A 69,473-nucleotide genomic window follows, 5' to 3' on the forward strand; every position below is an offset into this window, starting at 1 on the left:
GAAATTACACTAAACGAAACAAGCCAGTTGAAAGAAAGACAAATACTAGAGATTCCATTTCTGGAATCTGTGCAAACTCAGACACAGAAAGTAGAAAGAGAGGTGCCCCGGGCTGGGGGAGGAATGAATGGGGTACTAGGGTTATCGGTACGTATTTTCAATTTTGCAAGATTAAAGAGTTCTGGAGAAGGATGGCGTGCGACACTGGGAATGTACTTACTACCGGCTCTATGCTTAAAATGGTTGAGGTGGTGCTTTTCAGGTTATATGTATTTTGCCAAAATTAAAAATTAAAAAATCGGGCGCCTGGGTGGCTCAGTTGGTTAAGCAACTGCCTTCGGCTCAGGTCATGATCCCGGAGTCCCGGAATCGAGTCCCACATCGGGCTCCCTGCTCAGCAGGGAGGCTGCTTCTCCCTCTGCCTCTCTTATGTTCTCTCTCTCTTATTCTCTCTCTCTCTCTCAAATAAAAAAAAATTTTAAATTAAAAGATGTTTATGTACTGAGTGACATACAATGATACATCTTATATATGATGTATTTATGCAGACAAACTCTCGTTTCCTGAAGGAATTAGGATTGCAGAATGGGGGGGGCACCATCTCTTCACCGCCCTCAATATTGTTGGAAGGATTAAGTTGTTTACGTAACTTTTGCAATATGGGAAATTGTCAGAGTTTTAAAGGGACGCAGCAGGTTGACATGAATCCTACGTGAAGCCTTCTGTGCATGACCAGAGCAGACAAATCTCCAGGGAAATCTGGACAGGGCTCACGTGCAGAGCGGGGCTTCTCTTCCTGGCAGCTTTATAGATCAGACAGGTGGGGTTCTCGAAAAGTCTTTAATGAAGCTGCAGATCCCATGGGAATGTGAGAAAGCCAGAGAGGGTGTAGAAATATCAGTTTCCAATATGCTCCTTTCACCCCTAACTAACAGAACTCCTCAAAACCAACCTTCCATAACGGGAGCATCTCACAAATCTGACGGCTTCCTTAGCCCCAAAGTGCCTATGGGGCCACACCTTTCTTGCGACCCTCTAGTATAGACACAAAGAACCTGCCACCTCTTTGGGAAGAAGCCCTGCACAAGAGCCATTGGGCGTCAGTCCCCATTCTGAGGAATAACCCTGAGCAGGAATTTCGACTGCAGGCCATTCCTGACTCATCTCTTGGTTAGAATCCAATGCCTTGTCCCTTGCATGGACACTTCCTATGTCCCTCGAGTGAGAGAATGACTCTCATTCCTTCATAGGAACATTACCCCAAATGCAGCAACCCTAGAACAGGTGGGCAGTGGGCATGAGAAGGCATTCAGAGCAGTGTGGAAGCTTCTAGAACAAGCAGGCAGTAGACATGAGAAGCCACCCAGAATAGCATGGAAGCTTCTTTCTTTGCTCAGCAGTTAGGAAAATGCATCTTCCACATTATCGTTTCAAAGGTAGTTTCAGATGGGAGGAGACTGTGCTGTTAAAATGGGGGGGGGGGCTCCGTGGGTTAAAGCCTCTGCCTTCAGCTCAGGTCATGATCCCGGGGTCCTGGGATCGAGCCCAAGTCGGGCTCTCTGCTCCACGGAGAGCCTGCATTCCGCTCTCTCTCTGCCTGCCTCTCTGCCTCCTTGTGATCTCTGTCTGTCCAACAAATAAATAAATAAAATCTAAAAAAAATAGTATTAAAAAAAAAAAGATTACAGTGTATGATATCTATAACACATAAAGTTGTGTTAATCGACTGTTTCTGTTACAGTAAGTCTTCCAGCAAACAGTAGGCTGTGAGGAGTTCAGTGTTTGGGGAGGCAGAAGTTATATGGGGATTCGTGACTGTGGGGGGCTGGCCCACAGCCCCACAGTGCTCAAGAGTCAACTGTATTTTGAAATGATCACTGCAATGAGTTTAAGGACTAACATCCAACATTCATGTCGTTCCGTTTTTTTCCCTTCTGATGAGAACATTTAGAATCTACTCTCTCAGCCGCGTTCACGTACACAATACAATGTTAACAACAGTCGCTGGGCTGCACGTTCCATTCCCAGAACTTATTTATTTATAACTACAAGTTTGTACCTTTTGACCACCTTCACCCATTTCTGCCACCCCCACCCCTGTCTCTGGCAACCACCAATCTATTCTCTGTCTCGATGAGTTTTATTTTTTTAGGTTCTGTATATAAGTAGCATCATACAGTATTTGTCTCTCTTTGTCTGACTTAGCTTCGTGCCCTTGGGATCCATCTACATTGTTGCAAGTGATGAGCTTTTCTTCCTTCTTACGGTTGGATAATATTCTGTTGCGTACCTGCACATTGTTTTCATCCAGCCATCCATCCATCCATCGGTGGACATGTTCACTGGTTTCATGTCTCGGTTACTGTAAATAATACTGCAAGAAACATGGAGGTGTTGATGTATCTTCAAGATAGTGATTTTGTCTCCTTCAGATACGTGTCCAGAAATAAAATGGCGGGATCATGCGGTATTTCTATTTTTAACTTTTTTTTTTAATTTTTTATTTTTTATAAACATATATTTTTATCCCCAGGGGTACAGGTCTGTGAATCGCCAGGTTTACACACTTCACAGCACTCACCAAAGCACATACCCTCCCCAATGTCCATATCCCCACCCCCTTCTCCCAACCCCCCTCCCCACAGCAACCCTCAGTTTGTTTTGTGAGATTAAGAGTCACTTATGGTTTGTCTCCCTCCCAATCCCATCTTGTTTCATTGATTCTTCTCCTACCCACTTAACCCCCCATGTTGCATCTCCACTCCTTCATATCAGGGAGATCATATGATAGTTGTCTTTCTCCGATTGACTTATTTCACTAAGCATGATACGCTCTAGTTCCATCCACGTTGTCGCAAATGGCAAGATTTCATTTCTTTTGATGGCTGCGTAGTATTCCATTGTGTATATATACCACCTCTTCTTGATCCATTCATCTGTGGACGGACATCTAGGTTCTTTCCAGAGTTTGGCTATTGTGGACGTTGCTGCTATAAGCATTCGGGTACATGTACCCTTTTGGATCACGAAGTTTGTATCTTTAGGATAAATACCCAGTAGTGCAATTGCTGGGTCATAGGGCAGTTCTATTTTCAACATTTTGAGGAACCTCCATGCTGTTTTCCAGAGTGGCTGCACCAGCTTGCATTCCCACCAACAGTGTAGGAGGGTTCCCCTTTCTCCGCATCCTCGCCAGCATCTGTGTTCCCACCAACAGGGCACAAGGCTAATTTCTCACATCCTCACCAACACTGGTCATCTTCAATCTTCTTAAATTTATTGAGACGTGTTTGTTTGCCTAAATGTGGTCTCCCCTGGAGAATGTCATCGTGCACTTGAGAAGAAAGCATGTTCTGCTGCTGTCGGGTGGGACATTCTGTATGGCCCTATTAAGTCCATCTGGTCTACTGGATAACTTCAGTCCACTGTTCCTTGCTGATTTTCTGTCCAGACAATTTATCTGGTCACGAACATGAATACTGAAGCCCCCTAGTGTCATCATATGTCTATTTCTCTCTTTAGGTCTGTTAATATTTGCTTTAAATATTTAGATGCTTCTATGTTGGCTACATTGATATCTATTGGTATTATACCCTCATTAGTTGAAAGTCTATTTTGTTTGATAAGTACAGCTATCCATGCTTCTTTTGGTTTCCAGACACATGGACTATCTTTTCCCACACCTTCCCTTTCAGTCTGCTTGTGTCCTTAAAACTGAAGTGAGTCTCTTCTTGTGGAGTCTTGTGTTTTTACCCTTTCGGCCACTTTAGGTGTTTTGATGATAAACTTCAGCTCTTTACGTTTAAAGGAGTTCTAAGTAGGGAATTGCTATTACCAACATGCTGATTGTTTTCTGACTACTTGGTAATTGCCTATTCCTTTCTTCTTTTTGTCTCCTCCTTTGTGATTTGATGATTTTCTGCAGCAAAGGCGTAGACTCCTCCTCTCTATCTTTCGTGCATCTATTAAAGGGTTTTGTGTTGTGGTTACCACGAATCATCTATAAAACATCTTATAACATTTATTTTAAACTGACGACAACTTACGTTGAGAGTTACTAAAGCTCTATATTTTGACTCTTCCCTCCCATGTTTTATGTTCTTGAAGTTGCAATTTAAATCTTTTTACCTTGTGTAGCCATTAACTAATTTTTTTGCAGATACAGATATAGATGGTTTCCACTCCCGTCTAATAACCGTCACACTACAAGTGACTGACCCACCGTCAAAACAACATTGAAGTATTGTGATTGTATATAATTACCTTTGCCAACACTGTCCTGTTTCATGTACTGGTTAGCATCCTTTCATTGGAGCTTGAAGAAGTCCCTTCAACATTTCTTGTAAGGCTGGTCTAGAGGGCAGGTCAAGTCCTCCATCTTTTGCTAACCTGGGAAACGCTTTCTCTCCCCTTCAATTCTGAAGGGTAACTTTGCCAGGTAGAGTATTCTCAGTTGGCAGGGTTTTTTTTTTCTTTCAGCGTTTTGAATATATCACACCGCTCCCCTTTTTTGCAAAAAAAAAATCTGCCGTAAATCTTATGGGGTTCTTGTACATACCAGGTTGTTTTCTCATGCTGCTTTTAAAACTCTATCCTTGTCTGTAACTTTCAATAATTTAATTGCATGTCTCAGTCTAGGTCTCTTTGGAATCTTGTTTGGAACTCCCCGGGCTTCCTGGATCTGCATATCTGGTGTTTCATCCAGGTCTGGGCAGTTTTCCGCCATCATTTCTTTGAATAAGCTTTGTGACTTTCGCTCACTCCCCTCCTTTTGGGACCCCTAGAATGTATAAATTGGCGTGCTTTGTTGCTGTCTTACAACTCCCTTAAGTAACCATCACTCTTTTTCTTTTTTCTCTTGGCTCCTCTGATCGGATAAATCCTGTTGCCCTCTGCTTTAGATTTTTTTTTTTTTCTGTTTATATATCGTATCCTTCAGCTCTGTGATTTGTCTGGTTCTTTCCTACATGTTTTATCTTCCCTGAAATTCTCACTCTGTTCATGCATTTTGTCACTTATCTTTGTTTCATGAAGGTCTGTCTCTGAAGCTTTATCTTGTTCTGTTATTCAAAATGCACTGTCCCGTTTCTTCACTGCCTGTGTCTGTCTGTGCTGATTTCTGGGCATGAGCTTACAAGAGCCACCTCTCACGGTCTTGACAGAGGGCCCTTGTGTAGAAGATCAAGCGTATCATTTGGCCTGACCTTGCTCTGTGTTGTCTCTCAAGCCTTTGTGATTTTTCAAGCCGCTTCTTTTCTCACAGTAGTTTCTAATTGTTGAGTGGGCCAAAATCTGTTCCAGCTGTTAGGGTTTTTTTTTTTTTTTCTCTTTCACCGAATATGTAGGAGTTGCTCAATACGTTTCTGGGTTTCTTTTAGAGTGAATTATTCCATGTGTGGCTGTAGATTTTGAGTGTCTGTGGGAGGAGGTGAGGTTCAGAGTGTCCTACATCATCATCTTGGATCAGAAACCTTGGCATATTTTATAGACCTCCATCTGCAGTTGTCTTTGTGTTTTGTTTCTGCTATCATTTATTCGTGGCTCTCCCCTTTTCAGACTTCAGCTTGCAAGGGTTTGGTCCACTGACACTTTCAGCTAAAATCCTCAATATTTTCTTGCTTCTACACATCCTAGGTTTGCTCCGTTGTTTATTTTCTGACTTTCTGAGTTGAATCTGTGCCTGTTAATTTTCCACCTTCTTTTTTTTTTTTTTTTCCTTCCTCTACATTTCCTGCAAATACAACTTTACCTGCGCTCTGTATGCTCTGATATGGTAGTGTTTTCAGTGTCCTTCAGTTTTACATACACTGCTCCCTTCAGCTATTCCATTTTTAGTTTTATCACAATATGATACATATTGGAGAGTGTGGACTGTATGATGTCACATCGTGATATCTGTGGGGACTTTCACATGTGTGCCTCTTCCCTGTGTGCGTAAAGGAAAACATATTCTCTGAGAGTTCAGACTGTCAGGCTCACCCACCCCCAGCCCTCTCCTTGGGCATCACAATGTTCAGATAGACCCAAGTCTTGTGGTGGTATCCCTGTCCCAGTGGGTTTTCAGTTCCATCTCTGAGATGACCACCATCCACAGCCCCCTGTTTGGGGATGCTTCTCCCCTTCCTGGACAAGGTGACCCTGCCTGGACCTGTGCCCAGCTCTGGGCCCCGGACTTCATGGCACCAGTTGCAGATTTCTCTGTGGCACTCAGTTCCCTCTGTACTCTTGGCACAAGAATCTCAAACGCATGTTCTAGTGCATTGCATCTCGTCCATATCTTGATGAGTTTATAATGGGAGGAAGGAGTCCCATGTAATCTCCGCATGCCCTATAGTCCTGCAAACCAAAGCCAGAAGAGTCCACTGCCTTTCTCTGTCCACTTGGGATTTCAGCAAGACCGCACTGTGTCCCCGCCCTGAGGGCAGGACTTTCAGCTGACACATAATCTTGAAAGATGGAGAGAAAAGAAAAGATCATAATGGGTGTGAGAGAGAGAGATAAACACATGGACAGGCAGACAGATTAAACCCCAATATGTATCTACGGATAAGATCAAGGCTGGGAACGCAGAGTAATGAGGCTTAATTCAGTCTCTGTCTCTCTCTGTCTCTCTCTGTTTCTAGAATGATTTTATTGATGTAGAATTGACATGTCATAAAGGCCACCCATTTAAAGTATGCAGTTCAATGGGTTTTTAGTATATTTACAAATCTGTACAAAACCATCACCACAATCTAATTTTAGAACATTTTCAGTATTCCAAAAAGAAACTTTGCACCCATTACAACCCCTCCCTCAAATGTCCCACCTGCACCCCATTCCGGCCCTGGCAACCACCGATCTGCTTTGTGTCTCTGTGTGTGCGCCCGTTCTGGGTATTCATGTAAATGGAATCATACACTACGTGGCCTTGGGGACTGGCTTTTTCACTTAAGAGAAATTGAAGTCTATGCCCACACAAAGTCTGCGAATAAACACAAAAACTGGGGTATGGATATTAATAAAAGCATTATAATACACATAATAACGTTTTTATTAATACTATAATTGGTAGTAAATAATAATAAAATTAATAATATAATAGATTATAATTAATAATATCATATATAATGCTTTTATCAAACACTTGTACACAAATGTTCCTCATAACAACCCATAAGCAGAAACAACTCCGCAGCTGGTTAAGGGATAAATACGGTGTCATACATGCACACCATCACTTAGCAGAAAGGCAATGTGGCACTGAGACCACAGAGATGACCTTGGAGACAGTCTGCTGTGTAGAAGTCAGATGACAGAGGACCACATGCCGTGCGATTGTCCTCATATGAAGTCTAGAGACAGAAGGCAGATCGGTGATTGCCCAGGATGCGGGGGGCTGTCACTGACGGACGAGGGCAAAGGCGCACAGAGCCCCCTGTTGAGGTCACACAAATGTCCTACAGCTAATTGCAGTGATGGACATGCAGCTCCAAATATGCCAGAAACCACTGAATTCCACACTGTAAGTGGATGGATTGTACTATACATGAATAATAGCTCATAAAAGGAATTAAAAGGTCACTGGTCACCCTCGGCTCTGAGCGCTGTTACCCCGGTGCGGGCACATGGGCCTGAGGGACAACCTTCTTTCTGCAAACAGGATTGCTTCCTCTGTCCCTGGATTTTTGCCAGCATTTGCTTGCCTTGTCGGCCAACCCTAAGATAAATCCAATTTCTCCTGCGTGTAACAAAATTGATTCCAGCCAAGGCCAAGGAGAGAAAACAAAACTATTTGTGAGCAAACCGCCCTCAGCAGCCTGACCATCTCACTCCGTCGGGAGGCCTGCCTTCGGTGCCCTGCACACATGGCCTCTGCGGGTGCCTGCGGATCCTCGCAGCCCCTGAGGGAGCTGGTGTGAAAGGGGTGCTCTGCAAGGGCCCAGTGCCTGTTGGAGGAGCCTCTCGCTACAGGGTCCCAAGGGCCACTCACTGTAGAACTCGCTGAAATCCGGGCTGGGAGTCGCACAGGGAGGAGCCGATGGCTGAGGTCTCCCCGGGTCCACTCATTCCTGCAGCACAGATCATGGGACCACAGACACCCTCACCCCCGCCACTCACTTTGCTGGTGAAGCCCCCGGGCCCAGAGACTTGACCCCATGCCCTGGACACAGTCCCCTCTTAACTCTGTATCCCAAACAACTGGCAGCAGAGGCCGGCTCTGAAACGCCAACGCGGTCTCCAGGCCTCCCTTCCAGATGCCAAGCCCAGCTATGATGCGATGCCGTTTGCTGGGCATTGCCATGGGATGATGGTGTGTGCTGCATGTCTCTGCAAGACCCTGCCACACTGTGTTCCACGCAAGACTCGTGCACAGATGTTTGTAGCCATGGCCGGCAATGCACGTACAGTCCGTCCGCTGTGGAACACAGTGCGGTGGGGTCTTGGGAAGAACGCGATGCAGCCATTCCGCTCCTCGACATTTACCCGACAGGACCGAGAGCTCGCAGCCACGCAAAGATTTGTGCACAAATGTTTACAGCAGTTTTGTTGGAAATAGCTAAAAGCCGGAAGCAACCCAGAAGCCCGGCCGCATGGGCACGGATAAGTGGAGACGGAATGCCGCTCAGCAGGCAGGAAAGGCCTGAGAAGGAATAAGCCACTGACACAAAGAATAGAAGGGGACAGTCCTCACCCTTGGGCTCAGCACGGGAAGCCAGATGAGGGATGTGTACTGTGATCTCATGTACGCAGGAGTCTAGAACAGGTCGCCCGTCTACGACGACTGGAAGTAGACCAGCGACCGCCGGGGGTGGGGGGCAGCAGGATAAGGGAGCCCAGGAAAGCCCTGGGGTGATGGCTGTGTCCATTATCTTGAGCGTGGTAACGGTGTTGCAGACGCGTACACATATCTGTACGCTTTAAACGTGTGTGATTATTTGTCGGTCCGTTGTATGTCTGTAAAGCTGTAAAAACCAAAGGCCAGGAGGAGAAACGTGTGGGTGTCTGGAGGCAGGGGGAAGGGCCGTGCTGGTTCCACACAGCCCTGGTCCTTCATTCCAGCTGATGGCAGCCGTGTAAGCGGGCACGGCATTGCTCAAGCGTCCTAGTTTTGAAGAAAACCGGAAATAATATATATAATATATTAATATTATTCATTATTATCGTTAATTTTTAATATAGTATACATTATGTAATTGTATATCAAACTATACATTAACATTATTGATTGTTATTAATATATCAATTTATATGTAATACATGCATTAATATGAGATCATATAATACATTGTGTGTTGGAGCGCCTGGGTGGCTCAGTGGGTTAAGCCTCTGCCTTCAGTTCGGGTCATGATCTCAGGGTCCTGGGATCGAGTCCCGCATCAGGCTCTCTGCTCGGCGGGGAGCCTGCTTCCCTCCCTCTCTCTGCCTGCCTCTATGCCTACTTGTAATCTCTCTCTCTCTGTGTCAAATAAATTTAAAAAAAACTACATTGTGTGTTAATATTAACCACTCTAAGTTGTATGAATATATCAATTAATATATATTAAAACCTAATATATAAACATAAATATATAAATATATATGAAATATATCAGCATCTATCCATATTTTTTCCTCAAGGCACTTTACACCAAAAAAAAAAAAAAAAAAAAAAAGAGAAAGCAAAGAAAAAGCAAGACAAGGCAGCAGGGCCCCTGCCTGTGACTTCTGCTAGAAGCAGGCAAACATGTGACACGCCGACATCTGGCCACAGCTTGACCGGCCAGAGAGGGACAGATATGCACCCGCGAACCTTGCAGAGACGTGACTGTGGATGGGGAGCCGGAGTGGCGGACGCGCATGCCCGCCCGGGAGTCCGCAAACGCCTGGCTCCACACCCCGTTGTGCCTCTGCTCGGTTGCGTGTGACCTCGAGCAGGTGGCCTGCCCTGCCTGTGTCCGTGTCCTCATCTGCAAGATGGCGTCCCTCCTCCATGGGGTCACCGTCGGCTCCAAATGCATCGATCCACATCTGGTATCTGGAAATGTGCTTCGCGGCGGCTGCTGCGTCCCGGCGGTCGCTGTCGGGGTCACGTCCTTCCTGCCGCCCAGCTCCTCCGCGTCTCTCGGGACTCGGGCGTGCTCCGAGGAGCACGTGGGGACCGCGCCTGCCGAAATCCGCTGACACGTAGGTAAAGGTGCCCTCCCTGCCGTCAGATGTCTGTCTCCGGCTTATCTGAGTTTGAGGACCCCCCAACCTGTGACATGTGATATGTGACAAGCCGTGATGTGATAGAGACGGCTGTGCGCACCGCTCTCCACCACGGCGCCTGAGGGTCCCGGCAACGCTCCCACCTGACTCGGGTCGGCAGCAGCGCCGGCTCGTCCGTCTGCGTCCGGCTGGCTTAGGGCACTCCCGCGGGGCTCTGTGTGGCTGGGAATGTTTGCACCGGTGACACCAGAGGCGTGGCCACTGGCTATACGGGACTGTTGAGCCTGGAGAAGGTGACCGTTCACTTCAGAGACTTTAAATGTCAATGACAGTCGCTGCATGTGGTCAGGACGGCCGTGCCGGCCGAGCAGGTGCGGGTGCTCAGGGGTCTGTGGCTCAGACAGCAGGAGTGTCAGGGCCTGTGGCTCGGGTCCTCCCAGGCAGGCTTGCCCGGTAAGGGACAGCGGCCGACGGCAGGCAGTTTGCGTGACTCACTGAGTCCTCCCAACGACACTCTGCGTGATACTCCACACTGTGTCGTTGAGCAATCGAGACCCCCCCCAGCATCACGCGGCTCATCATCGTGGACCGGGGACTCCCGTCCAGCCAGACCAGCGCCCACACTGGGACCCCCGCTCACCACCGCTCGTTGGGAGCGAAGCCAGCGGCCTCATGTCCCCTTTCCCCGCCTTCTGCCCCGTCCACAAAGCCGCCGCTTGCCATGGGATGGCTTCCCAGGCTTATCTGGGCATCATCTGGACGCTTCTTCTGACCGCCACGTTGTCCCCTTGGAAACCATGGCTTCCGCCCAGGGATTCCCAACAGAACTTTTGGAGGACAGGCATTTGGCCCCCAACTTGGCCTCATGGGGGGTCCAAGGCCCTCAGAGAGAAACAAGGGGAGGCTCTGGTGGCCAGAAGTGTCTGGAAGCATCTTTTCTTCTATTGTTGAGGAAAACAGGAGGGGAGGCCTGCCTGGGCTGTGGGCCCAACCCAGAGGACTTCATGAGAGAACAGATGCCCGATCTGGGACTTCCCAATCAGCCGTCTTTGGCTTGGCACCTGTCCCCTACACCGGGGGCCCGAGGCTGTGCCCCCCCCCCCAGCAGATGGAGCCGACTCAGGCCGGCAGGGACCGCGGTCTGTGACACAGCGTGTGGCTGCGGCCCCGCTCCCAAGGGCGAGGGTGAGCAGCTGCGGGTCTAGAGCAGGGCCGACCGTCGGCTGGGGACTCTGCTGGGGACAGATCCTGCCCAGGAGAGAGGATCTGAGGAGGCTTTGCTTCCCCACCTATTTAGGGACACGTCTGAGCAGCGGGTTCTGGGTTGGGGAGACCAGGCCGGTGCGGCCGAAGCAGCTTCCTCTTACCAGTGTCTGCGCGCACCTCTCTTCTCAGGACATAGCTGTGCAGTGCGACCCCCATGCTTCCCTGGGGGTCCCAGATGATGACGACGGAGCTCAGGACAGTGGTTTGCCCCACCTCCCTGCCTCCCAGACCTGGCCCAAAATCTCCAGGTGGTTCCTCTGCATGTGTCACTTCCAGGTCCAAAAGCAAGAGCAAGGCTGAGTCACACGTGGTAGGAGCCTGGGCCCTGGATGACCACATGGAGCGGAGGAGCCGTCCGATCCACACAGTGCTGGGCCGTGAGTGACCAGTATTGTGCTGGGCTGTCGTGGGGGACAGGTGGGGGAGGTGGTCTGTCCCTGCAGCCAACCAGCCCGCTTAGGACAGCCATCAGGGATACACATCATCCGCGGCAGACCCATGGCCCACGCACACACCCACGTGGGCCGTTTCACTTCTCTGTCTCTCTTCTTTTTAGGATTTTTTTAATTTTTTTTTTATTATTTGAGAGAGAGCACGCATGAGCAGGGGAGGGAGAGAGAGAGAGAAGCAGACTCTCCGCCAAGCAGGGAGTCTGATCCGGGACTGGATCCCAGGCCCCTGGGATCATGACCTGAGCCGAAGACAGATGCTGAACCCACTGAACCACCCAGGCGCCCCACAATTTCACTTTCTTTAAAAGCAATCTTCATTTACACACGACCTTAGCAGTGACCAGAATGTTAAGAAAAATTAAGCCTCTTTGCTTTGAATGACAAGAAGGCTCATTTGGATCCCAAGGAGAAGGACAGGTGTGTGCTCCCCACTTAGCATCTGGCCAAAGACCAAAGCCATTTCTGCTGTGTGGTTTGGGACAAACAGTAGGGAAAGACGCCAGGCAGATGGCTCTGGGTGGCCTTCCCTCCACCAGATGTCACAGCTGGGAACAGCAGAGGAAGGACGCTTCTGCCTCGCAAACACAGGCAGGCTTCCCGGGGCCGGGGCAGGTCTGGGGTCAGGCAGGCCTCCCAGGAGGTCAGGGCTGGCCCGGGGTATAAAGCGGGAAACCTTGCACGTGTAGCCGCAGGAAAACAGCACTTGGGCTCCGAGAGACTGATTTCCTGCAAATGCCTGGCTTCCCGGAGCCTCATGGAACTAACATGCTGGGGGTTTGGTGGGGCAGCCATGGACCAACCTTGGGAAGTTCTATCTACATTTCCAGAGGTGTGAGGGAGGAATGACCCGGGTCAGGTCTTACAAAATGAGCTGATTGACCTTTGTTGGTGGGACTGGACTGGTTTTCTCCACTGGAGGAATTTCTGAAACTGGACTCTGTTTGCTTTTTATTTTAACAAAGGGTAGCTGAGCTGCCCGCCCTTCACACCCCTGCCTGTCCACACAGCCCACCCCAAAGCCCCACCCCCAGCTCCTGCCGGGGAAGCGCTCAGAACTGCACTTTTGGGGCGCCTGGGTGGCTCAGTGGGTTAAGCCTCTGCCTTCGGCTCAGATCTTGATCTCAGGGTCCTGGGATCGAGTCCCGCATCGGGCTCTCTGCTCAGCAGGGAGCCTGCTTCCTTCTCTCTGCCTGCCTCTCTGCCTACTTGTGATCTTTGTCTGTCAAATAAATAAATAAAATCTTAAAAAAAAAAAAAAGGGAACTGCACTGGTGCTGCTCTTTCCAAGAGCATCTTTCTGACAAGCTTGATCTTGCCTCAGTTTACCTTTTTATGTAGCCGTCACAAGTGGGATCTGGAGGAGACGGCCCCCGGAGGACGACGACCCCGGACTTGAGCAGGGCGCCCCTACTCAGCTTCTTGTGCACGTCGACCTTGGACTGGGTGACACTCCTTGGGGATTCTGAGGTCCCTCCCTTTGGCGGATCTCTCTGACTCTATTTGGGATTTGTCTAAAGACTCCATCCTCTCTGACTCATTTGTGTGCAGAACGTTGGCATCGTTCCTTTGGGATTCTTGAGAGCAAAAACAAACAAGCAAGTACAAATAATGTCAGCGGCGGTCACCACCCCGTCGGGGAGGGGTCAGGGCCTGGAGCAAGACTCCCACGGGAGGTGAACGAGCCAGGCACAGGCCTGACGGACATCCGCCCCTGGTACTGCAAGAGAGTTTCCACGTGGCGAGGGACCCCTGGTCACAGGCGGGCCAGCTGAGGCAGAGGCCGTCCACCAGGACCGGAGCATTATCCCCTGAAAGACACACTTAAGCAAAACACAGCTCCCACCCCGAAGGCACACCCTCTGAGCTGGCTTTCACCATTTCCCTTTCTTTTGCTCTTGGGAGACTTCTGAGATGTGGGACCCCCTCCCCTTAACACCTTACAGGAGGCCCCCTCCAAAACCTCCGGTCGGGTCCATGTTCGGAAGTGACAGTGTGTCCTCGTGTACGTGTTCGACGACGCGGACTCGCTTACTACGGTGCCGGAGAACCGCGTGGGCCGTTGTGCGAGCCCAGGCTCTGACCGGGCCTGCTTCCCCTCCGGACGGGACTGGCCACAGAACCAAACCATCCGGATGCGAGCGCTGTGTCGACAGGCGCCGTCCAGATGCACCCGGCTTCCGCAGCGTCCTTCACAAAATGCTCCGAGTTAACCGCAGCAAGCGGACAGCCGGAGGGAGACAAAGCACTGAGGGTCCGCCTTGTCCGTCGCCTCTAGCCACGGCGCGCCGCCTCCTTGATGCCCACCTTTGCCCTTGGATGCCCCGCCCCTTTACCTGAGCTCTCCTTCTTCTCTGGTGCTGAACCCGAGTGAAACATCCCCTTCTAAAAATCGGGACTCCTGAGGACGCTGGTCAACCGTGAAGGACTCGTGGACCAACGTTGGACGTGGAGCTGCCGTAGAAGGTCTCCTCAAGGTAAGGGCGGGTCCTCAGAGATTTGCCGAAGAATTCGGTATTCTAATTCAGGCTTACCGACCTGGCTTCTCTGACCGCTGTCAGTCCACATGCTTGCTGGGGGTCAAGCCTGGCCTGGAGGGAAGCCCCGAAGCATCTTCAGAATTCAACGAAAGTCAACAGCGGGGTTTCTCACAGGACGAGGCTTGTGCCGCGCGCAAGGAAAAGGCTGCCCGCTGCCGCCCTGAGGACTTTTCCTACACCAGTGGACTGGAACGAAATTCCTGTTTACCCCAGATGCCTGCCAAGCACGTTTGTGAACACTACGGAGGACAGCAAATGGTTTGTAAAGAAAATTCTGGACTCCTTGTAGATGCTGACCCCGCCTGGGTGACCTTTAACTCAATGTTTGTAAACAGTTGAAACAGATCTCTGCCTTTGTGAGCCCAGAAAACCTGCAGAGATGGGAAACCAGTTTCGCCCAACCTTCTCCTTCTAGTTTAGCGGTTAGCGGCACCTGCCAGACGATTCTGAAAGAAAAACCCCCGAAATCTTTCATCTCCAGCTCCAGCCGACGGGGTCTCCCTTCTGGACTCGGTCATTGTTGCAAAAAGCCTGGCCAGTGGAAGAGGGGCTGTGACAGATTAGAAAGGTCTAGATGATGACAGCTTTCCAAGGACCAAGGGTCCGGCGGCCCCCGCAGCAGGGCTCCCAGGAAACACAGAGCCCAATCCCTGTTCCACCATTTAAGAGTCTGGGGGAGCTGCTGTCCAGATCGGGGACGGATGCCGTTTGACCCTCACAGGTGCACAGGTGGGGAACGTGCTGTGAGAGCCTAAGAAAGTGCCCCTGGGGAGAGGCGCTGGGAGCCCACCGGTCGGGGACACTGTTATTTGTAGGACTGGGAAATCATCGTAGCGGGTTAGATATGATCTCATGGAGACGAAAAATCTGAACTGATTGAGAAAGTAAGAGGAGCCAGAACCGGGACGCACACGGAGCAACCCTGCCCTCGTCGGAGAGAAGGAAAGGCAGGCGCCCCAGGAACGGAGAAAGAGGTGTGTGGGGGAGAATCAGCCCTGGGGATGGCTGGGAGGGGAAGATGGGGAGAGAGAAGCTCACCCTCCCCGGCGGCGAGCACAGGGCAGCTGAGGACGGAGAAGGGACCGGGGGGAAGAAAGGTACAAGGTAATCCAGTCCAGTCCAGGCTCACGGTCCCGGTCAGATAACCACAAGGCAGGGCTGAAATAGGTGCTCCCCCGGCCCGCACCCCCTTGGCATGCCCAGCCTCTGCCGCCCCCCCGCCCCCGTGCCCCCCGCCCAGGGTGGGACCGACACTGATGTGTGTCCGCAGAGCTCTCCGCGGGACGCGCTGGGGTCCTCACCCACCTTCCAGGTCCGCTGCCTCCCTTTCCTCACCGATGACGTGGGAAGTTCCACGATCGGGGGCAAGGAGCGTGTGGCCCTCAGACAGGGGTAGCACAGCACCGCCGCCTCGGCTTCACCCGGTGCTACCGTTATCAGAACGTATGTACGCGTGGCCAGCAGGTGCACAAGAAAGTGCTCAAGGGTGGAAATGGTTTGCACGGTGCGTGAAACTCTGTCTTTCAAGGCGTTATTCCAGAGTCCTTGTAGGAAAAAGACACTCACTGTCAGTGGGTGATTTCACAAAACCCCTAAACACGGTTCTGGAGTCAGTGCCTTTGGGGGTTTGGGCGGGTTTTTGTGTGTTTGTGTGTGTGCGTCTGTGACTGTAATACAGTTCTGTGATTTTCAGGATTCATTATTATATTCTGTATTTCTTGGCAGACCCACTTTTGACTTGCTTCGAGAGCGTTTCTGGTTGCTGGCTGCTCGAACGTCCTCGTCAGACGATTCCAGCGCCGCGTCATCCTGGTGCGGGGCCGCCGGCTGTCGCTTCTCATACAGGTTGTGGCGCCCCTTGTTCTGGGGGCGATGAGTGATTTTCCACTGTATCCCGGACACTGGGGATCTTAAGAGACGCTGCATCTTCTCTAGTCTTCTCCCTTTAGAAGGCAGACCCTGTAGGAGGACGGTGCTCGTGGCAGCCCCTTGACCTCCGAGCACACCGCTGTGGAAGGATTTGGTTCCCTCCCTTCCCCGCTGACACCCTTCCTGGGAAAGCAGGGAGTAAATCGGGTGCACGGGAGGGAACAAGATGCCGCCCAGACCCACCTCCCCCCCGCTGGTCCTGGCTTATCCGGGTGGGCAAAGTGGGTCACCCCTGCTGGGAGACCCCCTGCTTTGGAAGTCAGCCTGTGAGCTACACCAGTAAAGGGGGTGATCGTATCTAATCCCCAGTTCTGTTATGAGGACCCCGTGGGCTAGGTGTGGTCCACGGACACCGGGAGCTTGTGGAGATGCAGGCCTTCAGGCCGGGCCCCAGACCTGCACTTCGACAGGATATGCAGAGGTTTCCGGTGCGTATCCTGTTAGAACGCCCTGATCCGGACGACCGACAAGCACAGGCAGCGACGTAGGTTACGCACTCACGCTTGCTGCTCCTCTTCTGCCGACGGCCCGGACCGGGAGGCGTCTGCGTTCGGCTGGCCCGCGCAGTGCAGGGGGCAGGCTGGCGCCTGCCGCAGACGCGGTCACAGTACTGCAAAGGCCAGTGGGCCTCTGCCCCTCGCACGTTATTCCAAACGACGACAGCTTTATTCACTGTGAAATTCCGGCAACAACTTCCCTTTGAGAACGAATTTCTAATTTTCTCTCACATCCAAGAACGAATGGAAAAGTCCTTGCACAAAGTGGGTCAGAGAGTGAGCATCAGACCCTGGCACACGGAGGAGCAGAGGCACCGCCACGAGGTGCCCCGCAGCGGCCGGAGACGCACCGCGAGCTCGGAGCCCCGCCTGCCCCACCCGGACCGCGCCGTCATCCTCGGAGTCAAGGACTCGGTCAGGCACCGTCCTTCCCGTCTGTGACACGAAGAAATCTGCTTCGCATTAAACTCATTCTGCAAAGTGTTTTGAATTATCTTTAAAAACAGCCTTGTGACGCGTGCGGAGATCTCAGCGGCTCTGCCCTCGTGTATCCAGTGCCCGTCTGCCCTCCGGCCTGCGGACGCGACGCAGGTCTGGGGACAGGATGGGGGCGCAGGCCGGGGAGCTCACGCTCGGTTTCCCTGCGGAGCCGGGATCTTCCCCTGCTCTCGACTGTCCGGATGTTTGAAGCGGTGTCAGACACAATTCAGAGTTCAGGGAGCAGGAGAGAGAAGCCGTGCCTTGGTCTCCGAGCGGCGGAGCTTTTGAACCCGGCAGCGGGTCTGTTCTCACCCCTCGGGGACCCCCGCCCTGGGCCGCGGCAGGGGAGGGTCTGGAAAGAAACCCGGGACAGCAGAGCCCACGAGGAAGGTCAGGCCGCGTCTCAGCCAGGTTGCGGTGAGCGGGGCGTGGGTCCAGCCTTCGCCTGGAAGGAACGGGGAAGCCGCTCTGGGGAGCGACAGGAGGCCAGATGCCGTGGGCCCTGTCCAGTCCGTGTCGCCGGCAGCCCCCGCCCTGCCCATCCGCAGCCTCTGCGAGCTCTGGAAGGAGCGTCCCGGAGGCCTCCCCGAGCACGCCCTCGCCAGGCTCGTGGACGCTCTTGAACGCGTCCAGGCAAGGCTTGTCCTGTTCTCCGCCTACCAAACCCTCACCGTCACACGCAGCCGCGGAGAATAATATCCTGTCGCCCCGTCCTTGGCGGCCTCTCCCCCGAGACCGCCCTCCGTGCAGTCCACGTCCCGCGGACCAGCAGGTGCAGAGCGCGGTTTCCCTCGGCCTCAGTTTGTCTCACAGGGAACGGGGACAGGTTTGCTCTCGGGCACGTGGCCTGGCACCTGTGCTGCCGACCTGCTGGCTCTCTCTTGGGACACAAAGCGTCTGCTCGGCGTCTTGGGCTCAGCTCTCCACGTGGGCAGCGTCACGCACGGCTCGGCGTGCCCCCTAGGGCCGAGGGGCCTTTTCAGAACCAGTAGAAATAGGCGCCGAGACTAGGGTGGCGTGTCCAAGCGGAGACATGGGACAAGGGTGGGAAACTCCTCACGGAGGCAGCGGGGCCCTTTCTGTTCAGAAGAGGAAGCAGGAAACCGGCTCACAGCGGGCTGGATCTGGCTTCCCGCGACCCCGCCTCTGTGCCAGCGAAGGTTTTCCACTAAGCGCCAGGGAAGGCACGTGCGGCGTGACCCCCAGGGACCCCTCTAGATGAAGGCCTACTGTGCGCAGCGCATGGCGATGGCTGCCCCTCACATCACTCTGTTCCCACGGGACTGTCACCGGACAGGTCCCGCCAGCGGCCAGCAAAGGAGGGGGCGGCGGGAGCCGGCCGCAGGCAGCGGAGCGAGGCGGGGCTGGGGGCAGGGCCTCCGCTGAGGCTGTCCAGCCCAGCATTGGGTACCGACTCTCTCGTCTCTGCCGCCGGTCCGTCCAGCGAGCCCCCTCCGCTGCGCACCGCGAGTGCCTCTGCCTGCCCGCTCTGGGATGGAAGCCGCAGAGCTCGGAGGTGGCAGAGGGGCTTCGGTGGAGGGCGTGGGCTTCTCTCCAGGAGACAGGAGAACCGACCAAATCCTGGCCGCTCCTGACCAGGGTCTGGAAAGCAGGGGCTCACGCCCTCCGTGGGCTCTGACTTGCTGGGTGATCTCACCCGCGTTTCACGTCATTACTGAACGGACATGGTTCCTCAGGAAGGAAGGACTGAAATCAGAGGGAGAATCGTTTTGTTCAATATTGCTTTTGCAACATTTCTCTCTTTTGTTAGAAGAAAAGGTATTCCAAATAAAATACGTGCCGGACGCCACCGGGTGGCCCAGTCGGTGAAGCGTCTGCCTTTGGCTCGGGTCATGGTCTCAGGGTCCGGGGATCGAGCCCCCATCAGGCTCCCTGCTCCGCGGAGAGTCTGCTTCCCCCTCTGCCCCTCACCCCTGCTTGTGCGCTCTCTCTCTCTAGCTCTCTCTTAAATAAATAAACAAAATCGTAGAACAATATGTAGTTTTTTTCTTAAAAAAAAAAAAAAAAAAAGAATATCAATTGGTGTGAGAAGCCAAATATTAAATACAGGTTAGGAGTTAAAAATCACACTTTCAAAAACCCTTTACTAAGCCTGCAAATGTCCCATTCCCAAAGGGTCACAGGGAACACTCTGGAATCTTCTGTTCCTCCAAGTGGAAGCGGCGGGTCCAGAAGACACGGGGCGACCCGCCGCCCAGTGGGTGTGACGGGGTGACTGACGGCGGGGGTGGCTCGTGTGCGGCCCCGAGAGACCCCGCGAGGACGCCCGTCGGTGTCAGGCCCATATCCCCAGTGCACAGGGAAGGAAGGGAGCCCAAGTGCCTGGTCTCCACCAGCAAGGAGCCCAGTCTCGGGCACCAGACAAAGGAAACTGAGTCACCTCGGACAGTGAGGGAGGGGGGGAGAAGCCCTGACCTCACGGCCTCCCCTGCGAACTGGTTGAGAAGGAAAGACAGATTTTGCTTCTTGGGAAGAAATGGCAGCCGCCGTGCTGGGCAGACTCTCTGCCCGCGACGGGGAGGCTGGGAGGGAGCGGTGTGCGGGCGTGACTGCAGGAAGAGAAGTTACCCAGACGGGGGGACCCTTCATTCTCCCGCTTACACACCCCGTATCCGTGGGCCGCCAACCATGCGACAGGCCCCGAGGCCACCCTACAGATCAAAACCCGCCGGGTTCTGCACTCCCAGAGCTTAGGGTCCAACAAGGAAAACATCAAGTCAAGTCATTTATGCAAACAAATATCAAGTTACCAAAAGGACGGGGCCGGGAGCAGGAGGAAGTTTCTTCCCTAACAGCCTGCGGTGGGGACAGCACAGGGGGACGCCGGGTGGGGTGGGGGACGCATACCAGCGGGCCCTCCTGCCGCCCACACAGCTCCCGCCAAGTTGCAGGCCGGGGCAGGCCGGGCGGTCGGGGCAGATCTGGGGACCGTGTGTGTGGCGCAGGGGGCCTGACCCAGCTGGTGGGGGTGAAGCATGGGCCCCCCGACGACTTCAGCCAGAGGCCAAGTCATCCAGGGAGAGAGCCCGCTGGCTGGAGGAAGGGCGTCAGCCCTGCTGGGGACTGAGAGGGGACGCAGGGCCTCAGGGACTAGGACAGAAGGTCCCCCTCGGGGCAGGGAGAGAAGCTGCGATCAGGGGCACATTTTGCAAAGACCACAAGACCACAAGAGTCTTCCAGAGTCCAGACTGCGAGGGTCCGTAGGAGCGTGCCATTCTCAGACTCAGATGCGTTTCTGGAAGACGCTGTCTCGCTGGTCCCCCCGGCCTCCGGTTGCTGCTCCTGACCTGTCCCCGGGGCCCCTACGTGCACTAGTGTCCCCCGCAGTCGCACCAGGGGCTCCTCCCGGAAGATCCGTCCCGTTCGCTCCGGTGCTTGGGAACGTCTGCTGCGTCTACCTTGTCCTGATCTGCGGGACGTCCGGCAAAATCCTTGCGCTGCCCAGCCCGGTGGCCGCCGGCCGCCCCCAGCCAGGCGCACCCTCGTCCTCTTCCGCCCCTTCCGCGCCCGCGGGCGGCCCAGCGACTCCGCTCTGTCCTGGGCCCCGTGTGCTCTGCAGCTCCCGCCCCGCCCCCGCCCCCCGCCGCCCGCTCCTCCGGGGGTCCGGGCCCCGCGGCCGGCCACTGCTGTCCTTCCCGCCAAGGAGCACGACGTTTCCCCCTCAGCCAGGCGCATCCTGCCTCGCGCTATCTCGGACCTCGCAGCCAGCCGCGTCCCTATCTGCTTCCTGCCCTCGCCGGAGCCAAACACCTTTCCTGAGTCTTCCTTATTGTGAAGCGTCTTTCTTCTGACCCCTGGGGTTGGCTAGAAGGCGGACGCGCAGACGGCCGGTGGCGATAGCCGTGTCTGGAACGTCTCTGGTTCCTTTCTCCGGGGAGCTCCCCGCATGCCACGTGAGTGAGCTCACCCGGCCCCGCGGTGCTGCACAACAGGGAAGTGACAAGTGTTTATAGGAGGGCACCGGCCTTCGTCATCTCGGCACCATTACAGGGTGACTCACAGGACTTAAATAGAAGCTGCTGGGGTTGCAACTTACTTCTGTTTCCACTGAGTTGATTGGCAAGGGGTTAATTGCTTTTTTTTCCCACCAACGAATGGATGTTTACACCACCCAGATAAGCACGTTCCCAAGTCCCCGGTGGCTCACCCACGGGCCCCAGGGTAAAAGCAGCATTCTTTTCTCTGGTATAATAGGTCCCCATGCGGCTTCCCCTTCATCCTTGACCGACCACCTGACGAGGCCCTCACCCTTGCCTTGGACTCTGACGTCCTGCCAAGGGCATGTGGCCATGCCAGTGACCGGGGAGCTCAGTGCCAAGGGCGGCCTTTCCCTGCAGACGCTTTCTCCTTTACTCCCGAGATCTTGGCATGTGATTTCCAGAAAGCCATGGCTCCTTCCACCCATGGTTTTGGCCCTTAAGCGGAGAACGTGCTCTTTCCCCTGCACCTCGGCTCGAGTCGCGCTCAGCTACAGCTCTGGAACAAAGTACCCAGGCTCGGTTGCAGAAAGCTACCCTTTGATTTTGCTCATGACTGAGGAGTCCGAGATTTGGGCAGAGAGATCTTCTGACGGGGTCCGAGTCGGATGTGGACCTGGCCGCCCCGACGGCCCACCCACACGCCGGCAGGAGACACCGCCTGTCAGCTCGGTGGATGTGTGTGCTCACAACCTCTCTGGCCTGGTGGCCTGGGGGTGACCGGACTCCCCCGCAGAGGCCAGCTTCCTGCCAATCCAGGGTCCTGATGCACCAGGCACAGCCCGGCCAGCCTCACGGGCGAGTCACACAGCCTCACTTGCACACATCCACGCGGTCACAAGGGAGCCGTGAGCAGCCCGGGGTCCTGGGTGGGGACACGCTCTACGTCTGGACGGGCATATGTCAAGTTCACCTCTCACGAAAAAGGACACTGGGACATGGGCTCGGGCTGCAGCCTTCTTGGGAAAACACGACTTTCCAGTGGTGTGCACGTGTGCTTGGGGATTCTGCGTAGACGGGGTTGAGTGACCCTAAGTGAGGACGTTAGGTCTCTACCTCGGCACTGTGGGATGATGACTTAGAACTGTGCTTACAACCGTCCTGGAAGGCTCTAGAACCCAGAGGCCCAGGGTACCGATCGAGGGCCCCATTGGAGACCCAGCGGCCAGAGTCTCTGAGAACCGCATGGAGTGCGTCTGTCTTGAACGCCCCTCACCCCAGGGTCATTCTAACGAGCCCCACAGCACAGTCAGACAAAACTCTCCAGAAAAGGTCGTATTACTCACCTTTTGTCACGGAAAACATTTCTTCAGGATGTGCAGACTCAGCCCGACCGTTTGCTACCTGTGAACATCTGTGGGTCAGGAGTCTGGGTGCGGCTCGGCAGGGCGTCTCCAAGTCTGGGACGCTCACGGGCTGCGGTCAAGCCGTCAGCCAAGGACGCTCGCCCCCAGCCCTGCCGTGTAGAGGGCAGCTCCCGAGGTCACTCACACGCTGCTGGCAGGTCCAGGATCCTCGGGCCACAGACACGGGGCACGTGCTCCAGCCACGGGGTGCTCCATGGGGCCACACACGACATGGCCATTCGCTTCTGCGTGGCAACTAAGTGTGAGGGTCAGAGAGGGCACAGCGGAGGCCACGGTCTGTCTGTAACCTATGGGAAGGGACATCCGTCTCGTTGGCCGCCGGCCGTAGCCGTGTGTTAGAGACGAGCCTCAGTTCCCGTCCACACACAGGGGAGGGACCGTCAGGGGCCTGAGCGCCAGGAGCAGAGGGGTCCCAGGGCATCCTGGGGGCTGCCCATGCAGGGACCGGGTGCAGACCATGGAGCTGTCACCAAGGGCGCCTAGAGGGTGACTGGGGGCAGAGCCCACCACAAACCAGTTCCAACCATGGAGGGCGGCAGGTTCCGAATGCGAGGACGGTCCCGGGCCCTGCCGCATTCTGGCACATCCCCAAAGCCGCGACGGGCAGGGATGTCTTGACATCTCTGTCCCAGGCACGGGCCCCTTTGCCCTCCAGCCTCCGCCCTTTGAGTTCAGACAGAACAGCGGAGGGGGGACAGGACAGTGACCTCCCGGACCTTCCTTAACTCGGCAGCCCTCGGCCGGGCCGACGAGCATCAGGAGCAGAGCAGGTCTCTCCCCTCCGTCTGGAGCGCCGGCCCCGGGGGTGGCCGTGAGGGAAATGACACTCGACCTGCCAGGACCCCGGGGCCCGAGGCCCCCCTCGGAACCTCAGCTGCTCCAGAGACGAGGAAAAGTGAGGCCCGGGAGCCGGCCGTGCCGGACGACGTCAGGGCAGCGCAGCTCGCACGCCTCCCTGGTCGTCGTGACTTTGAGGCCCAGCGAGGTGACGGGCGGAGGCGCCAGGTTCTGGTAAAGCATGGCTCAAACCACGGCCGTGTGGAAACTCCGCTCCCCGGGGCTCCCGCAGAGCTGGGTCCTCCCGGTGCGGTCGTCAGATCTCGGGCCAGCAGGTCCGGCCTCCGGGGCTCCGGCCCAGTCCCTGCCCCGTCCTCCGGGCCGCACCCTGGTCCAGCAGCGGGCACGCCGCTCCTCCCGGCTCTGCGCCGGGGCTCTGACCCGCTCCTTGTTTCCCAGGGCAGAGTGCGCACGAGCCCTCAGGCAGCCCCTCGAGGGCCGGCCCTGACGAGGTGAAGCCCAGCCGAGGGGCGGCCGCTCCCGGCTCCAGCGTCCCCGAACGGCTTCACAAAGGACAGGAGGGATGCGGCGGCCACGAGAGTGTCGACTTCAAGAGTTGTTCCCGCAGATCATAATGGGTCGTTTGCGGGGGAACAGGCTTGGGAATCGGGTCACTGTCTGGCCACGCTCCCTCGTGGACGCACGGTTCCCTCGAGCCTGACAGGTCTCCTGCCCTCTGTGGCTCTTCGTCTCCCGCTCGGGGGGGCCGCCGCGGGTCGGAGCACACAGCCCCCCGCCCGGTGGGGTCCCGTACGGCCCGCACGTGTGTCAGTGCGGGATGGGGAAGGCGAAACACCACCTCCGAACCAGATTCCAGCCTGTGCGGCCAGCACCGACAGGGTGAAGGCTGCACTGTGTAGTGGGGTCCGCCCACGGGGGTCCAGTGTGGCAATGGCGGCCAAGAGGGCAGTGGGGCCCAGGCGGGGCTGTGGGCCTGGCTGTGCCGGGTAGAGAGCAGCTCCAGGAAATGCAGGGGGGTGAGGTCCGAGTTCAGGTCCGTGGGACCTAGACCTGACTAAGGATGACTTGGTGACACGGCCTTGAATCCAGGATTTGGAAGGTGACTCCTCCTGGAAATGTGCCTCGGCGGCCAGCTTGGGGTCAGCGTGACTCTCCCTCATGCCCTGCCTCCCCTTTACTTCCTTCAAATGCTGCCCATTTCTTGCATGTTCAGGGTATTAGGGCTCCCCTCAAAGTGGACAGTCACTATAGCGAAAGACCCAAATGTGTCTGAGTTTAGAGTGAAAACAGCCCAGAGCCGGGGCATGGGGGGTGATAAGGTTCGGCCACAAATGCAGAGCAAGCAGGAGACGAGCCCTCCTGGAGGGTGGGGGGCTGCAGTGGGCACGCCACCCAGGGCTTCTCCTCCGACCCGACGCTGTTCCTGGAAACGGATAGCATTCTCCCGAATTTCTCAGGGTTCCCACCCATCCGTCTCCCTGGGATGAAACATTCTGCCTCTGTGTGTGCAAGGTGGAGCTCTGAGATTAGAAGCACCATCAGAAGCATGGCCACCCTGGCGTGTGTGGGAGCAGGTCCCCGCCCACGGGAGGAGCCCGCCTGGGGCCAGTCGGGCAAGAGGGCAAGAATGTGACATTCAGGACAGGCTTTACAGGGAAAGGACCCGTCACTTCTCCCTCGAATGACACCCCTTTTAGAAACGGTTCTCCGTGCTCGGACACCCATCGGCCATCAGGAAATGAGCTTCGATCTCAGAAAAAAGATTCTATGAATACCAAAGTGTTTTTATTACGGTGGGGGCACATCGCCTCTCAGACAGCTCGTGCCCGAGCGCTTGTCAACAACGCACGACGTGAGTGAGACAGAAACAGTTTGTCCCAGCATGTGGGGGAGGTCAGCTCAGTCCACTCACCTGTTCTGAGGACATTTTGGTCAGAGAGCAAAGCCCTGCCGCTTCCCTAGACATGTGCCATGGCCTGAAACCAAGAATGTTGTAGCTCAGCAAAGTACGGAGGCAAAAAATGCCTTGGCTTGGGCCCAAGCCCCTTCCAGATGCGCCTGTCCCGATCTCTGGAAAATGACCCCCAGTCCCAGATGCTTCCCCCTCGTGAACTTTCTGCCCTCTGTTTCCCTACTGTGCTGTTCCCTGAGGACCACCTCCCCTAGCCCACCTCCAGCAGCGGCTGTGAATGTCTCCCTCCTGCCCCTACCTTAGCCCGAGGGGCTGGCATTCTTCCGGCGGGCGCTGTGCTGCTGGGCACACAGAACCCGTCTTCGGCCCCTGGGCAAGCCTGGGATTCGCACCCCCCCCCGCACCCCGCCCACTAAGGCCAGGCTCACAGCACATGTGGACTCTGAAATGCACCTGCTGGTGGGGCCAGTCCGTGTGAGGCCTCACGACTTCACCTACAGTGCAGGTATAAATGCCCAAAACTTGAGAGTGTGGGTTCATGAATTTTGACGGCTGTATGCACCCGAGGAAGCAGCACCGGGCTCAAGCGGCGGACCGCTGCCCTTCCCCCAGAGAGCTCCCTTACTCCTTCCTGGTCCACCTTCTCCCCCCCTTCCACTGGTGGCCATGATTCTGAGCCCTCTAGACATTGCTGAGTTTGCTGGGGGCGGGGGTCGTTTTGAGAGAGAGAGAGGTGGGCTGGGGGAGGGACAGAGGGAGAGGGAGAAAGAATCCTAAGCAGGCTCCACACTCGGCGTGGAGCTCAATGCCGGGCTTGATCTCATGGGCCTGAGATCACAAACCAAAACCAAGAGTCAGATGCTTAATGTACTGAGCCACCCAGGTGCCCGGTTTGCTGGTTCTTAACCCGCACATGCTGGAACGGTCCCACAGTGTGCACGTTTTTATGTTTGGACTCTTCTCGTAACGTCTGCTTCTGAGGAGCACCTGGGGGGCTCCGTGGGGGAAGTGTCTGCCTTCGGCTCGGGTCATGATCCCCGGGTCCTGGGATGGAGCCCCATGTTGGGCTCCCTGCTCTGCGGGGACCTGCTTCTCCCTCGGCCCCTCCTGCGCCCTGCTCGTGCCTTCCCTCTCTCTCTCTCTCTCTCTCTCTCTCTATCAAATAAATAAATCTGCCTCTGAGATTCACAGTGCAGCTCTTGTGGGTTTTCAGTTGTTTTTTTTCTTCTCCCTTTTCTGTTGAGGTCCAGTCAGTGCACTGGCTTATCCATTTTCCTGTTGACGGAGACATGAGCTGTTTTGAGTTTTCAGGAACGGTGAATACAGCTTCTGTGCATGTTGGTTTACAAGTTGTGGAAATACACCTTCTTTTCTCATCAATATGCACCTGGGAGTCAATTGTCTAATTTTCTTGGAAATTGCCAAAGAGCGTTCTAGAGTGAACCTCGTATTTCCACTGTTGTAGAATGGAGGGTCCAGTTCTTTGAGATCCCCCCAGGTTCTTGGGAAGGCTTTCCCACTTCATCCATACTGATGAGCGTGCTGTGGTGGCTGCAGCGTGTTCCTGTGCCTTTCCTTGGTGTAGAGTGACATTGAGCACCTGTCCATGTATTTATTATTCATTTGGGTATCTTCAAACACCCAAACTGAGTTTCAGTCTCTTCCATTTTAAAATTGGATTGTTGTCTTTCAATCATTGAAAAGTTGAAGTTCCTGGTCTGTCCTGGCTGTGATCCTTTGTCGCATGGCCGTACGATCAAGATGTTCTTTGGGGCTGTTGATCACCAGTCCATGTTGATATCAACCTAGTTTGTTGTTGGTTCTCGGCAGCTGTCTTCATTTCCTGGCTGCACAAACAAAGCAGGTCAATATTTGGGTTCATCCAGGATTGAGGTGACCTGCGTCTCAGGTTTGATCAAGAGCAGGTCAAGGGAGCTCAGGGCATTAGCAAATGTGTCACTAAAAAGAAGACCCATGGACTCTAACCTGGATACAGAGGGAAGTGAAAACAGAGCTGGGGAAGGGTGATTATCAGTCCAAGATGGCCCCAGTGGGAAGAGTGGCACAGGCCAAGACATTAGGTTTGTTTCAGGACTTCCAAAGACAACCAGCTGCCCAGCGTTCATAAACACCCTTCATAGGCAACAGTGCCACAAACACAGGCAGAAAGGAGTTCTCAGGGTGACTGCAGGGGCAGGAAGTCGGTATCAAACCAGCTGTCATGGACCAATCACTCTGCCCTGAGCAGGAAGTAGGGCATGACCCTTGAAAGGCGTTAGGGCAGAGAAGGGAGATCAGACAGGCACTTCCACAGCCGTGTGTGTGTGTGTGTGTGTGTGTGACCAACCATAGCTGTCTGACCCCATCCCTCTCCTGCGGTGTCTCATTCTCTTTGTTCCGGGAACCAGGACTCAAAACCAGAGGTGGCATCCCCCAGACGCATGCTCCCACAAACTCTTTTCTCCCCAAGAATGACATAAAACCACACATTATCTGGACAGATGAATTAATATCATCAGGAGTCGACTGAATGTTGCAAATCCATGACAGAATTCAGAGACGGCGTGTCTCAGAAGGAGCACTTCGGTGGTCAGAGACACGCACCAAGGAACCCAGGGAAAGCTGAGCCGGGATGTGGATACTAAGACAGCTCTCCTGCCCTCACCATCTCTGAGTGGGTTGACCCCTGTTCACATCTGAGACCTGGATGTGAACCAGGTCTGTGAGACCAATCACTTTTGTCAACAACAATCTTAGAGACTTTGCTGGTGATCAAAGTTCGCCTATTGACCTCGCCAGTGTAACGAATTACCCTAACTGTAAGGCTGGAGTGCACAGGGACCCTTGATCTTTTTCCCCAGACCATCTCCCCTAGCTAGCATGGACCCCAGCCCTGCCCCAGCCTTGCAGACACACATTCTGCGGCTGTCCCTGGCTGGCTGGGACCCTCGCCCATGAGTGAGTAAGGTTGGCAAACATCTCCACGGGGCAGGACCTGGCACTGAGGGCCACTTTCTTTCTTGGTAGAATTTGCATCTGGAGGACATTTTTCAGAATCTTTAAGTCCTGCTCTGGTGACCCCAGAAGCACCTACACAGCCCAGACACTCTCCAGTGGAGGTCACCCAAGAAAGAAGAGCACCTGCCACCAAGGGGTGGCCCAACTAGATCATCAGGAATACAGGCTCCATGACACAGGGATCAAGGGCAAGTGGTTGGAGGCTCTAATTCAGACTTGGCCCCTGTCCGTGGTGCAAATTGGAACCTCTCATGAATGACACCCCCATCTGCGATGGTAGGAGGACACAGAAGACCACATGCCTGTGAAGGAAGGTGGGTACAGCCCCAGCCCTCTTCACTGAGCTCCACGATGCTGCACTGCTCCAAGCCCAGCTTGATCAAGCTCAAGTCTGGCTCCCACACGCCCTTTGCCTAGATGGCTTGGGGATTGAGCTGGCCAGCAGCGGACCCTGTCCTGAGTCTGGGGAGCTGGAGGCAGCATGTGTCGCCTAAGGACAGGTGCAGAGGGACTTTGCCTTCTTTTGTTGTTGAAGCCCAACAGTCATGGGCTTCTACAGTCCAACCATAGTGGCTGCACAGAGAAAGCCATAGCCTCCTGATGGCCCACCCTGCTCGAACATGTGCCCACCGTTCCTGTAAGCTCCGTCATAGCCACATAGGAAGTGTAGGAGAGGTCCTACTGGTGATCTCTTGACTCTCCATTTCCACGATCTTCCCCATGTGAGCTCCAGGCCCATGAGCACCCTTCTTGCATGGCTCCTTCTTCCTTACTGTGATTTCCAAGTCTATGAGCACCCTTTTATGTATGATACGCATGGGGCTTGGCTTTTTAGATAAGACCTTATTGCTGCAAATTCTCACCTGTCATTGGAAGGAGCAACATGGACACTTGGGATCACTTGGATTATCTGGAAGCCGCCCTCCATGGTGGACATACTCCACATTCTCCAGGCTCCCTCTTCTATTGTCTCCCAAAACAAGCTTTCCAAAACCCAGGCTCTCTGCACTGTTGCCCCCCTGACCTCTGGCTCCTCTCGATCTGATACTGGTGTGACTGGTGCTCCCATATCACCAGGCCTTTGCTCAAACACAGCTGACTAGACTTGGCCCAGTGTTGCCTTTGCCTCGCCCACGCCAAAGGTCCTGGGAGTGAGCATGGACCAGAGCTACCCGCAGCCCGGTCCCCTGGAGGAGCTCTGGGGCTGTGTGTCTGGAGCCCTGCCCACGCGTTCTGCCAGCGCTGGCCCCGGACATGCCGCCCCTGGGCACCTTGCCTCACATGCTGGAGCCGCCAGCCTCCTTAGTCTTCTTTCAGAGGTGTTTTGCTACATTAATACTTCGACACGGGCTTGGGTTTTAAAAAAAGTGTTGAGTGTTCCCATGGCCTGGGGTTTTACTTCATTTGATATGACGTGGCCTTTACACAAGAGCCTAAATGTCACTTCATTTAATGTCATTCTAAGGTCTTGCCACTTCCTCTGTCTCCCTGTCCCACGCTCTGGTACCCAGGTAAGAACAGTGGGTCCCTATTCATCATGTCTCAGAGCAAGGAGAAGTGGCCAAGGTCCAGAGCTCCCAAACCCCGAAGGAACCAGAACACAGAAATCTCATGAAATGCACTCGTGGCTGGTAGAAGGCGAGTCCAGATCCCTGGTCAGCCCCCGCCGGCTCAGCCACAGCCCTGCCTGCGCCCGGCCTAGCCCCCGTCCTGGTCCTGCCTCTGTAGTCTAGACCCGCCAGTCACTCAGCACCGGCATTCACGCTCCATTTGCTCTTTTGTCCCCCAGTGACTCCTCTGTGACCCACTGGTCACCCTACTTCCCACGGCAGGCTTGGGAGGGGGCAGTTGGTGAGCTGTGGTTCTGCTCTCAGACCCGCATGGTGTCTCCTCCGTGGGGAGAAGAGTCAGAGGATGTTCTGACTGAGGACACCGGGAGAGCATGCGAAGAGAGCCATCCCACACGTCAGGGCAGGGTGTCGGCCAGCAGATGGGCAGGGGAGGGGAGGGCAGGGGAGAGGGGACATGACGCTCTCAACAGGCACCGAAAAGGGTGTGAAGACAGCCCACAACGCACGCCTCTCCTGGGCGGGGAGAGGCGGCGTCCTCCGAACAACAGAGGACTGATGCTTCCTTCCCACCCCTGACAGGGCTTCCAGAGCCTTCCCCGCCCCCACGGAGAGCAGCGTACCTAGGCTCACCTCAAGTATGAGCAGCGCCCCAGGTGTTGGCCCTTTAAGCATCCAGTCACAGAAGCATTTCCCAGAGAGGGTGACTGTGGTGTGGCCCCAAGGACAAGAAAGGCTTCCTCCAGCTCCAACAGCATAAATGAAAGCCCCATTTGACTGGCTCTTTAGTAAAACGTCAACACAGAATCCTGCTGGCAAAGCTTGCACGTCGTTTAGGCCTCTGGGGGCTGCGTGTACACATTCTTCTACTGGCCCTTCTGCTCTGGAATTGTTTCTATTTTTAGGGGAGTGCGTCCACACAGTGAAATCAGAGAGTTCCAAGTAGCTTATATTTAAAAAGCCCTGGGCTCCATGCCCAAACCTTCCCTTCTTCTTAGAGGAACATATTTTCAATCTCCGTCAAGATCTTGGGCTTGACATTTATTTCAGTTTAATAAATGTTTAATCCTGCTATTTCTTGATTAATCAAGACAGTAGAGTCTCCTGAGTGCCTTTCTGCTGGAGACGGAGAGAGGTCAGTTCTCTTCCACACTCCGCTCACCGCCTCCCCGCCCAGCGGGCCGGAGCGGACACTGTCCCCCGGGGCAGGTGCTGTTCTCCACTGCCTGGCCGTCAGCCTCCCTCCCCAAACAGCCTTCATGGGGTTCCCGGAAGTTATTTTGCCTCGTGTTTTTACTTGCTCAGAGTTCCATGGACCTCTTAGTAGCATTTCCAGAAGTTTCAACGCATCTGGTGAAAACCTCAGAATTTCTCTAAGCCTTGAAAAAGCTTCTTCCTTTCTCTTCCCCTCCTGTGTTGGGCCCCTTTTTCCAGATTTCCATCTTACCTAGCTTTCCTCCTTGTTTTAGGGAAGCGCCTTATCCGGTGGTTGCAGAGAAAGAGTTCGGGGGAGACAGAGAAATCGATGATCAGTAACAGACGGGTAGAGAGAGGGGGATGGGTAGACGGGTAGGGGGATGGACTGATGGCTGGACGGACAGACGGATGATGGGTAGATACGTACATAGATGATAGATTAATAGATACGGGTAGATAATGGACGAATGACCAGATTGCCAATCAAGTGATCCATAGATAATGGACGGGTGGCTGAACGGATGATCTTGCTTTCATGTCTGCATCCATCCGTATTCCTCCCTCCGTCCCGACCAAGGTCACTCATCTTCTGCCCGTGAAACCGTCATCTGGGTGTGCAGCGCTGTCTTGGAACTCTGAGTCAACTCCTGTTCTTCTGTTCCCTGGTTGTTGTTTCTTCTGCATACCTGCTTTCTGATGTGCCTCCTTTGAGTCTGTCTCTCGTGTACCGTCTCTCTCCAGCGTCTGTGACCCTGGCTGTCCGTTTGCATTTCTAAGCGAGGCATTCGGGGGCTGGCTGGCGTTCGGAGAGGACTTGCAGACTGAAGCAAGTTGCGAACGAACCAGGCTCAACCGAGAAAACTGCCAACGCCAACACCTGGTGATGCTGTCCCCGGAGATGGCTGGCTTTCTCCCCGGGAAGGGTGGACGGGCCCGGCTGCTCTCCCCAGACAGTCAGAGTGGGGAGGAGCTGAGGGCCCAGTGTGGTTAATGTTCTCTTAATGTGAGTCAGTGTTATCTGGGGGGGATGGCCAGGTCCTTGCCTCGGGGGGCTTGCGGCGAGTCGTAGGACCAACAGAGGCTCTGAGAGTCTGTCAGGGAACCCCGGGCTCTGCAGGGCAGCGCCGGCTGGGGCTGGATGCACAGAGCACGCAGACTGTGCGGGATTTTAAGAGAAGGATGTGCGTGGGCGGGGGTGAAGGCACCTGACAGTCCCCGGGGGTGGACATGAGCGTGGCCTGGGCTGGATTCCGGACTTAGCAGCCGACTCGGCAGGACCCAGGAGCGCCGTGATGGCACAGTGCAAACCCCACTCCGCACCCCGACTACAGTGTGGGGCAGGGGCTGGGCAGGCCCCCCCGGAGGAGAGTCTGGGGGCGGGCAGTGAAGAAAGGCCTTCTCAGCAGCGGGAACCCTGACCTAATGCCCTCTGCCTCCCGCAGACTGAGCTCCTTCTGTGTGCCAGACGCACACTCTCCTCGGTGAGGTTTTGACCCTCCAAGAAGGGCTCCAGGTACAGAGCTCCTGTCCCCACCTCGACGGGGAGGGTGGACCGGCTCCCGCACCCACACCTGTGTGCGCACCTGTGAGGGGTGTGGGAGGTGTGGGGGGCGGGGGGCATCCAAGAGTGAGACGAGGGCTTGCAGCCGCACACGTATGTCTCACAGGGACTGAAACGAGTCGTGGAGGCCGGAGGAGAGTCTGGAGCTGCGATCCGCGAGGCGTCCGTCGCTCCTCCCACAACTGTCCACATCAGGCGGTGCGGTCTCTTCCCGGACATCACCCGCGGAGCCCACAGTCCCGGGAGGCAGGCGTTGTCCACATTCTGTCACTCTGTGGGATGCGTGGACCTGGCGCCAGGATCAGGGCTCAGGGTGGTCCCCAAGGTGGTCTGGGCAGCACTCTGAGGTCATAGCTTTGAGGGGGGCCCAGGGCTCTCTGCAGAATTATCGGGGAAGGCCATGAGAAGCAGCACTGTAGGAGGACACGGAATGGGGAGAGAAACCCGCCGGGGTAGACAGGCGGGAAGGGCAGCCCCATGGGAGGACCCCCCAGGCAGGGCAGCTCCTGTCCTGGAGAACCCAAGGAACAGGGGGACGCCAGTGCGCATGGGGGAGCCAGGCCAGCTGGGGACGGCAGCCCGGGCTCACATTGCCCCTGGGGGTGGAGAGATGGGCAGGGAAGCTCCCTGCGTTAGACGCCCCACAGCCGACATGCAACACAGTTTTGGTCTCACGTGGAAACCATGACATAATGATCGCTCAGCACAGCGGATCGCGCCCCGCGTAAGCGATACTGCCTCACGGTCTGTGGGAGCCACCGTGGGGGCCTGCCGGAGGAACGCTGCCCCTGTCAGGTCACCTCAAGGACCAGGCTCTTTTAGTAATGCCACAGGATATTATCGCTTAAAAAATCTACAACATTGACCTTCACATTTTTTTCCAAACTGAAAACAGAGGAGCATAGTGAAGGTTTCCTACCTCTGTGCATTCGACCCTAAAAGGAAAACACTGATAAAGTCTGGCAAAATCACCTTTGTGGATGGGAGCGGAGCCACCGGCGGGGCGGCGGAGGGGGGGCGCCCCATGGGCGACTGCTCTGGGAAAGTCCCTGCAAAGCCCATACGGAGCCCCGCCGGCCACTTGTGGCTTGAGGTCACTCCCTCACCGGGTGCAAACTCCTCCAGGACAAAAGAGAAATTTGGAAGAATTAATTAGGGGAGGCCTCGCCTGGATTAATCACCCTGGCTTCTCTCCCCTTATTTAGAAAAAAAGCAGAACACTTTCCCAAAAACAGCCCATGAATTTTCCAAAAGGCCTTCGCGCAGGAACCTGGTCCGTGAATTCTTTTATTCCTGCGGAGCCTGGAAGGACCTAACAGGGGGAAGGAGCCGCCACGCCCAGGAACCGGGTCTGGTGGAAAGAAAACTCACAAGCAGCGAGGTCGTACGGTGACCGGGCTCCCGGGGGTGGGTCTGCAGGAGAGCAGCCCTGCCGGCGCTCGGTCCTTGATGTCACCGAGAATCAGGGCAGCGAGGCGGGCGGCCACCGGGAGCTACAAGCGACGCTCTAGAGATTAACAGGCAGAGGGCCTTCCTGGGCCGAGTGGGACACCAGGAGCCCCAGGAGACAAACTCACAGTCTTCCTAATGTAAACTTTTTACAAATTTAAATAACTAACATAATCTAACATTTTAATAATTCTGACACAATCAACAAACTATTTTTTATAAAAGCTGGGCCGAAGTCTGTTCCTATGCATTGAATGGAGACAACATGGGCACCATGATCCAGACACACCTACAAATTAATCAGAATGACCCAGCACAGGGGAGAGGGTGCAAACTCACCAGGGACCCCCTGCAACACTCATGGTCACGTGCCAGGACGGTCAGCCTTGCCGGTTCCACGGGCTCCTCTCTCATGAATGAGAGGTCATTTTTCCCTTACGGGGATCAGCGAAACCTTTCAGGTTCAGAAACCTGTACCAGCTCTACAGGTCAGAATGCAGGAAGATGGCCCGTCTCCGTGAGCAGGGAGACCGGCTCCTGCCACGTCCGGCGATGCGGCTAAGCTCCTCGGGCTCTCTAGAAGCCCCAGCAGGTGCGCACCAGACGTCAGGGAGAGCCGTCTCGGCTCGGACACCGGCAGAGGACGCCCTGGAGCCCCACGTGCCCGTCAGTGGGGCCGTGGATGAGTGACTCATGACCGTCCATGCTGTGACGGACTGTTTGATCAGTAAAAAGAGAAAAGGAGGTTTTGAGCTTCACGGTGCAGTTTTAGTGGGGAAAAAAGCCTCAAGACAAGGTCTATCTTGTGCCTCTGTCACCATCAAACACACACGGATCGGCACGAGCACAAAAGATTGAGAAACCACGACAGGAAGGTGGCCCTGGGGTCCCCTCCGTGTGCACCAGTCCTTCGGGGACAGGGAGCGAGCTCAGGGCCCCGGGGTGGACCTGCCACATCAGCGTGGGCAAGAAGGTTCCAGCAAGGACGCGGAGCCCTGCGGGGCAGCAAGTTCCCTCTTCTCTCCACGCACATGGAGGGCTGCGGGATGGAGGAATCCAGGCCTCTCGGTCCCGGCCACGGGGTCCTCCTGACTCCCAGCAGGGACCGGTGCTCTTCCTGCCCAGCAGAACGTGAAGCCAGAGCCAGTGAGCGGAGAAAAGTCCTTATTTCCAGAACTGGATTCGGCCAAGATAAAGAATAAAAGCAGGAAACAGTAAGAGTGGCTGGGTGACCCCAGTAGGAAGTGTGACCTGCTGTGACCTGCTGAACTGTGACCGGACCCATGGCTGAGCCCCGGTCGCTGACGGGAGGCAAGGCCATGCTCGTGGGGAAGAGCTGCGCTGTGGCCGGGACCCACCGGTGGGGAACCTCCTAACGTGGGGCCGGCTTGCTGGACGCCAGACCTGTAGGGCTCCCCTCAGATGCCCCGGCCCCGAGGTGGGGTCCATCCTCTGAGGGTCACAGGCTGGCAGGAGGAATGACCACAGGCTCCGCAGTCCGGTCCGTGACGGCACACAGACCAGTTCCCATTTGTTTTCAAAGCAGTGATGTCGGTGGCCTCAGAGTTGGTCTCCTGGCCGTCCGGTCACCCAGGGGCCGGCAGACTCGGAGAAAGGCGTTCTTACCACTGGGTTAGCGGTTTTTTCAAACCCACGCACACAGACGATGCTCAGGGACACAGGGAAGAGAAACGCCAGGAGAAGAGCAGGAGGGGCTTTCTCTGGAGTCCACGGTGGGTGGTGGGAAACCACGGGCAGCAGGGTTTCAGCTCGGCTCAGGCCCCTCACGGGGACCCCACCAGGGCAGGACGCCAGCATCCGGCTCGCCTTTGCCCCAGGGAGCAATTCCCAAGTCACTGTTCGCCGGTCTTGCAGGAAGGTTTTCTGATTTTCCGTGAACGTGACATAACTTCTGACCACCGTATTGGAAATCCCGGGCACAAGTTGAAAAGGACGCACTTGAAAGGTATTCAAGGTGAATGTTCTTCGGCAAAAGAAGTTTTGTAGAACAGCATGGGCTGAATTTCCTTTTGAGACAGACAGAGGATAGAGAGATCGATGAAATACTTCGCAGTCACAAAAAAGTGAATCTTGCCCTTTGCAATAACACGGAGAGTCCTAGAAGGTATGATGATCCGTGAGCTCAGACAGGCAGAGAAAGACAAACACCGTACGATTTCACTTGTATGTGCGATCTAAAAAACAAGACAAATGAATAAGCAAAGCAGAATCAGTCCTATAAATACAGAGAACACACTGAGGGTCGCCAGGAGGGGAGGGGGTCGGGGAAGCCCAGGCTTCCACTCACAGAATGAATGTGTCGCGGAATGAAAGGCACAGCCCAAGGAGCCGGTGGACGGTATCGCCGTGGGGTGTACGGGGACACTGGGGGGAGATCGCACGATGAACTCGCGGGTTTATCGATCACTGTGGTGTGCCCGGGACACCGATGGGACGTCACGTGTCCACCGTGCTTCAATCTAAAAAGGCCGGGGGAGATTAGATAAACACAAATCCAAAAACATAGGAAATACCAATTTTCAAAAAAATCGAAGGGCACAGAAGATTATAACGGGAGAGATAAAACTGTCCTGCCTCCAAAATAAGCACAGCACGAACATTTTCTTGTTTCTTATAACGTACGTGTTCATGCGAAATCTTGCGTACGCGCGTCCTTCGTACAACTTAATAATCGGGTGTGTGTGTCCGTACACTCCGTTCTCTTCAACTTTCTATGATAACTAATCATATGTCCCCCGTATCTGGACAAACAGATACACCTTTTTTTTAAAGCGGCCTAAGATTCATCCCGTGGAGAGGACTGTTCGTTTAACCAATCCCACAGAGATGGCCGTGTTTACGGGTCCCAGGTTTTAAATTTTTCCAGCAGTTCTGGAGGGAACGTTGTCACACTCAACGTGATTTCGGGGGAGAAGAATCTGCACAAGTCAGGTGTGTCTCTGGTGTGTTTTAACTCCTGGAATCTGGGGATTCGGGGAGCAGCATTCTCGCATGCGACAGCCAAGAATGTCCCGAGTTACGTCCCCCCCACGCTAGATCCTGTGTCTTTGGCGTCCAGCTGCTTGGCCACAAATGCAGGTCGGAGTCTCTCTAGACATTCAACGGCTACACGCCTTTCTTCTCCAACAAAATTGGGCACCCCGGAAGAAAATCCGGGTGAGACAGAATGCGACCTTGCCCAGGGTCTGTGTGCGCCTGTGTGTTTCCTCAAGGGCTAGCTTGCCTGGGGTCACATTCACAACTTTATATAGTCTACTGCAGACTTTATAAAATGTAGACAATACCCATTGTCTTTTCTCGGCCAGTGCTGAGCTCACCAGTTCCTGTCGGAGCTCACGCCCCTCCCCAGCATCCTGAACCTCCCATTCGGGCCAGCAGCAGGCCCCCCACCTGCACAGCCTTGACAGCGGGGCAGGTAGGAGCCCCAACCCCGCAGTCAGATGCCCAAGCCAGCCCCCTGTGCAAATGACCGCCGTGGCCTGATTACTCGGATAAGCTCCTGACTAGACAGAACGTCCTCTCAAGTACTGTTTTCTGAAAGGCCTCATGGACTCTCTTCCCCCTGCCCTGGCTCGTTGGAAGACCCCACGACGCCCTCACCCGGATTCCTGCCTACAGGTTCTAGCTACGCTCCCTGCTCCCCACGTCCTGTCCAGAACGCTGGATCACTCAACTTTCTGCCTGCGGGTGCCGTTGTCTTTCTGCCTGCACGCCCAGGGATTCCTCCCCACCCTCATCCGTATTCTCCGTCACTCCAAGCAGTTCCGTTTCCCTGGTCAAACCGAGCTAATAAAACCATGTGCTACTACTCATAAAATGCATCCCATTAAGTCGCAAGCCTCTGCCTGTCTTCTCCTGTACGGGGCCGGCTCCCTTAGATTGTGTGCGGGGGACACACTCGTATTTACGACAACCATAGAAACGGCCATTTCCTTCGCCACTGTGCCGTGAAGCTGGCAGACGTCACACTTCACAGAGCCCACCTGATGTGTCCTGGGGCAAAGGCATCAGGGAGTGGGAGGGCCGAGCCCCCCCCCCCCCCCGGCTCCCACCACCCTTTCCGGACCACCTCTCAACCCCCTCGGCTTCACCTGGAACCCGCCCAGAGCTCTCCGGCTGCAGGTGGCAGGAGAACATAAAGCCAGCCTTGCTGTACCAAGGATTCCCACCTCCGGGGAAGGCTGCTAGACCAGCCGGATCCTCTCCGGGCCCCACTGGTTTTTACTCTTGGCTCACTTTTCTTTCTCCCGCTCGTTTCTAAGGCTGCAGACATGCGTTGAGGAAGTAAGAGTGAGCAGGGAGACACGTCTCCACGGATCGTTAATGTGACTTTCTTCTTGTCGACCTCCAAGAAAATTTTCTTGGGCCGTCGGGTCTCCTTGACTTACAACTCTGGCTACGTGACCGTGAAGCTTGCGCAAGACCGCATCCTTCTCGGGAGGGAAAGGTCGCCGCAGCTCACAAAACACGTACGAGAGCACCGGGAGCAGCAGGGCAGCCCCAGGAGCGGGAGCAACTCGAGTTTCCTCTTCTCAAAGTCTAAGAAAGGTGACGCCGCACTGACTCGCATTTCCCGGAGGGGCGCGTGATGTGTGGGAAAACGGACCTCATACACGGGGGTTAAAAGCCACGACAAAGCCTCATATAATAGAAATTATAAATACATTGCTCCACATCCCCATGTTTTTAAGACATCCAGTAGCACTGATTATTGTTTCTGGGCAGTTCCACTTCGACTCATCATTTTCTTCATTTTTCAAATGTTTTATAATAAATATGTGTTGCTTCTATAATTAAAGCAATAACAACTGCCAGTGTGTAAGATAGAGACATATTTAAGCCGGTAGGAAGGAAGACCTCAGCCTGAGCTGGGCTTAGACCCCCAGTCTACGGAGCAATCCCGAAAGTGCCAGAAGGCAGACTTCTTACCTAGCTGGTCCCAGGTCAGACGCCCAGACTTGGGCTGACTCCCTCAGCTCTTCCTCTCCGGCGATTATCCCTCCCGCCTCCCCTCCCACACAACACCGTCCCGCAAGCCGACGTCCTAAAATGTCCCTTGGCTCCGTCCCCCCCTCTCCTGACGCCCACGTCCCACCCCTCACCCAACCGCACACTGTTCCTCCGTCGCGGGCCTCCGCCGGGCTTCCGACCCGCGCTCTCTGCAGCCGCACGGTCATCCTCATCCCAGAACCGCTCCGCATCCTACACGGAGGCAGGGACTGATGGCCGTTCCCCACTGAGCACCCTTCTCCCGCTCAGGCCTCGTAGACATGCCAACTGGGCATAATTAGCCTCCAGAGTTCCACCCACCGCATCTGTGACTTTGCCTTCTTTCAGCATCTCGGGAAACCGGAGCATCGTCGAGCCCGAGGCATGTGTTCATTCGTGGGCGGAAAGTCTCATCAACCCCAGCTCCAGAAGAAGCCCCAGGCCCGTCCTTTCCTTCCACCGGAGTCCCGGCCCAGGTGGTCTCCTGCCTACAGCACCCCAGCAGGCTCCAGCAGGTCTCCCCGATTCCCTGCTCCTCCCTGCGGCCCCTCCCTCACCGAACCCGAGAAACCGCCCAATCAGAGCAGCACAAGCGCGTGGTCCAGCGCTCCCCGTGGATTTCCGTGGAGCGGCGGGAGACGGGGACTCTCTCCGACGCAGCCCTCGCTGCCCACTGCCTCGTGCCCTGCTGACTCCGCGTTTTGAATTTCCAGGGTGTGGTTCCGTATTCTAGTTGGGTGACTGTCCGGGCAATGGACGGCAGAGTCTGTGGGATCCGTTTCTCACAACGTCTCTCTACAACCATCTGAGAGTGAAATATTAAAGAAATGAGCATGGAGGCGTGCGACGACGTGGCTTGAAAACCCTGTGGCCTTAGAGGTGAATGAGTCTACGTCGTCACCGATCAGAGACATGGGAGCTGAGCTGCGGGTGTAGGTCTGCGTGCACCTCGGGCTGGCAGGAGCTGGCAAGCGACCAGACGACAGATCTGCGGCACAAGGACCGTCACACTCACGGGCGAGGCCCACACCTGCGTTTGCACAAACACGCCCAAAGCAACCAGGCATGGCTTGGGAAAGTTGAGCGCGCTCCTGTCGGAGAGGCCAGAAACGCGACTTCTGGGGATCCGTGCGCATCTCTGGCCAGTCGGCACGGGGACGGACGTGCCAGAGGGCTTCTGTGCCAGCGCAGTCTGCAACCATTACTGACCCCCCCAGTTAGGAGCAGCACGGCCCGTGCACAGAGCATCGGGGCAGGGGGGTGTGGAGGCGGAGGTGTGGGGGGCTCGCAAGGACCCTGGTCTCCTGCAAAGTAAGAGAACAGGGACCTGTACCTGCGCTCCACACGGGCCACAGACAGACAGAAAGACACGACACCAAACAAAGCCACGGACCTCACGCAAGCATGCGGCTTACAAGAGCCACACCTCCAGGAGTCGGGGTCAACACGGGAGTAAGGAGTTTAGGAATAAACAGGGTAAAAAATAAAAAATAACAATAAAATAAAATAATGAAAGATCTGCACGATTGCTGCACAGACAAGACAGAGCCTTGAACTTCGGGTAAAGGCGAAAGAGCACACGATGCTCTAGGGATGGGGTCGGAGCGGACGGGAGCAGACCCTTCCCAGAGGCTGCATGCAGGAGAGCCGAGGAAGGGTGGGCAGGAAGGCCTGGCAGCAGGGACCCCTGGGGTGACTGTAAAAACCAGACCCAGCGGGGACTCTGGGGAGTGCAAGCAGAGAGCTTGGAGGCCTGAGGGCAGGTGCAGGGAGCGCAGCACCCCACGCCACCCCGCCCCACCCTGCCCCACACCCGCTCCTTCCAGGACAGGCTTCGGGTTGGTCCTCCGGGTTGCTGCCCGGCAGAGAGGGGCCTGATTGTGGGTCCCAGCCCTGCCTCCTGCCCCCTCCTGCTCCTGCTGCTCCTGGCTCTGAGGTCACTCCCCCAGGGAAGAGAGCCGGGCGGCTGGGATCAGGGCTGGGGCGCAGGCACGCCGGACACCCGCCGGAGCGGCCGGCCCGCTTCCTGTTGTCGCCGGGGTTGCTCCCTTCCTGCCTGAGCGGCTGCTGGAGGAGGCCGGCCACGGGAGGCCCTGCCAAGCAAAGCTGCCTGGTAACCCGGTGTTGTTTCCCAGGGAATAGGCAAGCATTGTTTGCACACAAAACACGCCTCTGTCCCCGGCCAGCCTGTCTGCAGAAAGTTATTTCTGCAGAAGCTTGAAGGAAAAGGCTGGGGAAAAAATGTGCTCTGGCTTCGGTTTCCCATGCACACTTCTGAGCCAAGTACGTGAGACACAGATAGCATCACGGCCCAGGGGCCGCGGGGTGGGGGTGGGGGGCGCGTGCGCAGGCGTATCCTGGTCCTGCAGCCCCTGAGCCCCCTTTGCCACAGACCCAACCACAGCCTCCGCAGCCTGCTGACTCCTGAGTTGACTTTTCCCCAAGAGCCAGGCTGAGGTCAAACGCTGGGCGAGCGGGTGCTGGGCGGGCCTCTGGCCAAGTTCCCCGTGACCCTCAAACCCCCACACTGCCCTTGTCCCCAGCCCTCGCTCCAACCGAAGGGACAGTGCCCGGCCTCCAGCAGGCCTCCCGCGGCCGTGCCAGCAGCCGCCCCCATCCCCTGCCCTGCAGGCCCCGCGGAGCAGAGCGCCGCGGACAACCTGGGCCGAGACCCTCTTGCCGTCCCGGCGAGCCAAACACACGAGGCTGGGACGCACTTCCACGGGTAGTTCTCGCTCGAAGTGGCTATTTTCATCAGAGAAACTCACATTTCAGTCGGGGCTGGCATGTTCTAAAGGGATTGAAAAGGGCCTGGGCTTCTGCCAGCCACCCCCTGCCCCCCACCGCCAAGGCCGCCGCCCACCCGTCACGCGGGTCAAACCCGGGAGGGACGTCGGGGGGCCGTGGACCGCACTCCCTAACACCCCCGTGCCCGCCGCGGGCCCCGCTTTGCCTGCCCCGGGGCCGGACACCCCAGCAGAGGCGCGGGCCCTGAAGCCTCACAGCCTCGCGGCCCCGGAGACTCAGGCGTGTGACAGAGCCCGAGCGGAGCTGGTGTGGCCCTCAGGGACGGCCGTGCCGTCCGCCACGTCCCATGGCCATCCCTGCAGGGCCGTCCTGCCGAGACGAGGCAAGCGGCTCGGGCTGCGTCTGTGCAGGACCCCGCCTGGGGGTGGCGTGGGGGTTCCCAGGCCCCAGAGGCAGACACCCCGCAGGGGTTCCCAGGCATTGACGCGGAGACTTTGGCGCTCTTGACTCTCAGCCTCTAAAACGGCCTGTGTTTCAGAACGGACGGTAAGAGTCCTCTCCGGTCACACTTGCCCAGGCCCGAGCAGCGCTGCACCAGGAACAGGGCACCTGCTTCACGTAAAACGTTCCCCGCAGCACCGGCTCGGGTTTTGTTACTGCCCTCGTTGGAGGTGAAGTTTGCAAGTTACCAAAAACAAACAAACAAAATAAACAAACGAAACAAGCCAGTTTGATTCTCCAGCCCCGTAACCGCCGGACGCCCCGATGGGCGGCCGCGCCGCGCTCGTGGACGCCGGGGCCGGGGCCGGCTCGGCACCAGGCTCCACCGCGGGCTGTTGGCTTTTCTGACGACTCCCGAGCTCCGGCGTTCAGATTCCGTGACGCCCGGCCCGGCTCGAGTGTTGCTGCCGCCGGCGTCTGCCGCCAGAGGCCTGGCCGTCCTGGAGACAGGCCCTGCTGGGGGCACGTCGCGCCCCCTCCCCAGCTGGTTTTGATGCGTATTTTCCACCTTGGGGAGGCCCGGAGGGGCTCTGAGCCGCAGCTCGGCGCGCTCTCTCGGTCGAGACCGGCGCCCTCTCCAAAGGAGCCGGCGGCCGCTGGGGCTGCTGCCCGTCTGGGGCTGTTGCAGGACAAAGAAAGAAGGGGAGGGCGGGTGCCTTCCCAGCACCCCGGGGCCAGTGCGGGGAGGACGCCCATCCCTCCCTCTGCTGGGGCCCTCGGGAGCCTCCTACACTCGGGACATGGCAGGCCTACGAGCGGGCTTGGTGACCGTAACGGATGGCGTCCTGCAGCCCCTCTCCTGGGGTGCAGACCGTCCTCTCCGGGTCCTCACAGGGCCGTCCCTCTCTCCCGATCTCCTGTGCTTATAAGGACTCCCGTCCTGACGGATTAGAACCCACCCGCATGACCTCAGCGACCTACATCACTCCCTTAGGGGCTCCTGTCCCCAAACACAGTCTCACTTCAATGTCCAGGGGCTTTGGACCCCAGCGTGCGGCCTCGGGGCCATGACAACTCAGCACCCCCCCAGCGGGTGTCTTCTGCTGTCCTGACAGCTCCTGCGAGGTGACAGGCGGTCAAGGGCTGGGGTGCGCTCTGAGATCAGTGGCAAGGACCGAGGTGTTCCACGGAAGTGTTAAAAACATAGACATTGTAGAGCTTTTCCGTCTTGTTGGCCAGAGCAGGACCCGAGAACGACAGCCTGAGCTCATCCAGCAGACAGGCTGGCTGCCTCCACGTCAGAGGAAGCCGTCAGAGGCCTGGCCACGTGTGGCCCACGTGTCGTGTCTGTGACTGCTCCAGAGGAGTGGAGCAGCAAGACCACAGGGACCCCAAAGCCTGAAAGGTCGTAGAAGACGTGCACCAGCCCTCTACTGAAGGGGCACCCCCTGCGGCAAAGACACTTGCCATCCGCTCCCAGCTCTGCGCTCAGCGCCTGCAAGTCCTCCCGGCGCAGAGTAGGGGCTCCCGCGGTAGCTGCACAGACGATCCCGTGGGTGGAGCTGAAGGTGTGAGGACTCAAGCCCAGGACACTCCCCAAGTGATCCGGTGGAAGTCTTGCATCCTGGAGGTGTTCCCCACGTGCGTCAGGCCATCGCCGTGTCCCAGCAAGACCCCAGCGAGCACGAGCTGCCGTGTCTGTCGGAGAGGCCGTCCCCAGCTGCCCCTTGTGACCTTCAGGGGCCTCGTTCTACAGGATCTGTTGCTGGAACTTTCGGTCCCACTGAGGATGGAAGACCTGGTGCCCCGGGATCATGAACACACTGACACCCTTCCCCGACTCTGAAACACAGTCCTGAGGACCACAGTCAATGTGTTCGTAGACGCCGTTTCAAGCCCAAAGCACTGTGTCAAAGGTGCTGGCCATGTCATGGGCCACACCGAACGCTCCCCCCCATTCTCTCTAAAATCCCAATTCTCTGGGGGTGAACTAGTCTCCACCCCTGCAAAGAAACCCAGGGTCGGGGCGACACAGAGCTTCTCTGTCCCGGAACCACAGCTGGGTTGGTCTGAGTGGTCCCCGCTGGGCTCCCAGTTCCCAGGGACGTCCCCTGATTTCTTGGAGCCTGGACCACCGCCAGCAGGACCCAAGTCCTCCCTTTGGGGCCGTGCACGGGCACCCAAGTGCTAAAGGAAATCAGTTTCCAGGAATAGCCTCCAGCATCGCACAGCTCCCCAAGGTGTAATTGCAAAACGACCCCCCTCCGCTGTGGCTCCAGGAGCCTCTGGACAGGCTCTCAACCACGAGAGGCAAGAGGGGACGGGAGCAGCCGTGCCCCAGGGGGTGTCCGCATTCCGCTTCCTGGAAACGGGACGCAGAGTTGGCCCAGACGGGCTGTTCAGGTCCTCAAAGGAGCTCCCACCTGCTTCCCTATAAGGTCCTGGAGAAGCCGGGCGGGGGGTGCCTGCCAGAGCCACGGACCTCGTGCTTGCCGGCCCCGGAGGCGTGGGAGAGCCTCGCCGTCCGTATCTGTGAAACACCCAGCTCACAGCACGTCCGAAGGAATTAGCAGCCATGACCAAAGGAAAGACTTAGCCCAGGTCCCCGGCACGCGGGAGGAGGTCCACACGGAGCATACGTGGAGCTCGGAGAATAGGACCAGGAGGCAAACCGCAGCCATAAGATAGTAAATAGTTACGGAAGGGGAAGGAAGTGTGTTTTTTTAAATGTCTAAGGTATTTCCCCCCACAGTTTCAGCAGGACAAGGTGGCAGCAAAAACTGCATTTTGTCCCCCAAACTAACACTTGCACACACTCACCCACACGTACAGAAATATATGCAGACCTGGGACAAGCCCTCGCTGGGACACATCCTAGCCTCGTACTTGCCCCTGAGCAGCATCCGTCACACACACTTCAGAGGCCGGCCTGAGCTAGGTAAGCTGACCTCAAGACATGTTTAGGCCCGGGGGCGAGCGAGACCACCCGTTCCCACCAGGAGTGTGCGGGAGCGCGGGAACAACGCCTCCAGCGCGTTCTCCACGCACCTTAGATTTTCCCAGGCTCCGTCCCAGGTAAAACGCCTCCTCCAAGACAAGGCCAGGACGGCAGACTCCGGTCTGGTGTGAACGCGTGTGTGTGCTTCTGGGATCATGCTGCCATGGCAGACACGGGCATCTCCAGGGCGATGTGTAGCAGCTCCCGGGGTCCAGGACTCCTTCCCCCTAATCCCTTCCAAATAGGGAATGGGCGGCACTTTAAAAACGAGCCAAGGAGACCCTAAGGAATCGGTGGATTTGAGAACATTCAGCGCCTACTGGAAATACGTTTTGCTTTAGAAATACGGAGCTCTCCTGACCACAGAAAGTGCGGAAGCGGGACCGCGCAGACTTCCCGCCGGGCTCCCGGGGTGGGAGTGTTGGAAACTGCGTCGGAGCCCCAAGTCCGTCTGAGTCTTCTCGGGATGCCGACATTTGCGGTTGCGGCTTTTTAAAGTACCAGGACTGCATCCCCGAAACTCCAGCTCCCTGGGGAACACTGGACATACTCCTTTCCCAGGAAGACATATTTAAAATTCTTTAAAATAATGAATGCCCTGAAAATTCGGAGAAGTTAAAAGGTGTCGAACGCCCAGCACTTCCTGAGCACTGTGTCCTGGGCACTGGGCGTGGGTTACTTCATTGGCTCCCCCACAGCTCAGGGACATGAGTAGGACTCCCGCAGTCACCCTTCCGTAATAACAACTATTGCTGAGCATCTCCTCTGTGCCAAACACCCTTCTACTGCCGGCAGATGCCAGAGGAGACCATGTCCCTTCTCAGGCAGAGCTGATAACCCAAGGACAGAGACAGACCACAGCAAAAATGCCAGCGCCGTAAGAGCGCCCCAGGCGGTGGAAGTGTCTCGTGGGTCCGGATGAAAGGAGCGGGGTCAGGAGTGACTTCTAGGAAGAGGTCACCTCTGGGGGTGCCTGGGGGCTCAGTCGGTAAAGTGTCTGCCTTCAGCTCAGGTCATGATCCCAGAGTCCTGGGATCGAGTCCCGCATCGCGCTCCCTGCTTGGCGGGAGTCTGCTTCTCCCTCCGCCTCTGCCTCTCCCCCTGCTCGTGCTCTCTCACACGCGCTCTCTCTCAAATAAATAAATAAGTAAAAAAAAAGAAGAGGTGACATCCGTCATCAACGTGAGGGAAGGAGGCGACCACTCGCCGTGTGGGGGAAAGCCGCCTGCCCAGCAGACAGCAGGGAAGGCCTGGGGTAGGGCTGGGGACTGAGGGGCGGGGAGACCCGTTTGTGTCCGAGCGGCAGGCAGGGCCGAGCATCCCAGTGTCTTGGGTTTTATGTTGGACCGTGGTCGGGGGGAGGCTTCAGGGCAATCTGGTGTTCTCTATTTCTTCTTACTTCACTTTTTTTCCTTTTATTTAAATTCAAGTTAGTTAGCATACAGTGTACTTTTTTTATTTTTATTTTTTTTAAGATTTCATTTATTTGACAGAGAGAAATCACAAGCAGGCAGAGAGGCAAGGCAGGCAGAGAGAGAGGAGGAAGCTGGCGCCCTGTTGAGCAGAGAGCCCGATACGGGGCTCGATCCGAGGACGCTGGGATCATGACCTGAGCTGAAGGCAGCGGCTTAACCCACTGAGCCACCCAGGTGCCCCTACAGTGTACTTTTAAAAGATTTTGGGTTTTTGTTTGAGAGAGAGCTTGCAAGCATGAGCAGGGCAGAGGGGAGAGGCAGAGGAAGAAAGAGAGGGGGCGAAGCAGACTCCAGGCTGAGCAGGGAGCTCAACACGGGGCTCGATCCAGGGACTCCAAGATCGTGACCTGAGCTGAAGGCAGGTGCTTAACCGACCGAGCCACCCAGGCGCCCCACCTAGCGTAGTGCTCACTCGGGGACAGAATCCGACGGGGTTTGCACGGCTCCCCCGTATCTCCAGCTGGTATTCCCCCCAACGCCATCTAATCGCCGGACGCCGGGGTAGTCAAAGGTCGTGAGAAGTCCTGTCCCGGGTCCCCAGGCTGCCACGCAAGATCACGTCCAGCCCTCCCCGGGGAGGCGCACGCAGACACCGGTCTCCGCCCGGGATTGCACAGCCCCACTGAGACCCCATGTGATCCTGTCTACAAATAGAAGCTGGTTCTGCCGCTTCCCGTCGGATCCTTTCCCCTGTTTGAAAACCCGCCAGTCGCCAGCCGGCCCTCTCCCCCTTCCAGAAAACCAAGGCCCTTGAGCCCCCTCGTGAGCAACTTGGAGGGCTTCCGTGTCGGCCCCGAAGGCCCGCAGACCGCAGCCCAGAGGCTGCACGTTGACCTTGACGGTGTCCTTTTGCAGACCCTCCCTGGAACCCGGGGCCTGGGGAGTCCGTTTCAAGCTGTCCACAGTCCTCACCCTGGGCTATGGACAGCTGCCGGGGAGCTGTGGGGGGTCACGGGGTCCGGTCAGGGCTCCGGTTGCTTGGCCAGGGGTCAGGTGCTCCCGGAACCAGTGCCTTCCCAGGGCAGGCAGCACGGGCCTGCAGACCTCAGTGCGGGTGTCCAGGTGCCGCCCTCAGGAAGTTCTTTGACGTTTGAGGACTTGGGGTTAAACTGAAGCAAACCAGTTTCCGCACGGCCCAGATCTCAGAAGGCCGACGTCTGATGCCCGGGCTGCGTACAGCCGTTCGCCCAGAGCGCCAGTGAGGTCGGCGTGCCCGGCGCCCCCGACAAGCGCCCAGCCGGTCTCGGGCTCCTCGCTTTCGCACGACGCTCTGCTGAGATGTGACGCGTTCCCGCAGCTCACCTTTCTGAAGCACACGGCTGTCTACGGCCATACCACCCTGAACGCACCCGATCTCGTCTGAAGCACACGGCGTCTTCACAGGGAAGTGAGTCCATCCACACAATCGGGTTTTAGAACATTTTCTTCAACCCAAAGAGAAACCCCGTCCCCTCTGCCTGGAACGCCCCTACCCTCCCGCCCCGGGCAGCCACCGCTCTGCCTCCTTTTCCCACGGATCAACCAGCTCCGGGCGCTCCTTGTTCACAGAATCCTATTGCGTCCGGCCTGGGGTTTTCACGATTCTTCCACGCTGTGGCGTCATTGCTGGACCTTCCCGCGTGTTCCTTATAGGACCACCCCGCACGTGCTGGCTCCTGTCCTCCATGGGGGTCCCCGGGAGTGGCTCCGCGGCGGCCGTGCCCTACGAGGCTGCCCTGAGCGGCCGGACTCCCGCTCCGACGCCCCCGGACGGCTGCGAAGCCCCAGCTTGCTGCGTCTCCCCTCTCCGTCCTCCCCAGAGGCTCCCGGGCCGCTCTGCTCTCGCCGGACCTGACGTCTCACCGGGACTCCCGTTTCTGGCTCTGGGACCTGCTGGAGGCACGGGGGTCACTGCAACGTCTGTGAGTGGGATGCTCTCCAGTTTCCTCCGAATTTCGACCGGCCTTACGTGTCCACGGGGAGCTTGTGACTCGGTTTTTACCCGGGGAAGAGACACACAGGGAGAGCAGTCCCACTTGGTGAACACGGGCGGGAGAAGGTGAGGGCAGACGGCCTGCGAGGCCCCGCTGGGAGTCCGGAGGGAGCGCCCCGGCCCTGGGTGGTTGCTGCCGGGACGTTGGGCGAACCCCACCCACAGTCCCAGGGAGCACAGAGCGTGAGCGTGGAAGGGCCTTGGCCCGGAGCGGGGCGGCTCTCACGTCAGGGCCACAGCACTGGATCTCCCAACCCGCCGAGCGTGTGGCCGCAGACGGGAAGTGCAGATGCCTGGGCTTCCTGGGCAGAAGCTCAGCGTCCCCGTGGGGAGGAGCGCTCCGCGGGCAGCGTGGCTGTCGGGGCTGCAGACGCGTCTTCGCAGAGAGAGAGGCGGAGAGGGCGGATCCGCTGCAGGCGGCGCTGGGAGCGTCCTCTGTCTGCGGAAGGGAAAGAGGAAAGAGCCTCTGTGAGGAGCAGGATCTCGGGGCCCAGAGGAGGGCTTCTCGGCGGCCGCTGGGGCAGAGCTGGGCACATCCCTCCGGACACAGGCCCAGTCCTGAAATGCCTCAGAGTCCAACCCAGAGGAAACCCAAGCAAGCCCTCGGGTGGGGTGTCACCTCTAAGTCCTGATAGAGAATTGGCAGCCTGAGCCCTGGGCCCGACGGCAGCCCCTTACCAGCTGCTCCGGGAGGAGACACCTGGCTTCGCTTCCTCCATTTCACTTCCCCAGCCCCCATGCCGTGAGCCGCCGCCTCCTGCCCTCCGTCCTCTGGTCCTGTGAGGTCCGTCCCGGAGACCGGAGACAATGACTCAAGGGAGGCTTGCCCCGGTGGCCCTACGGCCCGACCCTCTGCCAGCGGCTCCCAGGGAGGGGAGGGCTCCGGGGAAGACCACGGCAGGCGGGGCTGGTTCGCGCCGGACCCTACCCTGGGAGCGGCCGCTGTCTCTTCTGCACTAACCGAATTACAGCTGCTTTCAGTGTGGCCGGCGGGTGTCCAAGGACGTGGTGGAGGAGGAGAAGGAGCTCGGGCCAGCCAGCAATGCCTTGTTCCAGAGAAACGGGGTGTCAGCCGGCCACGGCGAGTCCAGGGCACAGGCAAAACAAATGCAGCCTGCCCCGTGTGCCAAAACAAACTCGAGCTGTTCTCCCAAACCGAGCACCTCCTGGTCAGTGCTCCCAACAAGGACTTCTGTAGAATTCCCTCCCCGGGGTCTGGCAAGCTCTCAGGAAGGGCCGGGGTGCCCTGAGCTCACCCCCTGGGGCACTGGAAGGAGGCTTCAGACCTCGTGAGCCTTCCAGGGGAGGCGTCATGGGGTCCCAGAGAACAACCCGCCCTGGCGAGCTCCCAATTTACCAGCTCAAGCGGCCCCCCAGCGGCAGGATGAGCACTGGAGGAGGGGTATGCTCCCCTCCCAGGGAGCAGCCGACGCTCAGGTCGTCCAGGCAAGGCTGGGGGCACACGGCCAAAGTGCTCACACCGGCGTCCGGGATGGCTCTTCCCCGAGGAGCCACAGGGGTCAGGACCCAGTCCCGGAGAAGGCACGGGGAAGCCCCAGGGCCCCTACGTGGTCACAACCCTTGAGATGGAAAAGTGAACGCATTTTGCAGACTGGAAGACTGAGGCCTGGTGGAAGGAAACACCCGCTGTCCTATCTCAGGAAAGGGTGGCGAGGAAGCTGGAGCCCGGGCATCTCTGGGCCTGTAGGCCACACTCTCGCAAGTGTCAGATATGGCCTGTGGGCGCCGGGAGACCTGGCGAGTCCCCCCACAGATTCTGAGACCCTTTGGCACGAACCAGCAGTTCTCAGAGAGTAGGCTGTAAACCTGCAGCATCAGGAGAGAAGGCGACATCCCAGGCTCAGCCCCAAACTTACTGAGACCCAGGGGCAGGGCCCAGCTGTCCGAATGGTCCCAAGCCCTCCCATTGGGGACCAGAAGGGCGGGCTCCTGGAGGGAGAGTCAGCCTGTGGGCTGGGGCAGAGCACTCTTAAAACAGAAAGGTCACGGCCAGTGCAAGCCTGCAGACCCGGTCCTCAGCCGCGTGCGGGCTGAGAGGAGACCCGGGGGGGGGGCGGGTTCACCAAGGACACTGGCGGGCTTGCACACCTGGCAGGTGAAAGAGAACCCAGCCCTGACCCCCACGGGACCTGGCCTGGGAGTTGGGCTCCTGGGACACCCGCCAGGGCCTGGAAGGGGCCAAGGCCAGCCCGGGGCCCCAGCTGGGGCCACTGACTCTCCTCTGTTCCGGGTGGAGACTCCCCACAGGGTGAAGTAGGGCCCAGGCAGCCAGTCCCAGGGAGGTGCCCTTTGCAACTCGGCCGTTAGGTCAGTACGAGCTTCACAGGGGCCAAGACAGGGTTCTAAGAACAGCCCACCAGAAACTGTGGGGTGGTGCGGTGGGAACCTTCCCGGCCCTGCCGGGCTGGCTCCTTCCCATGCTGTCTCCAGCCGGGGGCACGGGGATGGGGCTACACGGACCCCCACACCCCCCAGGCCTGCAGACGCAGAGTGAGATGCAGAAGCTCTGGGTAGAGTGGGGGCCGGGGCTTTGATGGGAAGCGAGCTCAGAGCCTGGAGGGTGTGAGCCCACCCACGTGTGTGACCCGGAGCCCCTGTCCGCAGGCTTCTGGACCTGGGTTCCCGGGATGCTCCTCGGCGTCCGCGTAACCTGTGAGCTCCTCATTCGTTACCCAGATGTGTCACTTCCCGCCAGGCCTTCCAAAAGCCCAAACTCAGAGTGTAAGAGCATCAACACAGACCACCCCCCACCCCCGGCCCAGGCCCTGAGTCACAGCCTGCCTGTTCCCAGGGCCGGAGCACGGAAAGCCTGGGAAAGCCGTGTCTGAGCTTCCAGAGGACCCCATAGCCTGGGGCAGGGCCAAGGGTCCCTTGGGAGTCCTCCCGGGGCCAAGGTCTCAGCACTTGGGCTGCTGTAGGAAGGATGTGTCCTGCCAGCAGGAGGTGGTGGCCGTTGGCTAAGTGAGGCCAGGAAGCCGGTGCCCATGGACAAAGGACACTCAAGGTCAGGTCCAGACCCCTGTTCCAGGCTCCTGTGGGCATGTGGATGGATGCTGAGTGGTCTTTGTTTGCCAGCCACCTCCGGCTAGGACACCTGAGGTCACTGTGAGCGTGGAGACCCCCACCCCACCCATGCCTACATTGCCAGGCCATGAATACGCCCACCCTGGGAGAGAGACCCTGTCCTGCCCCCGAGGGCTCTCAGCCCTGCTGGGAGTGTGGGAATGACAGAGCTGTGCGGAATCAGAGAAGGCCGAGGGACGCAGGTGGGGCTGCCCGTAGAGACGGAGCAGCCGGGGCAGCCGCCGTGAGAGCGTCCGGCCAGCCCGTCGTGAGGGAGCCCGCCTTCAGTGGCCACTGCTCCCGTCTCTCAAGATCTATCTTCTCCGCTTTCTTCGGGGGCTGATCTTTATCAGGGTTGTACATACAGCACGGAGCTCTGACGACCGCATACAATCAGGTCACGGCCCCACGCCGACACAGGGAACACGTCCCCACTGCGACATTCCCCTCCACAGACCCCCACTATTCTGATTCTTCCGCCGTAGGTCGAGGCACAGACTCCCGCAGCGGACGCGCTTCAAGCCGCGGCACAGGCTTACGGGTCCTCCCTGCCCGAGCACCCCGCGGCCGTCCTCGCTGGGGGGACACCTGGCGTGGGATGAAGAGCGCTTCGTTCCGGATTGGGTGGGCCTCCGGGCCGTCCTGGTTTGGGACACAGCTGTGCGTAAAGCAGTCGTGTGCAAGCAATTTTTATTTTTTTTTACAAATTTCATGTATGTGAAATTCACACAACATCAAACCAGTCATTTCAAAGTGAGGAGTTCTGTGGTCCAACCACCCCCTCCGTGTGCATCCATCAACCAGAGCCCCACCCGACACCTCCCCGATGACCACCAGTCTGTGTCCTGTCCCTGAAGTCACCTGCTCTGGGTCATGCACGTGAACACGAGCATAGATCACACAGCCCAGACTCTGGCTTCTTTCCCGACGCATGACAGACATGGTGAGGCTCCTGTCCACGCCGTCACAGGTGCCGATGTGCCCTCCGTCTGCATGGCTGCATCGACCACAGGGTGTTTGATCTGCGGGCCGTGTTGTTCGTGGGTTTTGGTGGGTACAGGCACTGATTCCTCGTGACCGTGTGTCGAGGAGCAGGAGGGCTGGGTCATGGGGTGTGCATAGCACGTGTGTGGTCAGACTTTCTGGACACAGCCTAACAGCTTTGCCCCAGGAAGTGCGCAGTCCCCAGAGTCTAGGCAATTGGGACCATTGGGGCAGATCTGATGATCATCGGTTGGCACCAGTGGTCACCATGGGCACCCCACTCCATTGCCCAAGCCCGTGTGGGGACAGTCGCGGGCCCAGGCTGGGAGCCTGCCGTCCGAGCTCCTGATCCCCATGGAACTCTGCCCTTTCCAGTCCTCGCCCCGCCGTGGGCTCTCCCCTGACTCCGACTCCCCCAGTCTGTCCCCACGCAGAGGCTTTTACCCTGTGTTCCCCCCACTCCCTCGGGATGAATTAACAGAACCCCATAGGGAGCCCCAACTTTTCCAGATTAAACTCAGGGCAGGCTTGTTGTAGGGCTCAGAAATACCCCCTCCCAGAGACGAAGGAGCGCAAAGGCCTGGCCGTCTCTCCAGGTTCCCCGAACTGTTGCGCTTCGTTGTATGTTCTCGTGGGGACAGACGTGAAGACAAAACCCAGATTCACACGCACCCAGACCACCCTGCACGCTGTCATCCTCAGGTGTCCTCACGGCCAGTCGGAACCGGGCTCGCCAACCCCCGAGGAGGCGTTTCTGTGGGGCTGCCTGAGGTCTCCCACGTGTCAGCCCCATGTGTCGGGGGTCAGCAGGTGCCGGCTCTCGAGCTAGAAGACACTTGGGGATTGCCCCGAAAATCTGAACAGAGTGGCGGCACCCAGGCTCCAGCCCGGAGGGTGGGTGTGAATTCAAGAGCGGTCAGGCCCCACTCAGGCCTGACTCTGGCTACCAGGGGATCCCGAGAGCTCCCCGTGTTAACCCCTTCAGCCCCAGCTGGCCTCTGCCCCCTAAGTATGGTGACAAAAGAGCGGTGGCCAACTGCGTGACCACTGAAGACTTCGGCGGCCACGGCCCCCTTCAGCACACCTCCCTCCCCGAGCCACACGGGGACCCATCTCTGGCCTCCACCACAGCACACCTCCGGGGTGCACACACGGGGCAGGCGCCGTATGCAGGGAAACAGAGATTCAGAGGTGCCCCTGCGATGGGACAGCGCCACCCACCTCCCCTTTGCTTTGCTTGTTGCTCGTGGCTCTCTGGGGCGGCCCCCAGCGGGGGAGGCTGGGGCCCAGGGCACCTGGAGCCTCGCTGAGCGGGTCCCGCGGAAGCCACCCCCACCCCCACCCCTCATTGTGCAAGTTCGGGAAGGCAGGCGCGGCTCCGCTTCCCCGTACCCCCCGAGGGCTCTGTTCTCGGATTTCCTCTTCGGTAGAACACCTATTCCACAGAAACAGTCAAACAAGTCCATAGTTCCTTGGTCGCCCGAAAGTAAATAACTCGCTGTCTCTGCCGTACCTCCACGGAGGGAGCGGGACGGCTGAAGGAAACAGGGCACCTGCCCTGGGACTCAGCCCCAAGCTGAGCCCCAGCCGCGCCTCGCGGACCCCCAAGGAAGAACGGAGAGGCTGTGGGCTGCGAGGAAACGCCACGGGACACAGCGGGGTTTTCAAGGCCGTGGCGAGGGGGGCCGGGTTCCCGCCGCCGTCCCGGCGCAGCCCAGCCCCTCCTGAGTGTGGGTAACTCGGGAAGCCTCAGCCGGCTCGGCCAGCGTCCTCGAGTGCCTGGGCCACTCTCTGCCTGGGACGTCCAGGCCCACGGGGACGTGCTGGCACAAGTGGTAGCGATTGAGGTGACCAGGACGGGTCCACACCCAAGACGGGTCCATAAGGAGCGCAGCTCGTGGGTGGGGGGTCCCCAAGGCTGGCGCAAGGAGGCGGAGGGCAGGAGAGGAGCCCCAGAGCAGGGACGGGGAGTCGCCGGGCCGCGTGAGGAAGCGCCCGAGGGCCACACGCTCCTCCTCGGAGGGGACCCAGGGCCAGCACTCTTCGAACTCTGCTGCCCACAGTCCTGGCGCTACTTCCCTCAGAACGTGTCTGTGCCAGACGAGGGCAGGAGCTCCTGAGGCTCAGCCCCCATGCTTCCTCCCTCTGGCGTGCTCCTCACTGCCTGCGGGGTGAAGCTGGACTAGGAGGGTTAAAGACACCTGACCCGCCTTTGACCGGCGCCCTGGAGAGGGCTGGGCCCTGCGTTCCTCAACCCCAGATCACGGGGCTCTGGGGCTCTGGGGCTCCTTCAGCCCGTGCAGTGTGGCCAATGAGACAGACGTGATCGGCCTCCAGGCTCCAGCAACAGGCAGTGGCTGCGCTCTTGTCCCATCTCGGGGGACCATCCTGGGGAAGCTGAGGCCCGGAGGAGTGCGGGAGTCCTCTGAGCCAGACCGTAGCCCAGCCGAGCATGCAGCCTCCCCCATCAGCTTCCTGGAAGCCCCTCCTCCCCCGCCAAGCCCTGCCTGGGTCACTGACCTGCAGTAATCCCGAGAGCCAACACTGTCTGGTCGCTGAGCACGGAGGTTCTGTCGTCCAGCAGACAAACAGCCTGAGCGGGAAACACCCGGGCATCTCCCTCCTGCCCGGCCGCCTTGTGCAGGTCCACATCCTAGTGTGCCTGGAGCTCTCACCTCTGGAGGTCTGGGGTCCTGTCTCCGAGGATGCTGGGAGCTGCCAGGGAGATAGTAGGCTGACCCTCGGACCCTTGGTACTGCACCTAGAGCTCTTGTTCTGTCCCCCAGGGACCTTGGGCTGGACGCCTGACCCCATGGAAAATCAGCAGCCTCTGAGGAGAACCAGCCGTCCAGGCAGCTGCTCAGGGCAGAGTGTTTTAATCTCAGCACCGTGGACAGTTGAGGCCAAGTGATGCCGCAGGGGCCGCCCGTGCCCTGTAGGACACTTGGCCGTGTGTGGGGCCTCCTACCAGCTGTGATGACCTAACACATCTCCAGACCTTGCCAATGGTCTCCAGGGCACAAGGCTGCCCCTGGCTGAGAACCTCTGCCCTCAAACGTCCTGACTTTGCCAGAAAGGAGCCATCTCTGATGCCCCTAGAGCTTGAACACCCGCAGGCCGGAGGTCGCACGGTCTCGTCCTTCAGAGGCAGCACTGGGAGACGTCTGTCTCTTTCGCACCAGCAGACACGTGCCCACATTCCTTTTGTGTGTGGCCCTGGATGGGGGGGGGCCATTCCCGGCGGCCCCAGCCCCTTCCCTTCTGCCTGCACCTAGAGCCCCGACAAGGTCCTTCCGGGAAGGACCTGGAAACAAGCGTCCCCACTCAGGTGTTGGCGTGACCAGGCCCCAGGCCCCTGCTCCGGTGTGTCTGCGCACTCGCTCCCGCGTGGATGAGCTGGGGTCAGAGGCACCCCTCTGGCAGGTGCCGACCTACCTCGGAGGCGGAGACTGAGGAAGAGGAGCACCCACGGGGCCCTGCCTATACGTTCAAATGTACAGCGGCTGCAGCCATCCCCGGGCCCACGCGCAGGGCAGCACGCTGTCTGAGAAAAGCATCTTCCTGCCGCGCAAGACAAGACAGACGTGCCGGCTGCCGAGCTGTGAACTCTCAGCAAGTATTTAACCGCCATGTCCCCTGCCGGCTCCCAAGGCAAAGTGTGTTGTGGAGAAAAGGGTGGGGCAGCCCCGAGGCTCCAACCTGGATGCCAGGAGCCTGAGTAAGAGCCGAGCGGGTCCTCTCCTGGGGAGGGGGGCACAGGGAGCGCCGAGGGGGCCCGTTGTCTCCTGCACCCACCGAATGAGAGGAGACGGGGCGCTGCCGTGGGCAGGCCGGGCAGGCGTGTCTGGAAGGAGACTTGATCAGAGAGACCCCGCGGTGGGGAGGCGGCATATCCGGGTGACGGGGGACGACGGAGCACAGGCAGGTGGATGGAAGTCCAGGGGGACAGCAGCCCTGCAGGGCGCACCCGCCCCCCAGAGCCAGCCTCGAGCCCGTTGGGTGGTTCCATTTCCCCCCGTCGCACATGGGGGGCTGGAGCCCACGTCCCTGCCCCTGAGCACCTTACCTGCCTCAGGGCGGTGACTGAAACCGAGGAGTGTCCCCACGTCCGGGATTTCTTCTCCATCCGAAGCTGCACGTGGAGCAGCCGCCGAGCCGGGCTGGAGGACAGAGGCTGCCCCTCCGTGCCGGTGAGGTGCGCTGACCAGCCCGGCTCCCCTGGCTGGAGGACACGCTCAGGGCTTGTCCATGGTCCCCACCCCGCCCCGAGCCACATGCCTGAAGGACAGCATGGTGGCCGGCCGAGCCGAGCTGTGTCCACTCAAGCTTTGTCCTGGCTATGCATCCGTGAAGAAAAGCCTCCTGAAACTCCATGAGGCGTCTCCTACCCGCCGCCTGGGCCCATCACTGTCACCACGCTCTGTGGCCTTTCCTCCTGGTCCCCTGCACCTGGATGCCATTCGTGCACAGAACGGGATCCCGGGGTGGGGTGTGACGTAAGGCGGGATCTGTGACCGCTGTCACAGCACGACACAGCCAGCACTCTCCAAACAGCAGGCTCCAGACAGACGGGCACAAGCCTGAGACACGGAGCCCTGGCTTCCTTGCAAAGGCCCGTTTCTCTTCCCTTGGGAATACACACACCACCAGTTTCAAAATCCAAAATTTATTTGCAGGATGAGCCCCAAAGGATCCAACGTGGCCGGTGACGTTTCAAACTAAAAACAGTGCCTCCCTCAATCTCCTGCAGTCATCAAACGAATCTTCACGGCATTCTGTACGAACCTGGTCCCATGCCCCGTAAAGAAAGTGTCCTTCGTGCATTCAGGATGAGGAGCTAGGTGTTCATTGAGAACACCGTCCACACCGACTGCGGTATTCCAGGGTGCGTTGGAACACTATCCCCGGGCTCTCAGTTTTTTTGCATTTTATAAACACAAAACTGAGATCAAAACGTGCCCTTTTTACAACCCAGGGACACCGCTGGGTCGTGTCCACCCCAGCAGAAACCGAGGACAAAACTCGCCATGCTCCGTCCCCTGTAACCCCCTCACCGAGCACCTGACAAGGTGTCCCACAGGTCCCGCCCTCCGGCGCCTGCCTGCCGGGCCAGGACACCCTGTTGCCTCAGCCTCCCCAGGAACCCCTGTAGGGCCCCGCCCCCGTTCTTCCCCCATTGGAGAAGGCCCTGGTCTCAGCAACTCTGCCCAGGCGGGTCTGTCCTGGGCCGGGACCGATGTCAGCCACCCTGCACGGACACGGACAGCCACTCACCATCGTCCCAGTGTCCGAGGCCGTGCACTGCGCAGGCACCTCCTTTTCCACACGGAGGCTTGTATGTCTGGAGACAGGATCCAGAACTTGGGACCAGCATGTCCCGTGGCTTTGTCTTCCTTCTGCCTGTCCCCAGAAGCTGCGCATTTCCACAGGGAGACGACGGTGCGGGAGGATTGTAGTTTGAGATGCTGGAGTCCGCGCCAGGGTGGAAAGCCTGCGTGTTTCATACAGCAATGCCCACTTTCAGAGGCTGCAAGTTACTTGTTTCTTGCCAAGAACTATTAATACTATCTCCCTGCGGCCACCCAGGACTAGAAAAGCACCCCAGGAGCCAGAGCCACCGCCTCTCCTCCTGACCCCGACCTTTGTTCCCATAATCACCAGCAGGAACAGCATCCTCAGGTTCCCCCCACACTGACCTCCCTGTGGGCCCAGGGGCATCCTGGAGTCCAGCAACTTGCTCAGAGGAGCGCAGGAAGCAGCAGCGGCCTCCCGGGCCCCGGGCGCGACAGCGCTAACAGGCGTGTCCTGAGTGCCGCTGTGCCAGGCCCTGGGCGCCTTTCCTGGGATGATGCATCCCTCCTGGAGAGGAAATGCTATTCAGAGAAGAAGAGCCATGTGTCCAAGATGCTTCCCAGAGCTGGGTCGGCTCCGCATGAGGTCTGGCTGCTTGTGGGGCCGTGACTGTTCCTGACAAGGCGACCTAGTTCGGGGGAAGGTTTAACCGGCCCTCTGCGCCGTGCTGGGGCCCAGAGGGAGCCGCTACCCACACACCTCCAAGCCAGCAGTTGACAGATGTCCGGAGAAGGGAAGGGAGGCAGCAGGTACCAGATCCAAGGTGGGCGGGGGGGGGGGGGGCAGGCCCTAGAACCCCACCCCAGTGTCTCATCCACAGCGAGATCTCAGGGTGGAAGACCCCAGACCACGATGTGCCGACTCCCCCACAGCTGTGGAGGTTGTCAGGATCCCAGCATCTTTCCAGAATGGAAAGAACGAAGCAGCGGCCTGAATGTCCCAGAAACCCTGCCAAGGGCCAGATGTCGAGGCGGACGCCGCAAGACAAAGTCAGCCCTCCCCGGGGGTGCAAATCCTGGCTCCCAGCTTGGAGAATCATTAACTGTGTGTTTTTAAGAGCAGCCGTTTGCACTCAGCCTTCAGAAAGCATCAAAGCCCAGAGCCCAGAGTCTGCAGACTGGGCTGGGCCCGGGTCACGTGATGGACAAGAACGCAATCCACGGGGTCAGAACCCACATCACCGGGCCCATAAAAGTGGGTCATAAAGTCCAAGGAAGGCTTTCTCCTGGAGGCAGGCGTCTTCGGTCTTGCTGAACCCGGTGCACGCGGGGAGGGGTATCCAGGACACGGGTCGCTGCGGGTTGTCTACGCCACAGGGCTGCTCTGGTCCGCGGACAGCGAATCCGGCTCAGGGGGCTTCTGGTAAACCTTGCGTCACGAGTGTAAACAGGCTGGACCAGGTGTCCAGACTCTGGGGGTGAACAGGGACATCACCCTGCCGGCCCCTGGCTGAGAGCTGCCTCCTTCCCAGCCCCCTGCCCGCTTACCCACCCAGGTGCCCAACCACACCTGCTCGGGGTCTTAAGGCTCTGAGAGCTGGTCTGGCCGCATGGATGTAAGTCAGTGTTCCGCACCCACAGCAAGATGCATTAGGATAAGGTGCTTCCGACCAAACGAGGCCCGGCTCCCCGGGGGAGGCATTGGAGGCTGGTTTCCTGTTCACACAACAGCTGCGATGTTTCTTGTCTGGGGGCCGTGGCTCCGCCAAGCACGAGCGGCCAGGTCCCACCCCACACCCGGAGCCCCTCACCCCTCCCTCCCAGCGTGCCCCAGATCTCCTGAATGATGGCTCTTCCTCCTCCAAAGCTCTGCGCAGACGCCCCTTCCTCCAGACACAGCCGTGTGGCCCTGCCATTAGCGTAGGGTCGCGGCAACAGGAGCCTGCTGGCTGTCGTGTGGGGAGCAGGACGCACACCCCTTCGCGATGCCTCCATCCCGTGGTGCCCCAGGAGATATGGCTTCGTTCCCTCTGCTCCACAGGGACCACGCTGCCCCTTAATGACCTTGACCCTGCGCAATCAGCGTCCCATGCTGGCCACCCTCCCCTAGGATGCATGGCCTTCAAAGCCAAGGACGCTGCCTCCTCTCGGTCCTTCTGGAGCCCGTTGCAGTGCTGTTTGCACAGTAGGTGCTGAACAATCACACAACAAGGCTTAAATGCGGATAATAGAATGGCAACAATGGACCAAATTCTAGGTCAGCGGTTCTCAAACTAGCGGGCCTCAGATGCCCTGGAGAGCTTGTTAGAAGGCAGATTCATGACTCAGTAGGTCCAACAGGTCCACGGGCTGCTGCAGCCGCCCCTCCACCTCACCTTGACAAGCCTGGGCTGACGATGCTCTGTCCCCAGCCACCCGCGTGACAGACACCGACGTAGAAGTGTGACATGGTCAGAAAGCTTCCTAACATCCGATCCACCCCCCTCCCTTTTCAGGCACGGGGCTCCAGTCAGCTCCAGAAAGCTCAGCCACCCCGTGCGGGACAAGGACTCCACACGGCTTCAGCTTCCCGACGGTCTCCAGCGGTGGCCGGTTCTCATCACCGTCCGCCAGGAGGACCCGCCGCCGTCCGCACTCACTGCTCTCACCTGGAGGAAGGGAGGCAGAAGCAGAGGCTCCGGGGCGCAGGACGGACCCCACGGTGTGTGAGTCATAGACATGCGCTGGGCACCAGTGTTTACAGGCACTGAACAGGACGTGAGTCCAGAGCGGAGTGTGACGCTCTGTAAGGAGGGACAGGTAAGAAACGTGCTCTGGGAGCACGAGCAGCTCCTGGGAAGGGAACGGCACGACGCAAGAAGGAACTTTACATTCGACGCCACGGAGGGGTGAAGCACAGGGTGTTTGGACAGCCCGGCTGCCCGCGCCGTCGGGACTGGAGGTACGGGGCACTCCCCGACACCCCCCGCAGATGCCTAACACTGTGGATAGTGCCGAACCCCTGTATGCTAGGTTTAACTCCTAAGTTTATAAATGAATAAGTTAGGTAGAGTGAGACATTAGTAACAGTAACTGTAACAACAACTAGAGCAATGGAAGCAGGACCCTCCAGCAGAAGCTGCCGACTGCGCTCTCTCTTCGAAATACCTCGTCGCGCTCCCCTCGTCTCCTTGTGATGACGGGACGGGGTAAAGTGCCCGGGAGCCGAGGGGAGGTGGTGGGCGGCGTGGGCACAGCCACCTGCGCGGAGGTCCCTGCTCACCTCCGGGCCATCTGTCAGGAGGAGGGTCATCTAGGTGCTTCCGGACCACAGCTGATGCCAGGTGCCCGAAACGACGGAAAACAGAACGGGGGGTGAGGGGACCCACCGAATAGACCCGCGAGGGTGACCCTGACGTCCATCACCTGGACGGGCACCATGACGAACAGATCTGGTTTGCATGTTGGCCGAGGCGCGCTCCCGCTGAGTGAAGACCAGGAGGCGGGGGGATGGCTGGTGGCTCCTCATGGTGCGCACGCCACGTGGGCCTGCCGTCGGGGACCTGCTGCCCCGGGGGTCCGCACCGTGTCTGTTCCCCCTCCCAGGCGCGTAGTGAAGGCGGAGAACCCATAAGATGGGAGGGGCCGGGTCCCTGAAAGTCACGCCTGGGGAGGCTCCGCTGCCTGCCCGTCCGAACATTCCTGTTTGATTCGACATGAGTGCAAGGTCGACTTTACTTACAGCTGGTGAAGCCATGAGATTTGGGCGGTCGATCTGCTCCTGCTGTCAGGGAAGGACTGACCTGCTGGGGTGAACCTGGCAACCAGTGTGTTCAAAGCTCACACACTCACGGTCACACACACTCTCACCTGCCCTAATGCACACGGGCACACACTCACACTCATCCTGAGTCTCTGGGCCAAGACAGCAGCCGTGCAGGGGGAGCGGGTCTGGGGGCTGGACACGTCTGCAGCGGAGCTGAGTGCTACCTAGAGCGGAGCACACGCCCAGCGCAACCGAGTAGCCGCTGGAAGCCCAGGCTGCCCGGCACGCGCGTGCAGTGTCTCGGAGACTTGCCCCTGCTCCATCCGTCCGTTGTTGCCCCAGCGTGCCGGCCAGTCTGCCTCATGATGCCAGGACGTCTGACCTTCTCGAAGCCTCTGGCATTCGCCCCCCCCTCCTACCCAGACCTCCCCCGTGCGTGGCAAGCGCCCGTCAAGCCAAGTCTGCCGTCTGCTGTCACACCTGCTGCTCCCTTTCCGCTCCAGCCAGAGCGATCTTTCCCCTTGCAGACGCCCCACCCCTAATCCTAGACTCTGACCGCAGTAGGTGTTGCTGGTGCCCCCTGGAGCCCCCCACCGCCCAGCTGCTAGGGACCCGCATCCGCAGCCCTCCCCGAGGAAGTGTCCTCTGGCCAAAGGCACCACCGGACGCGGCGGCGCAGAGGATGACAGGACCAGCTCAGAGGCTCTCCGTCGCAGCGAGGGACCGAGGGCGGCCAGGGGGCTCACCTTCCGCACTCAACCCGGGCGCCCCTGGTGCCCTTCACACAGCCGGCTGCCGGGGGACCCCGTCCCTCAGCGACGCCCTTCCCTGGCATCCCCGAGGCAGGCTCTGATCGTGGGCCTCTTGCCTAACCCTGCCCTGGCCTCACGGGTGGATCAGAGACGCCTGTCCCAGCTGAGCCCACACCCTGGCCTGTGTGCCGGGCTTGCCCCCGGGGTCTCCCCACATGCTTCCCTCTGCCCCCCCGCCTCCCATCCGAGCTCCCCCCACCTCTGCAGCGAAGCTCTGAGCCCCAGGCGGCCTTGCTCCTCCCTCCCTGCCGCCGCAGCCGCCCGCGTGAGACCAAAGCCCCCCGGGATCAGGGCCACGACGATGCTCCCTCTCCGCACTCCAGGGTCCCAACGCTGTAACTGACAAGGGCTGGCCCTCCGTAAAGAGACACAGAGGGAATCAGTGAACTTTGTGTCATGTCATCCAGTCGGTGGACAGAAGCAATAAAAGCCACCCACGTCTAGTCAATGCCTGTGACCGACGAATTGATTTGCTGACCCAGCATTGTGATAAAACCCGTCAGCAGTCTGCTCCCCGTGTCCGTGGCCTGCTGGGGGCTGTCCCCGGCGCCACCTGTCCCACACTCTGGTCACCAGCACACTGGGAGCGTAGAGCGCTCTATGAGCTGATCGGCTCATCGGATAATCACGTTATTGGTTACCGTCCAGACGTCAGGACCAGCGTATAGCTACCTGGGCGACAAGATGCTGATTTCACACCCATCCCACACAACAGAAATCAGCCGAGCTCATCGCGTCCTGCTGGGGGAAAGGACAATACGTAATCCTTGATGAAGAATGGAAGTCGGCGGAGAAGAAGCAAGGAGAGAGATTCGGGGCGGCGTAGAGCAGAACGTCCCGCGAGACTCGGAGTCCAGAGCAGCCAGGTCACGACAGCCCCTGCGGGCTGGTGCCCGACCTCCTCTGCCCGCTGGAGCACATTGCCACACACTTGGTGGCATCAGATGACATGGACGTGTTGTCTCCGATTCGGGAGACCAGAAGTCTGTGTCACTGAGCAATAGTCCGAGTGCCCTCAGGCCCGCCGTCCTCGCCTCCTGATGCCTCGTCCATCCCCAGGGCACAGGGTCCGGGTCTGTGCCCCCCTCGGCTAATGACCCTGGTGGCTGGCGCGCACTCAGTAATCCCGAATGGTCTGTCCTTCTCAAGATCCCTACACGGATGCCCTCTCCAAAGGAAATCTCGCTGACTGATGGGACGTGTCCAGAGGCTCCAAGCATTAGGATACGTTTGTCCTCGGCATCCGCACAGCGGTCGCCCTCGGACCAGCGGCTGGCGGGCCCCAGGGAGACTTCCTCTGCAGCAGGCTCAGGAGGATATTTCCAGAAAATAAAATGGCCCAAATAAAGGGGGGGTTAATCTAGTAATACTTTATGATGACGACCCTAGGACAGGAATCCCTGTCTGTATCCTCACAGAGCCACAGAGCAGGACCAGAAGGATGACATCAACACTGAGGTCCCATTTTGTCCTTTCATTTGACCTGCCCACCCCTCGCCACTAGCCCCCATCCCAGGGCTCGCAAGAATGGCCACCCAGAATTAAATGTGTAGTGTTCTGACGCCGTATCAGCAAAGCCGGCCAACTCCACCTCCAAACCGCATCTCAAACCGGCTCCCTACTCTCCGCTGCCATTACCGAGCTGTGGGACCCCGGCTGGCTTCCCGCCTTGGCTGGCTCTCTCCCCACCAGCCTGTCCGGGGTAACCCAGCCTCCCCGCCTCTTCTGTCCCTTCCTTCCCCCCGTTATCTAGGCTATAATCGCAGCCCCAGGACCCTTGTGCATGCTGAGCCCCGCACCTGACCCCTTCTCCCTGGCCGCCGGCAATGACAGCTCCCAGCGTGCCAGCCTTAGTGTCTCCTCCACCACTTGAGTGAGCTGGGAGGGCTTCACAGCAGGGTCCACCCCGTCCACAGACGGCCTACCATCTGCCCGTGCCCCTTCCAGAGCGTTCAGGACTCTCACGCACAGAGAGGCCTCACCACGAGGTGGGCGAGTCCTTCTCCTGAGTGTGCAGACCGGCAGCCTTTGCCCAGACGCTGCTTAGTGTGTCACTTACCACGCTCCTAGCCGGACGGTCGCACTTCTGATCCTTTTGTCTTATTTTTCAAGGACGTGAGAATTCGATCCCATGAGATGTTTTTCATTTCCCACTCGCCGTGCCAAGCACACAGCCGGCCACGAGCTCTCTGAAAGCAGGCCCTGGCTCCTGGGTCAACCAATATGGCGGCATGGAAGAAAGACACCTGGGGTGGGCGTGGAATCGTGACCCAGCGGGATGGCGGGGAAGGACCAGAAATGCTCCGCGTAGAAGAGAGCCTCGAATCCAGGAGGCCATGAAGGCCGAGAACGCAGAGGCCGCGGGGAATGAATGAATTTGGGGGCCGCACTGGGTCCATATAGCACGGCACGGGACACCCTCACTAGCATCCCTCAGCTAGTCCAGCGACGGGCGGCCGGGGGCAGCTCCATTTCACCGCCGGGCGCTCTACCAAAGGACTCGTGTCCTCTGCATGGAAACCACTTGAGTGTGTGCTCTGGAGATGACATTTCAGAGGATGTCCGATTGTGCTTATTTCTCCTCGAGACCCACTTGAGCTTGAACTGGAAAATGGCCCATCTGCTCCTTCCTTCGTTTCTCTGGTCTGATTTCACCACGAGGCTCCCGGGAGCCTCCACAGAGGACGCGCAGATGATGATCTGTCCTTGAAGACCACATCCTCAAAGAAAAATCCAATTTGAAATGGAGAGCCACAAGGAGCGCAGCCTCGGGAATTGGATCCTTCTCAAATTACTCTTTCCTCGGAGACCTTGGGTGCTGCCCGGTCCTCCCACAGGACCTGGGTGCAGCTATGCGTGGCTGTCCCCAAAGCCGGCCGGTGTGGTCCCAGAGCCAGGGGGTCGCACGAGGGTCCGGGTCTCGGGTCTGGGATCAGCCTGCCGTGCGCATGCTCATGGGCTACGTTGCGACCCCAGTGGGCTTCCCACAAGCTTGCCACGGGTATATGCTACGCTCCACAAACCGATTTTCTTAAGTAAACCCATTTCAGGAAGTCAGAGGAGAAAAAAACATTTCAGCAGAACAGCTCCACCTGCGCGGACCAGGAACTAGCAGATCCTGGACGCTCTCAGAAGAAGAAAACATGCATTTAAGTCTCTAAACTCTGTTTAAATATTTGAGGATAGGAAATAACACTGTGTGACTTTTGAGACTCTTACAAAGAGGTGAGACTTTTTCCTCCGTCTTTACCCAAGGTGTTCTGTGGAGGTTTGCATCACAAACGTGTTCCGAATGCTGCTGAGTGCTTTTCTCTCCAGACACAGCGCTGTCCGCCTCCCGCGAGCAGGGGAAGGAGGAGAGAAGCCAGCATTGGTGAATAAGCACTTCTGGGCCTTGGGGGCGGGGGGCGGGGTACGTGTCACTCGTGCTCTTGGTTCACAGACCACGGTAAAGTCAAGGGGCCCAGAGACCCTTCTCTGAGGCAGGCACTAGCGAACGGAGCCCTGGAAAGCGCCCCCAGCAGCGCCCAGGCAGGTAGAAAACCCCAGGAGGGGCCGGGAGGCGGGCCGAGGGGCAGACAGGACATCCCGAAGGCCTTGAAGGACGCTCGTTGCAAGGGGAGGGGGCACTGGCTCTGCGGCGGAACCTTGCCACGCCCTCGCCGGCGCAGAGTTCATGGCCCACCCGCACCCCCTGGAACCGGGACGGGCCCTCTGACTGCTCAGGCCAGAGTGCGAGGAGCCCGCGTCCACCGGGGCAGAGCCTGCAAGCTGCCCGGCAGCTTCTCGGGCTTGTCTCCCGAACGCTCACCTTTGAGACAGTCTCGTGAAGCCCCGCCCCACAGGATGAGAAGCCCGAGCCACAGGACAGGCCACGTGTCAGCGGTCCACCGGCTACCGGGCCCCGCAGGCCGCAGGCCGCACTGGCTGGCCATGGGGCGCGTGTGCGCCATCTTGGATGTGCGTCTTCAAACGACTGCGGCCACCGGAAAGGCCCGTCCAAAGCCACCCCGGTCAACCAGCGAATGTCACCCGGGTGTTTACGTGTGGCGGGCATTGCCATGCAGCTGGAGGTAACTGGGGCTGGGACTGAGGACTGACCGCTGGCTTTAGCTCTGTCAAAGTCAATGGTGACCATGGAGGGGACGAAGGAATGACTGCTGGGCACCCAAGGGCGGATGCGAGGAGGCACTAACGCGTCCCTCATTTAGGGCGTTTTTCTATAAAGGGGGCAGAGAAGGGAGGCGGCCACTGAAAGGTCTTCCTTTAAGACTGACCCCTGCGTGGTTCTCTGGTGACGGCAGTGACTCAGGAGATGGGAAACTTGACGGTGCGAGAGGCAGGGAGATTGCTCCAGTAAACCTAAGAGCCATGAGAATGAGACGTGCCCCTCAGACACCCCCAGATGTGCGGACGGCTCGCCCAGGAGAGGGGACGAGGCTGAGACGCGTTCTCACCTGGAGGCTGGTACCTCCTCTGTGGAAGACGCAAGTCGTGTCTTCCGTGGAGGGGGAGGGGGCGGAAGGGTGGAGGGTGTGAGGAGAGAGAACGGATGCATCAGAAACGGTGTGCAGGGCAGGGGCGTGGAGGGGACGGCTGGCAACTGGCGGGTCCGCGGACTGTATCCCATGCACCCAGATCTGACCAGCCAAAGGTTTGAGACAAGCTGCTGGCAGACCCACTGCGCCCTTCGCCCCCCAGATGTCATGTCCCGTGGCAAAGGGAATCCCCATGACCAAGGAACCTGCCGTGTTTCCCCGAGACGCTGTGGGTACCTCGGGAAGGCACTGGGTTTGTCCTGTCCACCCGCCCAGAGTCCCCTCCCTCGCTCCTGCTGCTCTGGGATGACATTTCTCAATAAAGCTTCCTCTCTGTTTGGGGGTGGGGCACTGGGCTAAGCTGGGGCTCCCCCAGAGCCCACAGGAGGCTCCAGGCTCCCTCTCCTGGAGGGGGTCATTGGGAAACACAGCCTTTTGGGGGCTCACTGTACTGAGTCCAGATAAAACTTGGGCCCCGATCCTGAGGAGGGGAGGATGGGTGTTGGCCTGGTCACCAGCGAGCTTGGCCTTAGGTGCCTACAGCACAGGGTTGACTGAGTGGAAGGGCCCCCCCCGGAATGTCAGGAATGACAAGGAGTCTAGGACACGTGCCAGCGTTCGACCATGAACTCGCCGCCGTAGGCTGGGAACCGGGCCCCGCATCCACACTGCCCCAGCCAGCGGCGCGGGACAGCCTGTCTGCTAGATGCCCCCGTGGCCCTGGAGATTTCTGAGGAACCAGAGAAGGGAGGGAGCTATAAACACACCAAGCAGCTCTGTGCCCTTATCAGGAATGACACGTTTCCAAGGAAGGCAGGAGAGCGTGAGGCACAATTCCTCGTCCCGGCAGGACGTTAAGCCCTGATGTCAACGTGCCCTGTAGGAAAAGCACTCAGGCCCGGGTAAGTGTGTGGGGCTTTCCACATCATGCCGTGCCCGGCGCTGCACAGGAGCCCGGAGCCAGCCCGCGCTCCAGGCACAGGAAAGTTCCCTGTAAAAGCCCATGCACATGCGTTTAGAAGAAGGGAAGAGAATCAAGCAACTAACTTGGCATTTTCATTGCTTCTCTGTGGAGGTGATCACACACCATTTACATCCAAACTCTGAGGCCTGTGACACTGGACCTCCCAGGGACAAATGACAGCCATGGCATTTATTGACCTCGCTGCTTTGGGATTTTCTTGGCAGTTTCCCCTCAAAGTCCTTGATTTGGGAATTCGGAGCTGTCTACTCAAATCTAACCCGGTACGATGTCTCCACTAATGTAAAACTCGGAGCCAATGAAATGGGGACCAAGTAACGGTGACTTTTAGTCAGAGGGACCAAAACTGCGGAGGACGATATCTCAGGGGTTGAAACTTTCAGTTCCACAGGAAATGGCACTCGGGAAAGCCGCACAACCAGAGGGAAGCAACCGAGCAGAGTGTCCACCCCAGTGAGCAGAGGGGAGGGCAGGAGGGACAGACAGGGCTCGCCACCTGCCGTCATCCCAGTGAGCCCTCGCAAGGACACAGTCCCACTCCCGACGTACAAGTGAGAAAACTGGGGCTCAGAAAACCCTAAGGGCTTGCCTGGGCTTGCACACAGTTAGTCCGACCTGGCCACGGGGTCACCCAACACCCTCTCCTCCCTGATCTAAAAGCCAGCTTGCCACAAGATATATGCGTTTGTGTCTGTCCTTTTCCAAAGGGGACAGCTGGCCCACACTCCTGCAGGACCCCCGGGCTGCTCTCGGGGAGCCCAAGCTGCAGCCCGGGAGAGCTGGGACCACCACTCCAATTCCTGCACCTGGGAAAGCGTCCGGCAAGAGTGAGCGGTCAACATAGGGTGCCCCTGCCACCAGACTTGAGTGTGGGAACAGGAACCAGATGCCCTTGGCCCCTGCGGAGGTATCGGTCTATGCTGAATGAAAGGCACAGGTGGAGACTCTGGCGGCCATCAAGAGGAGGTTCTAACCACAGCGACGTTTGCTCTGCTCGCCTCCGTGGACGCGGGCCTCCAGCCGTAATGCAGCGTGTTCTCATGTTCAGCAGAAAGGGGCCGCGTCGGCCGGCCACGACGTTTCATTTGCTTCCGACCCTCAGCTTGCCCACGAACCGGCTTTTCTCGAGACGGCAGCAGGCGCTGCTCAGGATGCTGGACGCTGGGCAAACGGCGTGAGCCCGCACGGGTCTGT

The 69,473-nt window shown here is 57.9% G+C and overlaps 1 protein-coding gene and 2 long non-coding RNA genes across 7 annotated transcripts; all 3 read right to left on the bottom strand.

The window, feature by feature from the left end:
* Positions 1-6,612: 6,612 nt before the first annotated feature.
* On the bottom strand, positions 6,613-24,320 carry LOC309845865. Its single transcript, XR_014301561.1, has 2 exons — positions 22,616-24,320; positions 6,613-9,085 (listed from the first exon to the last, which is right to left on the bottom strand). It is a non-coding gene; the product is annotated as an uncharacterized lncRNA (long non-coding RNA).
* Positions 24,321-34,369: 10,049 nt separating this feature from the next.
* LOC309845861 lies at positions 34,370-40,649 on the bottom strand. Its single transcript, XR_014301557.1, has 3 exons — positions 40,603-40,649; positions 36,508-36,679; positions 34,370-36,394 (listed from the first exon to the last, which is right to left on the bottom strand). It is a non-coding gene; the product is annotated as an uncharacterized lncRNA (long non-coding RNA).
* A 7,722-nt stretch (positions 40,650-48,371) lies between these two features.
* On the bottom strand, positions 48,372-58,983 carry LOC309845850 (uncharacterized protein). 5 transcript variants are annotated; one of them, XR_014301529.1, is made up of 3 exons: positions 58,570-58,983; positions 58,186-58,402; positions 48,372-49,282 (listed from the first exon to the last, which is right to left on the bottom strand). XR_014301529.1 is itself a non-coding variant. In XM_082694232.1 (3 exons), exons 1-3 carry the CDS (start codon positions 56,800-56,802, stop codon positions 48,710-48,712), a joined length of 960 nt encoding a protein of 319 aa, XP_082550358.1. In that variant the 5' UTR covers positions 56,803-56,879; the 3' UTR covers positions 48,372-48,709. The 5 variants fall into 5 exon arrangements, 1 of the variants encoding a protein (XP_082550358.1); XM_082694232.1 differs by lacking the exons at positions 58,186-58,402; positions 58,570-58,983 and adding exons at positions 55,432-55,626; positions 56,611-56,879; XR_014301532.1 differs by lacking the exon at positions 48,372-49,282 and adding an exon at positions 57,562-57,696.
* Positions 58,984-69,473: the final 10,490 nt, after the last annotated feature.

This window comes from Mustela nivalis, assembly GCF_964662115.1.
Source record: "Mustela nivalis genome assembly, chromosome: 13".
Classification (NCBI taxonomy): Eukaryota; Metazoa; Chordata; class Mammalia; order Carnivora; family Mustelidae; genus Mustela; species Mustela nivalis.

Bases quoted from the DNA above. Each gene is read 5' to 3' on its own strand.
- LOC309845850 (XM_082694232.1), bottom strand. From the start codon at position 56,802: ATGCCGCCTCCCCACCGCGGGGTCTCTCTGATCAAGTCTCCTTCCAGA. The intron at 55,627-56,610 runs GTTGGAGCCTCG...TCTCCCTGGCAG, and splicing joins CTCAGGCTCCTGGCATCCAG to CTCCCAGCATCCTCGGAGAC. The intron at 49,283-55,431 runs GTCAGTGACCCA...TCCCTTCCGCAG, and splicing joins GGCTCTCGGGATTACTGCAG to ACAGAGGACGCTCCCAGCGC.